The sequence below is a fragment of the Bubalus kerabau genome, chromosome 18 (assembly GCF_029407905.1).
Source record: "Bubalus kerabau isolate K-KA32 ecotype Philippines breed swamp buffalo chromosome 18, PCC_UOA_SB_1v2, whole genome shotgun sequence".
Classification (NCBI taxonomy): domain Eukaryota; kingdom Metazoa; phylum Chordata; class Mammalia; order Artiodactyla; family Bovidae; genus Bubalus; species Bubalus kerabau.
The window spans coordinates 24,160,979-24,221,926 of record NC_073641.1 but is presented as its reverse complement, the minus strand read 5'-3'; the positions used below and the strand labels follow the sequence as shown (position 1 = coordinate 24,221,926).

Sequence of the window (60,948 nt, the reverse complement as noted above, 5' to 3'; positions counted from 1 at the left end):
TTTGGGATAGCTAGAATTTTATTGTATTGATAGGTGGACATTTATTTTAGAGGATTTAAAGAAAACTATTTCACCTATCAATTGTATTTACCCATCAAATATCTTATTTACTACATCTAAAACCTACTTAACAGTGTTAAATATCTGTCCATGTGTTATAGCTTAAGAGTCATTAGATAAAAATCTATTTGTGGCAAATACTCACACGAACCAAGAAAAAAAAAAGATTTCCAGATTTTTATTTCTGGAACTGTACACCAGGTATTAAAGTACAACAAATACAAAATAATGCTCAAAAAAATCAGTGTTTATGTACAAATATTAAAATCAATGCAACAATAGCAACTTCCTCTTGAACATCTGATACTAAAACTTGTTCTGATTGTCACTAATCAATCTCATACTCACGGCGTACTTATTTCAAACCGGGACAACTGGAATCATTGGTCATCTAAGAGGAGTTTTAATATCTACCATATTTAACAATAAAACTAACAGTTTCCTCCTTTCAGTGAAAAAATTAAGAACTTTTTAAAAAACATAGTACTGTCAATATTTTTATAAATTATTTCAATTTCCATTTGTAGACAATGTGCTTTGAAACTCTGGGCAAACAATCTCGTTGGTGGTCAGGTTTATTCATAGTTTACATTCAAAGTTGAAATATTTACTAGAGACTTTGGTTGAATTAAATAGTTTCACTATGCTCTATTAGATTTGATGTTCTCAAATATTATGACCCTCAATTGTAAAAATTAAAAAGGAAACAATTGCACAGTTCTTTGACCTAATTGTACAGACTTTAGTATTGTTTAAACAGTATTCTACATCCTTCAAGTAAATTCAGCAGTTGACCATAACAAGAGGAAAACTAAACACTGAAAAAGCTAGCATGAAAAAGTGGAGTACAACTAACAAAAGTAAAGTATTGCTATAATCACAGCACCAGTTTCACTTCTAAATGAATCCGCTGTCCTCTTCAAACCCCCTGTACATAAAAAGACACATCAGCCAACACTGCAACTGCTCACCGTGGATTTTTGGTTTGTTCATATGAAAATAATATGGCAAAGAAAAAAAAAGAATTTATCACAGTTTGTTATAAGAATTGTGCTTAACACTTAATAATAAAGGCATTATTGTTTCTTCATAAGACTGCAAATCAGTTATTTTCACGCTCTCAAACGCAATTCTTCTAAGAAACAGTAACAAATTCTCTGTTAAGATGCTTAAACGGAGAGGAAAAAAACCCCAGTAAATCCAGATTTAAAAGGAAATTCAATAAATAGTTATTTTACATGAATAAAGTCATAGTGGTACAATTTATGAATGTCACATCAAGCATGCACAAAAATGGTATTATACATGGAGGAAGCAGTCAGAAAATATTGAATTAGATCTAAAAAGATATGAAGAATTTACATATATATACAAAAATCTTGCAAATTATTGCCTCATTTTAACAAGGAATTAAAAGTAAACGTTACCAGCTAGTTAGCACTCTCTAAGAGGCTAAAATCAGATTGGTGTTTAAAAATCTATTAAACTAGCTGGAATTTATTTTTCTCTCATATCATTTCTGGATTTTGGTCAAAAATCTTTATTTAAATAACTAAAGTGTCCATTCAACTTGCTGATAATCAAAACTTCAGATAAGAAACACTGTTTCCATCTTATATCAAGACCCCAGCAATGCATAGATAAACTGAGTATATCACCGCGTCAGCTGCTGAGAATGGGCATGTTCATGTAAGTGCAACTGGTATGAGCATTCAGTCATCTTTGTGTAAATGATTTTATACAGACCAGCCACTGTAAACCCAGAGTAAAAATTAAAGTTATAACAATGGAAGATTATGGCCAGTATCTTACTAAATTATAGATGTATTCATTTTTAACAAAAGAAATTAGGTTCAAAGTTTAGCACAACACCACAGCAATATGAAGCTGACAACTTGGATAAAAATATCTGAAAGCAACAAAAAGCCCAGGCTACCCATTATTTACTGTGTGCATACAGGAATGCTGACTTTAGATGTATAAATTAGAGACTGACTTTAAGTTATTAATTTAACTACTTTCGTCCACTGTGCTAAACTTTTTAAGTAAATGTGCTAATGCGTAAACACTTCAAAGCAATCTTCATTAAAATGCTGCAAAGAAAAACAAGAATACAAATCATCCAAAACAAAGGATGTCATTGCAGTTCACAGTTTGTATAATAAATACCCTCCCTTTCCATCACTAAGGTCACTACATTCTATCTATTCATCAGCACAACCTTGAAGCGACTTATACTTAAAAATATCAGCAATGTAGCCAAATATTTAAGTTTTGGCAAAGCAAGACAACTAGTAGAAACTGAAAATTTTAATTAAGACGGTGCAAAAAAAAAGGAAAATTCTGTGTTTTAACTGAACTATAAAAGCAAAGCTTATCATATCCTAACACTGCATTACATATTGCATGAATTCACCTTATAACTTAAAGATGCATGTCTACAGAGCAAAAATGGCCAGAGTTTATGACAATGGTTTCTCATTCACAATGTTTAGAATAAAAATAAAAGTGAGTTTTGAGACGCATCTGAACGTCAATCACTTTTTAGAACTTAAAAGTGGTAACGTACCATTGTATTTCAGATAGAAACTCACATTTTTTCTTCCCAACTGGTCCAAGCTAAACAGAAAAGTTTAAATATACTTCAAGGTTCTACTGCATTATGTGTAGGATCTAGAAATCCCACCTAAATATTAACATTTGAACTGCAGCACTACAAAACAACTGAAAAAGTGTCCCAAAATGTAAACCAGTCTAAGTGGCAACGTCCTTGGCTTTGTAGACTGTGCCCTGCAAGTCAACTGCCTCAGGAAAAACTAAGTTATCAACGACCGGTATGATTTTTATGATTACAATCTTGATAATGGTGGACAAAACCCCATCTAAATACCATATTTTCAAATGCCAACTTTTTAGCCAATAAATGAAGTTACACAGAAGTCTTCCGGCAGTAAAATGACCAATTCTGTGTAAGGTAGCCCTGGTCTAGAATTTTGAAACAGGATCCAAGCAAGCGTCTTCATAATTTGCACGCAGTTCCTCGTGCTGGCTTCTATAAAGATGGACTTGCTGTTTTGTAAACTGAAGTGCTCTAGTTGAATAACATGAGAGAAGTTTCCATTTTTAAAAAAATCCTTGCATGTTTGTGCAGTTTAAAGAAACCTACCCCTGCTTTTATTTAATTAAGAAAATAAAACCAAAAAATGCTACATTGAGCAGGGATCAGGATCGGTACCTGTAAACATTGTTATTCCACTGCATCCATTACGGCAAAAGGAATTTACACGAATAGAAGCCACTCCATTCAGTTCAGAACATCTGTGCTGGTTTTGAGCTGGTGGCCTCTGTCTACAGGTTTTAAAAATGGGAGTGAGGGCAGTGGGGAACAGAAAAGAATAGAAAAAGAAGGGAGTGGGGAAGAGGTATTGGGGATGAGGAAGAGATAAGCAGAGCTTAAAGCTGCACCACAGAGTTCAATCTTAGTTCCCAACTCTGCTGATCATAGTTCATTTCCACATTTATGGATTGAAAATGAAAATACTCTTGATAAATCAAGATATAGTTCTATACATACTGACATCACTGATGTCATAGTGAAAAAAGTTCAAACTTCCAGTGAAAGACTAAGCAAACCTGATACTTTCCTGGTACTGGTACTGCACACCCACTGTTTCTGGGCCCTTCACTCGCTTCATTCAGAATGCAGGGCGGCATGCTGATGCAGAGCGTGGGCACTGATGAAACCATTGGTCTCGTTGGCAGACAGACTGCCAAAGTCAGCCACAGACACAGCCATTTTGGCACTGGTGATATGATGTGTGTGATTTTCAAAGTCTACACCCAAATTATTTACAGAAACCTCATTCATAAAGGATTCAGGAACAGCAATGCCCATTTTCAATCTCTTTGCTGGTCTTTCTGACTCTTCACTGCACATGTTCATGGGGTTCAGCTCTGAGTGATAAAATCCAGTCTCAAATAAATTAAAACAATCACTTTCCCCATTGCTGGGCAGGGTGAGTAACTCCTCCGTCACAACAGGCACATGACTGACTTGTCCACGGGGCGTGCTGCCCAGTGGAGGAAAGCCATCACCCAAACAACTCACATCCGCTGGGTTGCAGGCAGTCGCTACGCTGGTGGTCAAAGCTAAGAAGAAATGAGAGATGGTTTCAGTAAGTGGTCCTGCATTATGTGCAAAGAGGATATCATTCCATCCCACGTTACACTAAAAAATGCAAAAAGATGCTCATGTTCTTACCTGTCAAATCACTGGCAGTGAAAGAGTTGAGAATGTTTAGCTGTTGATCAGGTACAGGCTCAGGTCGGTTAGAAGTTAAGGCTGAAGAATTTACTGTCCCACCCAGAGCTTCTGTTTCATCCACCAAACGATCCATATAGTCCCTAAAAAACACACCCAAATAACGTTGTGACTGCTTATCACAGTTAAAAACAAAAATCCCTGAAGTCAAGCCCACGGTACTTACGTAACTCCAGGGTGATGGTTATATCGTTTCTTTCCAAATTTTGTCTGTTGAGCAAAGTAATCATAACGCTCAGATTTCTTCCACATATAGTAGAATGCTACACATTCAGCAACTGTTCTAGTTCTCACCTAATAAAAAAAAGTTGAATTTTTTTTAAAAACCTAAAAATTCTACATATTTTTAGTAACTTTTTTTTTTTTAACACCCATGGGTCTCATTTTCTATCTTCCTAATTATGAAATTCTAAATATGTTACTAGTAAACTGTTTTTATTTTCACACTATTTAATAATGAGGCTACCTTCCAAAGCACAAGGCTTTTTATTTAAATCAGAATGTAATAATAATAATAAATGTGCATCCAGAAATTATCTTACACCTTTACTGAAAATCTTAAAACACTGACATACTTAACTTTTCTTCACTGAACTTTCACCATGATTCTGACTGTACCAAGGGTACTTGTTAACCCTGAGTGATCCATGAATGAGCCTCAATGGGATATAGTAATTCCCAAAATGTCATTCAAGTACACTTTTCTGGGGAGAAGGGTGCAGCTTCATCAGATTATCAAAGGGCTCCATGACCCAAAAGAGACTCCGTTTGTAAAGGGATCAGTACTCAACCGCATCTGGAATTTAAGATGATTGCCAGCTAAAGGCAAGATTTTTCCTCTATCATGCATTTGGCTCTTAGCTGCAACAAAGTCTGGTAGAAAATAAAAAATGATAATAAAATTTGAGCCTCATTCAACTTGGCTCCATATCCAGACTAGGGTTTCTCTAACTATATACAGCTAAAGGTATGAATTCAGACGTACAGAAAAAAATTCCATATCTTTACCCAATAAACACTTTCTCCTCTGCTTAATTACCCAATAAGGAAGTTTTAGAACCTCTATTGTGATTAGTGGCTTTGGTATAAGATCATAATATAGGAACAAGCATTCTAAACCAAGAAATAAAGTACACCTTTCAATAAACACATTAACCTTAAGTCTCCAAAACTTGAAAGCAATCAAGATGTCCTTCAAATGGTAAATGGATAAACAAACTGGTACATCCATACAATGGGATATTATTCAGTGATAAAAAGAAATGAGCCACAAAAAAACATGGAGGAACTTTAAATGCATATTACTTAAGTCAAGAAGCCAATCTGCAAAGGCTACATACTGTATGATTCCAAGTATATGACACAATTTTTAGGTCACTGAAACTATTCTGTAGGATACTACAGTGGTGGATAGGTATCGTCACATATTTTTCAAAATCCATAGAATATATAACACAAAGAGTGAATCCCAATGTAAACTATAAACTTTGGGGGATAAAAATATGGCAATGTAGATTTATCAGCTGTAACAAATATACCACTCTGGTGTGGGATGCTGATGGAGGAAGAAGCCATGTATGTGCAGGAGCAGGAAATACATGGGACTTCTACTTTCTCAATTTGGCTATGAACTTAAAACTGCTCTAAAAAATAAAGTCAATTTTTTAAAAAGTGTGTATATATTCTAAAAAGCTTGAGATAATTATCTTTCATTAAAATATGATTTGTTTATACTTTCTTTTTGTCCTAAGGAAACTAGAATTCTGAAATATTTAACTGGATATTCAATGCCTATTGCTATTCAATATTCTAGGCCTACTGTTTTTTAAAGTAGATTTTATATTTCAGAGCAGTATTGGGTTTGTGGCTCAGATGGTAAAGAATCTGCCTGCAATGTAGGAGACATGGGTTCAATTCCTGTGCCTGGAGAAGGAACTGGCAACCCAACCCACTCCAGTATTCTTGCCTGGAGAATCCCATAGACAGAGGAGCCTGGCAGACCATGGGGTCACAAAGAGTCGGACACAACTGAGCAACTAGATGACATGACATTGAATTTACAGAAAGACTGATCAGAAAGTAACCAATATGTTAATAGCATGGGAGCATTAACAAGTTATAGCTTTTCCCCCCCACCCAAGTGGACTTATAAATTAGTTGCTTATATTCATTGTAATCACTAAGCAATTTTTCTGTTTGTTTATGTCTAATTTGCCTAACTTACCTTATTCTTCTGTATAAGATGAAAATCTTTTCCAAAAAGCATGAGTGCATGTTCAAAGCTCCGGCATTCTTCTTCTGTCCATGCAGTCATTCCTTCTAAAGAAATTTTAAAACAAAATAAATTGGCCTCAAAACTCATATATACAAATCACTGATTTACTTACAGTATGGTTTCCTAATAAAAAACTATAAACTTCTACACACACACACATACAAGTCCTTACTAAAAGTATGCTTTTAGTAATCCTAACTAAAAAAATTTAGACTACCAAAATATAAACATTGGGTTTTTTTCTCTGTATAATGAGACAAGAATTTATTTTTTTCCCTACAATTTATGTTCATTGTTTTTTTGATTTTTTTTTTTTAAACAATGAGCATTTTTAATTAGAAAAAAATAAAATGTTATCTCTCTATGGAAAGAAAAGCCTTACTTCGGTCTTACATCAAAATCAGTTTATGGTCTCTTTTAATTACAGACCATAAATAATCAACACATATTTATTTAAAGTCAATTTGCAGAGTGCTATACTGCAGAAATATAAAAGGAATAAAAAACAGCTTATGCTCTCAAAAGACTAAGTCCCATTCAACTTCCCAGCAGATATTAATACTGACGAATTAAATCTACTTGAAGCAGAGGAGACCTGAAGTGCCCCACTCACAATGGAGGCCTGGTCCCCAAAGCCATTCACAGTAGTCCACCACAAAGGTGAAAAACAGTTTGACTGAAAAAGAAAATCTGAGAAACCTTGAACTAAAGAAAAATTAAATGCACTTAGCATTTCAGAGTTTTGAGAGCTTAAAATAATTTTTTCAGAAAAGCAGCTACAGAAACCTTTCAATAGACTATTTCATCCACAAGTTTCGATGCATTGTTTTCAGCTTTTATATTCTTCCAAGTTTATTTATATTATATTATTAAGCATTATTTCACTCTACATACTTAATGAAAGCTATGGTGCATGCAATCCATTTATATGACAAAAGTATTGAAATTAAAGTTAACCATTTTCCCTGACACACACAAGTCAAAACCTAAGCACTATAAAAATAGTTACATGATTACTAAAAATATACTTCTTGCATGTTTATTATGCATGATTGGAATATATTATACGTTTCTTTTTTAATTTTTTAATTTCCTTTTCATTTCCTGTCTGGTTTGAGAAAGACAAAACTTTTTTCCCCCAATGAAATCATAAAATCATTCTTATTATTTACTTTGGATATACTGTCATCTCTGGGGTCTGCTTTGTTCTGGAGGTGATAGGGGGGTAACTAATTTGTATTTGAACAATCTCTGGTATGTCTAAAAATAGAAGGCAAGAAAAGGAAAAAATTACTTGCTATGAAGATGAACACAGATCTTACACAAAAGTGTGACAAGACTATGCCGTCCTTTATGATACTTTGCTTATTCTGATCCCAAAGTCCAGCCCCTGTCCTTTCCCTCTCTTGATCCCAAGTGCTTCTTACCTTGAGATGCCTTTCCATTGCAACAGTATCTTTCGATTGCTTCCTTTATATTATGGTTACACTTGAGAAGTTCATATAATGCCTAGGGGAAAGAGAAAAAAAATATTCAACAAAATTAACCAAAAGTTCATACTTAGCAGCATTCAAAACAAACACACACACAAACAAAAACATGTGCATTGTAAGAATCCTGACAAATACCAGCTGAAATGCTAATTTCAGGACATCTGAAGCGTATGTTTGCTTAGACATTTAATTTATCCTATACACTGACTCAGGAGAAGGCAACGGCACTCCACTCCAGTACTCTTGCCTGGAGAATCCCAGGGACGGGGGAGCCTGGTGGGCTGCCGTCTATAGGGTCACGCAGAGTCGGACACGATTGACGCGACTTAGCAGCAGTATACACTGACTCTGGTATCCCAGGAGTTTTTTCATTCTCACTCTACTGCTCAGAAGTCATCTACCAGTATCATTCCTCGCTTTTTTATTTTTTTAATTGCTAGATCTTCTGAGCTGGTAGAATTCTCCTATTTTAAATGTTTATTTCCAGTTGAGAAAAGTAAGAATCATGGTCTTGTCTCTTGTTACCACCTACTCCCTGACTTTTAGAGTTTTAATAAAAGACAACAGCAGCAGGCCTAGAGTAGAAGGATAGATATTTTAATGACTGGAGTTGATAATGGTCTTAGTTATTTCCATCTACTACGGAAGATACCATTTTTTTAAAAATTAGAATTTCCTCCCATTAAATCTGTTTGGAATTATGAATATACTAAATAGCAGCAGACAGAACTCAATTGAAAGTTAACTAATAATCTACTTTGTCAAGTAAGTTTCAAGAAAGGCAAGTATATGAGTAAACCTATTAACACATTAATAGGTTAATAATCAATACACCAATAATCAACCATTAAAAACAATCTCAACAGTTGCTAAAAAAGCTTCAGATAAATCAGTACCTATTTTTATGTTTAAAAAGACAAAAAGTGTAATAGTTATAAGTAGCTAGGTATTATCTTATTCTAAGAAAACAGCCAGCATCAAACCATGGCTGATATTATGCTTAATGTAAAAACCTGAGGTGTATTCTGTGGTCACTCACTCAGCTGTGTCCAGCTCTTTGAGACCCCAGGGACTATAGCCCACTAGGCTCCTCTGTCCAAAGGATTTTCCAGGCAAGAGTACTGGAGTGGAGTACAGGAGGATTCTTTACCACTGGGCCACCTGGGAAGCTCTTTCAACAAAAGCAGGCCTCAAACCACTATTACTACCAAAAGTCTCTGCGAGTTACGGCTAATGTAGTAAGTAGGACATATAATAAGAATAAGAGATATAATAATGGTGAGGAAGGAATAAAAGTCTAATTTAATAATAATTTTAAGACTAGAAAACCTAAGAGAAACAACTGAAAAATCATTATACTAAATTAGTTTCAATAGCTTGAGAAAAAAAACTTTATATATTTCTCTAAATCAATAATATACAAATACAAATATACTAGAGATCCCATTTACAAAGCTAAATACATGCACACATTTCAAGACAATGAGGAATCAATTAGACACTGATATTTAAACAAAAACATTCAAGTGATTAAAAAAATCAAATAAACAGAGAATCAGATCATGCTCTTCAAATAAAAGGTTTAATGTTTTAAAGGTACTAATTCTTCCAAAATTAACTTACAGTTTTAACAAAATATCAGTAGAAAAATCCAACAGGATTTCCTTTTGACAGCTGACAAAACTGCTCTTAAGTTCAGCTAGTATGGCTTCTCTATGTTATTTGGAAATTCAAGTTTGAATCCACCTATCTCTGGGCACCCATTAATCAGGATTAACTAGACTAGCAATAACAAGTGAAAAGGTATATGAGAGGGGTAAAACAATGCCAGAGAGAAAAAACCCTGATAGGCCATACTCCTACGCTTATCCCACATACCCTCAGGAGACTGCTCTGCACCTACAAGTACACAGTACTTAACAGATACCCTAAAGCAAATTTATACACACTTAATAGACATTAACTTTAACCACTTCCTTAATAAAGTTCAAGAATAATCCAAGAAGTAACTTCATTGTAAAATCTCAAAGTCCAAGCATAGAGAATGTCTAAATATACGATGGAATATACAGTCACCAAGTCACCAAGAATGAACTATTAAAGAAATCTAAATAGCAAAGAAAATGAGATTAAGGGATTAAAAGGATACAAAATGGTATCTAAAGTAGAATATATGTGTGTATAAAGGAAAAAAAGCCAGAAGACATGAAATAATACAGAACGGTTATCATTAGGTCCTGGGGTTTTTTTAAACCAGTATCTTCCAAGTTTTAGAATCAGAAAGAGACAGCCAGTTCATACATTAAAAACGTTTTAATCAAATGTAAGAATATCAAGAAGATACTACATTAGTTAGCTGCTACTTCAACAAAAATTGATGTATACCTGTTCATTGTCCCTTGTATGTGTTCCTGCAGAAATTCGATCCATTATTTTTTCATTTCCAGTTCTTAATGAGGTCTCAACAAGGTACTCCTTAACTTTGCTCTCCAAAACCACACCAGGACGCCAAAGCAACTGGTCTTCATTTTCATACACTAATAGAGAAAATCCCATTAACATGTTAAATGCATCAACATACTACAAGATGTACACAAACTGTTCTCCCTCTTCCTATATAAGTAACTAACTTTGAAGACCCTGGTCATCTGATCATCTGGCAAGCTGAGTCTTTCATCAATAAAGGTTTAAAACAATTTTTTTTTAAACTTTATTAAGGATCAAGTATTCAAGTGACTAAAGCAAGCAAGTTTTTTTGGTGGTTGGATTTACCAAATTAGAGGCTTTCTCTATAGTCTAATAGAGACTTTTCTAAGTCTAATATAAAACCCAGCAGTGGTATCTTACATTCTTCTAATGAGGGGGTAAATGTAACCTGTGTAAATTCAGTAATAACTTCACTGAAAATTTCTCTTTAACTCCCTAAATGACTCTATGAAATGTCTAGAGGTTAAAAATTGCAAACAAATTAAAACAAACCAACAGAAATAAAAATATCAGCTAGTAATGAAATAACTAGGAAAGATCTATTTTTCCTTTAATATACTGATGAAAAATGGAAAAGAATGGTAAACAGTAAGAGAAGCAAAGTTTCCACCTTTTAAAGAAGCTCATACTTAATAAGCAAACGTCACTAAAACAAACTGTATATTTTATTAATGCAAACACTGCTGCCATTCTCAAAGCTTCCACTCCACACTATAAAGTCACACAGATGGCCCAAGTATTTATCCCATTGCTCCAACTTCAATCCATTCTTTAAGTGTATAATAATTACTAAATATAGCTAATGAAAGTAATTTACTGAGAGCTCACTATATAGCAGAGACCATAATAAGTGCTTTACACTCACAACTGTATAAGGCAGGCACTACTACTCCCAATGAGCTGGAAGTTAAAAATAAAGTGTGCCTATGAAGCAATCAGACTGAACTTTTGAGGTAAGCTTCTGGAACCAGTTTCTTTATTCTTTGGTCAAAATTTAAATAGGTAAAATAGTTTGAGTTTATCTCCTCTTAAGAGAGAGAAGGTATACGCTCCTTTCTGAAGGTGCAGAACTGAGCAAATATCACCTCCATCATGTCTCATCTGAGGACTGGCTGCTGCTGAACATGTACTCTGCCCAGGGCCAAATCTATGTGGTTTCCAAGTTGAGCTAGGAAAGTGTACCTGGATTTTTACTTCCCACCACCTCATCCATCCACATTTTCAGAACTAGCTATAGTTACAATCTATCAGAAATGTGAGGAAAACTGATTACACTTAAGTAGGAGTGTGTAACAAAAGCAGCAGAATCCTTGAAGTGAAGTCAAAGTCACTCAGTCATGTCTGACTCTTTGTGACCCCATGGACTACACAGTCCATGGAATTCTCTAGGCCAGAATACTGGAGTGGGTAGCCTTTCCTTTCTCCAGGGGATCTTACCAACGCAGGGATCAAACCCAGGTCTCCCCCACTGCAGCCGGATTCTCTACCAGTTGAGCCACAAGGGAAGCCTGAGAATACTGGAGTGGGTAGCCTAACTGTTCTCCAGCGGATCTTCCTGACCCAGGAATCAAACGAGGTCTCCTGCATTGCAGGTCGATTCTTTACCAATTGAGCTATCAGGGAAGCCCTGAATCCTTACATTCTATCTTTCCAGGGCTGGGGCAAGGGAACTTCTTCCAGCTTCATTTTTCTTAAGCATTTCTTCCCCAAAAGATTTTATCCCTACTATTTTCATTATCTCGGGTGATACAGTGCTACCAGCTCCTGCTGGAGTCGGGTGTAGGCCAAAGAGCTGTACATTAAGAGCAGCTCCACTATTTTAACAGGTGCGTAGCATACTAAGCAGCACCACAAGAGGCGGGGGGACGGAGGGGGTGGGCAGCAGTTCTCTTGAGTCTCATGGTTAATTCTGATACATTATTCCTAAGTCAGGCTAACTCTTCCCCTACTCCAAATCTATCTTTACATTCACAAGATGAGTATACAATCAGGTACTGAAAAGAACATATTGAGAGATAACTTGGCTTACCAAATATTATCAAAATTAAAAGTCTTTCTTACCTTTCTCATTACCAGCATACTCTCCGAGATAAGGTGGAATCTCTGCTTGATATTGTAAACCAATCATTATTTCCTTCAAAAAAATTTAGAAGTAGAAACAACTTATTATAAAAATAAATACTGGGAAAAAAGTTCCAATTCATTCATCAGTTACTACAAGTCTAAAGTTATCTTGCAAAATTAAATTATTTCAGAAATGTTTTTAAAAGCTACTTTAAGCCAAATGATGTAAAGCTGCAATGGTAACTTAACATACCTTCCTCAGATCTTCAGGTGAGTTACCACTGTCTGTTTCAACATCTTCAACCTCTGATTCTTTATCTCCATCACAGGTAGTATTTGCTTAAAAGAAGAAAATTATATCTTTAAGAAGGGTTTTGTTGCCTTTCTTTGCAGCACCTGAAAGAGTGGCTGATATTTTGTGATAAAAATTTGCAGAATAAATGAGATCAGCACAAATACACTAAACTTCTTGTACTATTCTCATTTTTACACAAGTCAAGACATTGAAAACATGAAGAAAATGCTTGTTATCATTATAATTATTTGGTGTACGATCATACAGTTTAGAAAGGCATGAGGAGAAAGCAGAGCACTGGACTACACTGATTACATTAATCCAGAGAGAGACAATCACAGAGCAGCACAATGAGTTCATAAAAATAGTCTTCTTGCACATGTATGTGTATTGTATTGGAACTTGTTAACTGAACAGTTCTTCAACCATAAAAATACCTGAGAAATAAGCAAAACTGCATGTAAGAAATTATTTCAGTCCAAAGACCTTTTAAATATTACTGATATACATTAAAAGATAACACCAAGGAATTAAAAGGAAAGCATTAAATCAATCACTAAAACTACAAAAATACTGTTGGCAACTGATGGCAATTTTCAAAACCAGGAAAGTAAGAGCTTTTTAATAGAAACCTAAAAAATGTCTATAAAATTTCATGGCTGAACCAAGACTGGTTGCCTTAGCAACAGATGAGTCTTGAGAAAGAAAACAGCTTTGCAAAACCAAACAAATGCTTTCATTTTTAAACAGCATATTAGTTTACATCTCTCCCAATAAAAAAAAAGTTATAATCTTATTCAGATTATAATAGTATTTTATTTCAATTAAGTAAAACACTTAAAATATTCTTATGAAAACTATATTACGTAACAAAATGTACTCAAGCCAGAGTATCAGTGCTACTGCTACTACTCAGTAATGATTGGATTCCTTACATCGTAAAGGTCTAGGGAAGAAGTCCGAAGTTTCATGGGAAGTCACAGATGGAGTCAGATCATCTGCGGAAGACTGAGTTTCCTCATCATCACCTGACAATAGGTCTTTTGCTATTTCCTCCTATAAGAAGAGGAATGCAACGCTAGGGTTAGAGATAATTATATCCCATCGATATTGAAAAAAATCTTTATAACATTATTCATAAACATGATGGTATTATAATACAGTTAAGAACTATTAATAGTTGAAGCCTCAGTTTTGAGAAAAGTAAATTTGAAATTCTATAATTTACTTCATGTACATAATTATTTAATAACATTTACTACTTAAGTATATATAATATCTAATGATCCATACTATTACACATTTATGATATAACAAACAATCTGCCCAATTTGTGGGTATGCAGAGAACTTATCTGAAGTGACAAATTTTTAGTGAATGTACAACAAAAATAATCTTACTTCTAAGCAGTTAAAAGTTAAAATTAACTTTCTGCCAACTTAAATAACTAAAACAAAACAGTCTCCAAACTCCCCTCTTTCAATAACTTTAAAAAGTTCAATTAATGTACCACTCAGACTAGTGATATAATTTTGAAAGAAACAGTTCTGAATTAATTTTATGTAAGTATATAGTCATCCTTGTGCCTGGCACACAGTAGGCACTCAATATTTGCTGAATGCCTATGGCCATTAAGGTCTTTGGTACATTAACATCACTTTTGAAAAGTGGAGACAACACAACTCACAGGAAGAGGTTCCCAGATGTGGATTCCTCTCCCTGCTTGAGACCTGAAAGTTGAGGAAAGCTTCCCAGGGATCCATCAGCAGAGACCATGACTATGAATTTTTCTCACCAGGGACTGGCCACCCCTACAACCAGCCTATGTTAAAGACGTACCACTGAGGTCTTGGCTGCTATGGCCGCTGTCACTCCCAGAGCCCAAGAAAACAGAACTTCTCTCCAACCACTCCATGCCTAAGCCAGCTTGTTTGAAAACTTCTGGGGATCTATTAATCAATGCATTCATGTGTCCACAGGATCAAAAGAAGTTAGGGCAAAATCTAAGTGTAGATATAATATAGCTACACAGGAAAGATAAAAAGTTATGGAAGAAAACTCTAACATTCAAATTATTAAGTTATTACTAGTTTTAAAGTAGTGAGATCAAAGCCAAACAATATTCAAATCAGTCACCAAAATGACAAGAGCAACAGTCCACAAGAAGTTTACAATTCAGAATTACGAAGTACTTTAAAGAAACTAATAAAAGCAGTCAATGGTAATAGATCTGGAATTCTTCTACATGCTCGTACTTACTTTGTCTAGTGTCATATCTGGTAGTTCATCTGCAAGTTCACTTGGGGAGCTATTTGCACTGGAATCCGCAACAGCTGGAATTGTAGGTTCATAGCCATAGAATGCCAATAAATCTTCTAGAGGCATGTTTCCTTCCTATTCAAGCCAGAGTACAAACATGAACTCAGTAGATGCCACAATGCTGAATGGCAGATAAACCATGATGCCATTAATGTTCAAAAAGCACATATATCAAAAGAGCAGTACCAAATCAAAAACCAAGTTTTAGTTTTGCTTTTTGTAAAATATACAGAAAACAGGATCAAATACTAAGAGCTGTAATCAATATATGAACAAAAATCTAGCAATTAACACCTTAGTTTTCATTTTCCAACATCACTTTACTTTTAAAAAACTTTGTCAAATATTTGCTTTAGGGCATACTTTTTCTTCCACTTTTCATTACTATATTCACCTTGAAGAATGACTTCATATAATTTTTAGCTTGTTTCCCTGCAATTAACAGTTGATCTCTTGATTTATTCTTTGTATTAATAGGAAGATACCTAATAAGGCACCTTGGCTGAACATTTATGAACACTATTGTTTATATATTAATGTTCAAAACACAGATATCCTTTGATATTCCTACTACTGTATCCACATTTTCTACTAGCTATTTCTTTCCCCCACAACTTTCTGATAAAGTTTGCATTACTACCAGCTTACAGATGAGAAAACTGGGGCTTAGTTCTGCATCTGAATTCCAGGCACTCTGGCTCTCTTATTGGCGATGCTGCTTTGATAAAATTCCATACTTGCTGCAGTGCTGCCTGTGTTATGAATGCTTATGCGATGCATATAGTGGCGGTCACTGTTTTTCCCCTCCACTAATCTGAAAATAAGTGCTATATTTCCTTTTTAAAAATATTTTAATTCAACCACAAAGTGCATAGAACCATTTATAACTATCATTTAAATAACTTCAAAATGATACACCCCTACTGTACAGCACAGAGAACTCTCCTCAGTGCTCTGTGGTGACCTAAATGGGAAGGAAATCCAAAAGAGAGGGGAGACTTGCATATGTTTGACTGATTCACTTTGCTATGCAGTAGAAACTAATATACTATGGTAAAGAAACTATACTCCAATAAAAAAAAATTTTATAAACCCATACATCGATGAACTAGCTAATTTCTTAAATATTTTGAAGATGTTTACGTCCATCTATAAAAAGGTTTGCTTTTAAAACTTGCTCACGGTTCAGTTTTCCCGTTAAGAAAACACATCTAACTTATGAAGCAAACAGCATGAAAATGTGAAGCAGAGTATGCAAAACATGCCCAGTTGACCAAAACAGTGAGCTAAGGAGGACCAGTGATGCTCCCCACAGCCCACAGGGGACACAGATTCTGGAGATCCCTAAGAACTGGCCTTTGCTTTTATAGCTGGGCTTCCCTGGTGGCTCAGACAGTAAAGAATCTGCTCACAAAGCAGGAGACCTGGATTGATTCCTGGTCAGGAAGATTCCCTGGAGAAGGAAATGTCAACCCACTCCAGTATTCTTGCTTAGAGAATCCCAGGCACAGAGGAATTGGGTGGGCTACAGTCCATGGGGTCGCAAACAGTCAGACACGACTGAGTGACTAACACACTTTTGCAGTCTAGAACTTACATTCTGCACTATGCCTGAATGAAACAGGTTCATGTTATGAGCTTAGAATAAGGTATATGACAAAAGGCTAACTTGTAAATTTGCAATAGGAGACACGCACCTTTCCAATGACCATGCCATTCATGAAATCTTTTCAGCTTGGAACTGAAATCAGTCAAAACTGCTTCGGAAGCATGGACAAATTCAGCACAAATTAAGCTGTATGGTCAGGATGAACAGAAGTTAACCCATGCCATGGGAAAACCATGAATTATTTCTCCGAAGAATGCCTTGAAGGTGCCAGAACCACAATGAGAAGTTCTCCGGTCCTCCTCCTTATAAAGTCCACACAGCCCATTCCCTTTCATTCACACTACTTAAGAGACTGGGTTGCAGTCTTTGCCAACCACCTGTTAGCGATATTTCTCTAAACCTTTAAAGTTTCAGATTCCCTCCATGTACTGGGGAGATGGCAATTTTCACTTATCGTGCACTGATAGTCCACCTTACCATCAATACAGCACTTAATGGGTTCTAGGAACTGTGTGGAAGACTACCAGCTATAGAAAAAGAAAATTTCCAAAAAAATTCCTGCTCTCAAGGAATTCAGTCTTGGTGGAAGGAACTGATAAGTTAACAATTATAAAACACCGTGACAGCTGCAATAATCAATTCGGGAACTGGTGCTATGAAATGGTGGGAAGGAAGACCTACACTCCAGGATTTAATAGTATACGATAGGGAAGTGTCACACAGAGGATAATGACTGAGTGAAGTCTTGAAAGACGAAGAAGCTTTTAACAGATGAGGGTTGTATACTAGGGACCTGTGGCTTGTCATCAGAAACACTGACTGAGTAGTGACTGCCAGGAGGCAGGTGCTGCTATGAAACACAGGTCTTCTACAACTTACAGACGAGGGGAGATACTGAAAATACTCAAATGCAGAACTGCCAATTATCATGAGTGCAAAAGAAACAGTCCTGAGATACAAATTACGTGGAGAGCCCATTGTCGTGGGGTTGCAGAGGAAGACAAGTGACCTTCAGCTGAGGGCCGAAATCTGAGAAGTGACCAATCAATCCTGTGAAGAGCATTCCAGGCAAAGGAAACAACACACTTGAGGCCTGACTGTGGTTTTCCACTAAGCCAATGGCCAGAACACGAAGAGTAGAGTGAAGCAGGGTTCAAGAGGAGATTAGAAAGAGAAACAGGCAGATCGTGAAAGGCTTCTCGGCAAAGAAACTTGGAATTTACTCCCAAGGCAATGGGAAGCCACTGGAGACTTATAAAACTAGAGTGACATGACTTTATTTCTTCTTAAATCCTGAGCAGCTGTATGAAGAAAAATTGTGGGAGGTGGAGAGATAAGAGAAAAGCAGGGAGACCACTTGGGAGACTCATGCTGGGTTAGTGATACAGACTTGGAAAGAAGCAAATAGGTGAGATACATTCTGAGGTGGGAATCAAACGGACTATGGAGTAAAAGGGAGAAAGAAGGACAGCTCCCCAGATTTCTATCTGAGCAATTAGGTGGTGGTGACTTTTATTGAGACAGAAAAGACTAAAGGACAGGAAGGCTGATGAAGGAATTAAGGAGTTCTGCAGTGGACACAAGTTAAGTTTGAGAGGACTATGAAACATCCAAGTGGAAAAAGTCAAGCTGGATGCGAGCCTGGAGCTCGGAGGATCAGGCTGGGCTAAAGATATAAATCTGGCATTCATTAACATCTAGATGATATTTAAAGCCACAGGAGTAGATGAGCTCACTCAGGGAGAGTAAAGAGAAGGGGATCTATGTTTTATTAGAAGAAGTTTTCAGATATACTTCCCTATAGGCAATGGGACACGGCTGGAAAATTTTGGACATGATTTTCATTCTGAAAATGTCCTGGGGGAGTAGAAGAATAAGAGCCCGAATTAAAGAAGGGAATTATCCAAGCAAAATTGAGAAAAAAGAATCTGTTTCTTGACTTACTTGATAGAGGGAATGTAGATAACACAGTAGTCTAAGTTGATTGCCCATTTCTGGCCTGAGAAGGTTAAATAGCTACAGTGCAATTATGAGACCAAAACAAAAGACAAACAAGTGGGATGGTAGATGATGGTTTAAGGTGAAGTTGAAGCAATGGGCTTGAATGAGTCATCCAGAAAAAGGCAGAGAGAGTGAGAAAGACAAAAATTAGAACCCTGGGGTACAGGGTTTAATTGATGATATTCATCAATTAAAATAGGGGTAAATAAAGCCCATAAATACAATGGAGAGAGATGTCAGAGGGTAGAAGTAGAACTAAGAGAAAATGCAGGATTATTAAGTTAAGGAAGAAGCAAAAATGGAGAAACCACAGATGGTCACTCAGGTCAAATATCAAAGAGAGATAAAGCAAGACAGAGATAGACGTGAATTTTTTGTATTTGTCAATCAGGAATTACCGGTGACCTTACAATCTGTTGGGAAAAGCAAAGCTGAGGACTGAATGAGTGGAGAGACAATACATACATTATAAAAGGTGAATGAAGAAGGCAACACAGGGTCAAAGGAGAGTTTCCAAATGTGAGAAATGTATCAGTAGGATTCCACATTGAAATTTTAAAAAGGGGGGGGGGGGTGGGCAGAAGAATAAACTGAGGACTAAAAGAATGAAAATTCAGGACTAGCCTGGAATGTGGATGATACTTTTGGAACGAGAGGGGACAAAGAAAGAATAAGCATAAAAGCTGAGTTTGCATGTGTGGGGCAAACAGAAGATCTGAGCAGTTATTCATGAAAATTCTACTTTCTCTATAAAGATGCAAGTATGATCATCTGTTGAAGGAGGAAGTGGCCATCTTAGTGGAAAGCTCATTGTAACAGTCAAGGGATGACACTACAATAACCCTGAGAAGGGGCTGGTGCTAAAACACAGAAATTATCTGTACTAAGACTTTGTACTAGAGCAAAACTGGAAAATATTAATCCAGTCTCTGAAGTACTTTACAAATGAGCTTTCTATTAGAGCCTATTAATAAATCACTTAGTCCTTGGAAGCATAGAAGCAATGTTTTCAAAATTGAATTAGCAAATCTCCAAGTCTCTAAGGATCCATGGTGTTGAGATCAACTCAGAAGTTTGATCTAGCACCATATTCTAGGGATGAGGACTTTATTTCTAAGGCATTTTGTTGAATCTATTTAAATTTTGAGGGTCCCATTTAAGTCCAGTCATACTTATATAAATGAACTGTTTTATAAGTTGAAGGATTTCTAACAGGAAGAACACATGATTTAGAGACAAAGGACTCCCTAATTGTTAACTACTACTGTGGGCAAATCACCTAACCCCTCTCATCTCTATCTCCTTATCTGTAAACAGAAAAACACATTATTTCCTTAATCCTCTGATGCACAGCCTCACATACCAGAAATCAGGATGCATCCTATTACCAATGTACAGATTTCTCATAGCAAGGCTCCTCTCTGCTCCCATCTATGCTATTTTTTGAATCTACAGTACATGTTACAATCAACAAGGCCTCTGAGCAAGGAAATAATGCTAATATTTCTCTGACACACCTGACGGTGTTGCTAGATAGGGCCAATGACATTGTCTAAGTGAGGTACAAACTAATTTTAATATAATACCAGTCTGATACCTTAAAATACAGGCTGCAAAACAGAATACATGTAACTTTCTAAAATGCTTTAAAAATAAATAAATAAGGACTTAAACCCAAGGCTAAGTGGTAGAAAAGACGTTTTTTTACTTTTCTCATTTTACAATGAATATCAGAGTAGGAATCTCTATATTAATAAAAGCAGGAATGTAAATTACTTTTGAAAAAGTTTTAGGTCTAATTCTAGGATTATCAATTAAAACCTATCAGTAAACAATAACATGAATAAATTAAAATATAGTACAATATAACACAAACCTTATTTTAGTATTTTTGGTAACTAAAATGTTGTCACACAATCTATTCTCTATACTTACCAAAGTGCCACTATAAGAAAACTAACTTTGTACCTCTTTTATTTTCCATAACATACAACATACTAAAAATTTTTAAGAACCAAAATAAAGGGCATATATAGACTATAAACTATCAAATGTATTTACTATAAGCATAAAAACTTCTCATTTTTTAAAACATGAACATCAAATCCCTAGGACTGTTACCATGTACCAACATTTGAATCACTGTTGCATAATGATATTAACACATTATTTTAAATTGTACAGAAATAATTATAAATTTCTTTAAAAGTAAAATGATCCTTACTCTTTAAATATGTGTCTCTATCTATTATTTCTTTTATTTTCATGTTTCATTAAACATCAGTAAAGAATAGAGACCAAATTTACAATTATGGGCTTCCCAGGTGGCTCAGTAGTAAAGAATCCACCTGTCAATGCAGGAGACTCAAGAGACATGGGTTCGAGCCCTAGGTTGGGAAGATCCCCTGGAGTAGGAAATTGCAATCCACTCCCTTCTTACCTGGAGAATCCCATGGACAGAGGTGCCTGGAGGGCTGCAGTCCATGGGGTCACAAAGAGTCAGACACAGCTGAACACACATGCACGCGAGCACTACAGTTACGCTCTACTGTAGACAATCACAGTTCAGAGGGAGCGCGCAGTCAGCTCCTCTTAGAAACAGTTCTTCTTGTGCCTTGCTCAATGAGAGAAGGATGAGCCTTCTGAGCAGGGACATAGCACTTGGGCCTTCGCTAGAATTTATTTAAAAATCACCTGTATTTTTCTGTCCCAATTTCCAAGAATGTGACAAAATGCCAAGAAAAACTAAAGAGAAGCTGAAATATTTAAAGACCTGTAATTTTTCTGAATCTACAAATTCAGTGATAGGTATCATTACAAAGCAAAGATTTAATTACTGGAGTTTACTAAACAAAATGAAAATCACAGGAATAGAAACTAGGTATTTCTATGAATAGCTAAGTAAGTAACTCTTTGCTGTTGATTATTTCTCTATATCTTGCCTAATTTTCTTTTAAAACTCATTAAACACAGATTAAAGCAGATATTACTATAATCTCTGGAAGAATAAAACCTACAAATCTGAAAAACGAAATTTTACTGGTCTATAGATCTCTACCAGATTACCCATACTCAAGTAGTAACTATGTTTAACACATTAAAAGAAATTTTGAATTCATACTAGTTTAGTGACAATACATCTATTTGCATAGCTAAAGCACATCTGTATTATTTTCTTATATCATGCTGTAACTAGATTGCTGTCTCCCTATCTTTAACAGCAAACACACAATTATAGAAGACGCATCATGAGAGCACCTAGGACTTTTGCTCATGCCCAGAGCAGTATCCTGACTTAAAAAACTACAGGAGAGAAGTAAGAAGAAGCCTTCCACGAACTTCCACATGAGACTAAACATCTTTTACTACACATAAATCCTTTCTCCCATAGAGCTCACTGCTTACTGCTTTTACAGTTCTTAGCAGAGGACATCAAAAAACTCTTAGTTCCCATTTGTCACCCCACACTAGACCGTAAGCTGCATGAGTCCAAAAACACTGTCAAACTGCTAATTTTTGCAATCCCATGACCCACCACAATCCCTGGTTCAGTGATAATGCTAGCTGGATTATAATTCTCAGTTATTCTAGGCTACCCACTCATGAGAAGTAGAAAGGAATTGCCTGAAAAATATCAAGGCAGACCTTGAGAATATTGGGCATCTTTTCTTATCAACAGGCAACATACTGTCATCACCCCTGAAAGAAGTAATAGGCAAAACCTTTCTTCTTGAGTATTTCCTAGCAATTTTACCTCTATATTCCCAAATCTGTTCAGCTTTTGTAGGAGATATACGTATTTTTTAAATGACTAAATCTAACTGCAACCATGTTGTATTAATTTGTCAAAGAAATGAACATGTTTAGAAAATTTCAACTCTTCAGGAGCAAGCCTGGGGTCTAGGCCATGAAGACTCCTGTGTGTTAAGATGAAGGAAGAAACTCAATAATAGCCCAGCTTTGCCTCACAAAAGCAGAAGAGATCATACAAGAATGTGCTTTGCCTTCTTCAAGAAAAAAAAACATGAAAAATTCAGTAGTATTCCTGAAAAATTTGTTATTCTGGGTTGATTAGAAATTTGCAAATAAGGTTAATTTATAGATAAATATAATCTTTTCAAGGAATCCTCTTTCATGGAGGCCTCTCTCTGTAGTTTCTGGTTATAAGTATGTGTTTAAAAATCAGTTCATTTGAACCTAAACTGATTGGGGGTTTTAAAAGTTATAAACTACATTTACCCTACCAACTTTTTAAAAGGTAACGAGGGTAGGCTAGAGGGTATTACTAATTCAGTAAAACAGTGTGATAAAATGCCAAGAGGCTGGGCTAGGATGTAAAACTCTCCTACAGTTCTCTAGATCTCAATAATCTCATCTGTAAATGTACCTACTTCATTGTGCTGGTATAAACTTAAAAATGGTTGGAAGCAAAGCAGAAGCGTTAGTCACTCAGTCATGTCTGACTCTTTGTTACCCCATGGACTGTAGCCTGCCAGGCTCCTCTGTCCCTGGAATTCTTCAGGCAAGAATTCTGGAGTGGGTTGCCATTTCCTTCTCCAAGGGACCTTCACAATCCAGGGATTGAACACCAGTCTCCTGCATTGCAGGCAGATTCTTTACAGTCTGAGCCACCAAGGAACAACCCCACCTCCCACCAAAAAAAACAGATTAAGAGATAAAAAATAATTTTTAAAAATTAAATGAAAGTGTACTTATTAGGCTATTCTTCAAAATAAGAAAATCAGTAACATTCTGTACAAAAGTAAATATGCTGATACTATTTTTTTAATTGAAGTATAGTTGATTTACAATGTTGTGTTTCAGGTGTACATTCAAGTGATTCACTTATTTATATATATATGTGTGTGTGTGTACATACTCTTATATACAAATATATATATTCTTTTTCAGATTCTTTTCCATTATATGTTATTACAAGATATTGAATACAGTTCCCTGACCTATACAGTAGGTCATTCTGATACCATTTTTATTTAAGATAGGTTGTAAAATAATTTATAATAGAATTCAAAATTTTTACTATGTTTGTATTAAATCTTCACTATAAGTTTGTATTCAAACCCTGAAGTAAAAACCTTTACCTTTTCTAAGTCTTCGATTTCAGAATTGAAGTTTTTACCCTCATCCATCATTTCCTCCTCTTCGAGAGTTCTTTCATCGTCATAGTCATGGACCAACATCTCAGCAGTGGGGTCAAAATCATGATCCTCAGAAGACAAAGACCCAACTAGAAAGAAACACACTCAATCACTTTACAAGTTCATAAGGCTATTTACAAAAGAAAATAATTTGTGTTCTACTGCCAGCTCCTTTTAATGTTTATATGTGAGCTTTATTAAATGCATTTATTATGTACTTCACAAGTTATAAAGTTAAGACCATACAGTTTCTGAAAAGATATTTAAATCAGCAAAAGAAAAAAGCCAGTTTATAACCACTTTTATAAGGTGTCCAGTCCATGAGAACATGACTTTTAATAGCAACAAAGTGATTTAAATGGACTGGTCTTTAAAAAAATGTTCTAACAGAAAAGTCGCTTATTAGTTAGTTTAATACGTTTGTCTAAAAGCAGTAGAAAAATGTCAAAAGGGTTATGAATAGAAGACTTCACAAGAATATGCTATACACTGAGGCTAAAAACTTCAGAAGGGAATATTAATTTTACTCAATTCTCACTCTCAAATAAACGTTCAAATCACAACAGAAACCTGGTTTTTTAGAACAAACACAAGTTTCTATGAGGCAGCTACACAGCAATTCAGTCTTGAAAGGCACCAACTCACGTTTCATGTCTATAACAGTATTTCAAGCTCCCCAAAACTAACCCCTATGAGAATGCCTTTCTGTGGACTACTACTAAGTACTTAAGATTATGTGAAGGGAATACAGAAAATCATATCTATGGGCTTTGGAAGATATATCCCATTGCAAGCTGTTTTGGTCAACTCAAACTTGTTTATAAGATGGTAGTGCCTGGAAATTCCCTAGCGGTCCAGCAGTTAGGACTTCCACAGCCAGGGGCATAGGTTTGATCCCTGATCAGGAACTAAGATCCTGAAAGCCTTGAGATGTGGCCAAAAAGAGATGGCAATGAATGATTTTTAATGGCAATTCTGAAGTCAACAGGATACCCTGAAAACCAAGTGGAGAAATGAATACTATCTATAATTGCAAGAAAATAAGGTCAAATTTATGAAAAACAGAGTTTTCTCCATTTGTTTTACTCTAATATGTAATTCAACTAGACCAATGACTCTCAGAGGGGAAAGAAAAGCAGCAGCAGAATCTTAAGAGTAGAGAAAGGGAGAATTGGAAGGAAGCATATTCAACACAAAAAAGTTTGATGTGTTTTTACTCAACCTTTAATATATTAAAACTTCAAACACTGAAGGACATTGAGACCATTACCAAAGCACTGAACTAGACCAAAGATTTTTCAAAATCACAGACAATTCAGTGTTTCTGGCTCTGAGTTCAGAGGACTCTAGTCATTAGTCCTGAAAATAATAAAATTTCTATAAAATGTTTTTAGGAGGTGTGCATTATGATGTTATTTTTCACACACTGAAAGATTTTAACCTGCTGATTTAAAAAATCTATTGACATATAGGTGGTTTAAGTTAATTTTAGAGAAAGATGAATACTTCTTAAACAGCAGAAAAGCAGAACATCAACCAGTACAAATTTTCTTTTTTGGAGAAATTCCTGGATACCTTTGGGGTATGCCAAAGTGTAAGGTAGGAAATGTGAAGTGAAGTCACTCAGTTGTGTCCGACTCTTTGAGACCCCATGGACTGTGGCCTACCAGGCTCTTCCATCCATGGGATTTTCCAGGCAAGGGTACTGGAGTGGGTTGCCATTTCCTTCTTTTCTACCTCTTTGATGGCTGAGCTCTACCCTCTTCCTAATCCACATCGCTTGGCTCACTTCAAGGTTTCCCCCTGAGGAAAGCATTCATTCAATAAGGGCCAGAAATGGAAGGGCCTCAGAGTCTACTCTTGGCTCTGTCCCTGGCTTTCTGGGACCTGAGGTAAGTCATTTAAACTTTCTGGGCCTGGGTCCAGTTTTTCATTTGTAAAATATATAGGGTTGGCTTAGATGACCTCTAGTCTCTTCTGGTTCTAAAATTCTCTTAAAAATTGGCTAATTGATTAAAAATAAGTTATAAGTTTGTTTAAACTCCAAAAATCACACTGTCTCTTGCTTTTTATTTATATTGCAACTTCTTAAACACAGTGATGCAAAATGGAAAACTTCCATTATCATCCAGATGTTTGGCATCTTGTACATAAATATTCTTTCCCTGAAATCAGTTCTAACAAAGAAACGTCTGTCTCAAAATCAAACAAACTTAAAAACAATTTAAAAGTAAAGACTATTTTCAAAAGCTATTTTCAAAATAGCCACAAATTTCTTCTATTTGGTGTTAATTGTTTTATACCTTAAATGATAATCAAATGAGACCTTGAAAACTGACTAAATACACAAAGTAATATGCAAGGAAAATGGTCTGTTCACTGTAAGGCAACATGTGGTAACTGAAGACTTGGGAGCCCATCCAGACTCTGCTATTAACTAGGTAACTCTCAGCAGAGTTCTTTAAGTCTCCTCCAGTGTAAAATAAGGGGGTTGAACTAGTTTAGAGGCACTTTTCTTGGAGACTATGAAGGAAAAGAGGCAGCCAAAAAGGGGCTGGAAAGGGAATGAAAAACTAAACAAAGCTCCTTACATTTTAGCACATGAGGAAAGGTCTTTACCATGGGATAGGTTTCAGGGGTTCCACAAACCCCAAATTATATGCAGAGTTCTGTAAACAGAGTCCCTTGCTTTCATCAGATCCCGACGGGCTTCTGACACCAAAACAGTTGAGAAACACAGTCCTAGATGGTCTGATGTTGTCTCACCTCAAAAATTCTGTATGACCAACCTCAGAAAGTATGTGTTTCTTTTAATTAGGCCAGCTTTACCTAACTCTCAGTTTTCAATTTAACACAATCTACAGGCATTTCTCAATTTTGAAAAATGTATGAGACAAAATAAGGGGAGATGGGGAGAAGTGATTAATATCAATATAAGCAACCCCAAAGTCCTGAAAAATTAGAGAGACGAATTGTCAAAGAAATTAAAATCTAAACTGCTGAAGTTGGAGGAAAGTTTGGGATAGATGTGGGATTAATTGTTTCAGGCTTGGAGAAAAATTAAAAACAGGGTATGTTAGAATTAGATAGACATGTCAGTTAGCAGCTTTGTAACAAAGTATTTTTTTCAACATGTAAGGAAAAAGAGAGAGGAATTATGAGATAGAATAGTTGTTCCTTCCTCAAACAACTTAATTACCAAAAAGAACACCGAAAGCTCTTAAAAACAAATGATGAAAAATTTGCAAATCAAATTTTTGTTGAAAGAACTGAGCAATAGATCTTTGGGCCCCCATCACCACCCGCTGAGGCCCACTGAAAAGGTAAGAAAACAGAACAAACCTGGGCTCGAACTTCCAAAAGAAGCCTAGGAGAGAAAAGAAGACGTGCGGTTAGATCGCGAAGCCAGGGGAAGAGGCAGCGCCGGCAACAGGGCGCAGAGGAGGCGGAGCCCAGCGCTCCTCCGCAGCTGCCAAAAGTGCAAGACGTAGCTTCGCTCCACTCGCTCCTGGCCCCCTTCGGGCCCCTCTTGGCTGCCTCGCCTTCCTCCCCGAGTCCCCAGTGTACAAACTCGCAGACCCGGGACGAAGCCCGGTGTCTAACAGGCAACTCCAAGCCGCCCCTTGGAGCTCAGCAAGTTACAAAGCAGAGAAGCAGAACCCAGAACAGTCGGCTCGCAGCATCAGTCCCCCATATCCTAGCATTTCAGTACTCCCCCGAATCCCACCGGCTCTCCACGGCCCCCAAACAACACCTCGCAAGGCAACACCCTTTCCTGGAAGGGACTCGCCCTCTGCATCGAGTCCACCCCCTTGGGGCCCGGTAGCCCCAACTCCGGGGCTGTCCTCTATCCCCGAGCGTAGGCCAGCTCGAAACCGGACACTGGCCCCCAAACCAAGAGCGCAAGCCCCCCATCCTCTCTCCCGCGTCTCGAGATGCGGATCCGCAGTCCCAGAGACAGTGGTATCCTCCCGGAGTATTTAGTCGCTCCCCGAGCCCAACAGCGAGCTCCTCGACCTAGGGGGCTCCTGCCAAGGGGCTTCTGCTGCGCCACCCGCCCCCCATCCTCCCGCCCCAGCTCACTAGTCCCGGGGGACACGTCCAGGGCAGCTCCGCTCGCCCTGCCGACCCCCTTAAACGGAAGGAAAGTGGGGCTACCGAGAGCCCGTGGAGAGAGCGTCGAGGGTCTTCGTCCTCCCCGTTTACCCCCAGGGGCTCCCGCACCTCCAGGGCTGCGGGGCGGGGAATCTTGCCTCTACCGAAGCCCAGCGGCCGCGCATCCCGCTTGCCTCCGCGCCGGAGCAAAGTGGAGCGTGAGACTCCTTCAGCCCGCAGCCCAGACCCAAAGGGCCGGGGGCACAAAACACTCCTCCCGCAGGGCAGTGGCGCAGCCCGCTCCCCGCTTTGCGATCCGGCCGCGGGCGGGGGGGGGGGGGGGGTGCGGCTCGGCCGGTTTCCACCCACCCCGGCCCCGGGAGGTGGCGCGGAGGCTCCAGCGGCCCGCGCAAGCTGCTCGGCGGCACGGCACGGCGGCGTCTCCCGACCGGGGCTCGCTGCCGCCGGCCGCCGCCTCCCGTCCGACCCCGTCGCCGGCCGGGTCGGGGCCGGAGCCGCCGCGGCCTAGTCCCGGAGGGAGACCGCTCCCGCGCCCGCTCCCGCCCCCCGGCCGGCCCCGCCGCCGCCCGTCGCCGCCTTGCGGCCCCACAACGCCACGCCGCCCCCCGCAGGGCCCCGGGAAAGGCCTCGGATCCCCCAAGCCGGCTTGGGGACCGCGGGAGACCGCCAGGCGCCCGCTCCAGCCCGGCCGCTCCTGCCCGGTTTCCCTGCTCACCTCCGCCATATTGGTACCTTTAGGGCGAACGAGCAGCGCCGAGCCCAGTCCCCGGATGGGGCGCCTGAGCCAATCGCAGCAGCCGCCGCCGCCGCCGCCGCCGCCGCCGCGGTCCGCCCGGCACCCGCCCGGCGGCGGAGGCGGCTCGGCCCCTTATAGGGCAGGGCGGCCCGCGACACCCCCAGCCCGCTCGCAAGCCCACCCCGCCCGGCGCCCCTTGCCGCGCCCCGCGCCCGCTGCGGGCGCTTAGACCCGCACCAGCGCTCACCCGCCCTTCCCCTCTCGGCTGGAGTAAAGTTCCTGCCGAATTGGAGGCAGACGGGGGACAGATGGAAACGCTGGCACGGGACAGACTCACGTCCAGTCAGTCAGTCGAGGCCCAAGAGCCGGTCGGGGCGTCTGCGGACCGACTGACAGACCCTCCGGTCTGCGTGGATGTGGGGGAGATGGGCAAGAGACTTGGAGGGACAACTCGACAGACTTCTCTAAGTAAGGAGAGAGGAGGTGATCGACGGCCGAGAGGAAGCCCTGTGGAAGGTGGACTGAAATTAATGGATTGATTGATGGACGTGAATAAGCCCCAAATGAGAGGACAGCGACCAGGCATTTTGCGGTTTCCCCTAAGAGACCTGCAGAAATGGCAAGAGCTGATCAGCGTACACGGTGATCAGTGGAATAAACGGTGGAAGAGGTCATTTGCCAAACAGACTCTGGAAGATAGGGCAATAGGGCAAAGAAGTGATGGTGAATAGACTTCCACGATTCAGAGAAGACGCTTATAAAATACAAACTGTGCACGCGCGAAAAAAACAGAACAGTACTAGAGGTTGTTAATCACCAAATAGGTTGATTTGGGGATAGGGTTAATCCCGACCCCGGCCCCCCCCCAACAGGAATGACCCAGAGGTACACACTCCCTAGACCTGGGGAAGGGCAGAAATAGTCTATCAAGAGTCCTGAGCCCAGTCTTAAGAACTCGACCTCCCACTTCCGTCCCAAAAGTTCAAACACTTGCTTAGGGTCAAATGGGAAGCTAGACCTGTGGGCACGTGGGTGGGTTAAGGATGGAAGACAAGGTTTAAGAGGTGTGCCTTCTCCTAAGCATGCCTTATAGCAGTTTGGTCTTCATTGGGAGGCCTAAGTAACTCCTGGCAGGTCAGTTTTCACGCAGAACAACTTGGAGCAAAGTACGCAAAAATACTCACCAGCTACTGGATGGTAGCCCACAAAGGTAAATCTTGCAAGAAGTTTGAGCCCACATTCCTAGTCGGTTTGGCACACAGTTCACTTGGCACACAGTTGTCTTGACGCAGGAGACAGAAATAATGATATGTATGGAAACCAAAGTAAAAAAAAAAGATAATAATGTGGAAAAGAGAAGTCGACTGTAAGGTCCTGGATAAGTGAGATGCAAACACAGACAAGTATGGCAGGACCCTATGAAGGCTTGGACAAGAGTGTAATCTCTGACATCAGGGCCTTTCTAATCAACTTTTGCTGAAACACTAATATGAAAATATAGAGTTGAGGTTATCTGCCGTAATCTCACAAATTGAGAGACTTTTTAGAAGCTTCAACTTTCTTTTTTTTTTTGTCCAAACATGAAAGATCTAGGTTGTAATCTGGGGTTGCCTTCGATTCTCCCTTCCATTGCTGGAAAATAGATTATAGATAGGAGTGGAGAGGGTTACTTCCAACATTTTTAAGCAAGGCATCTCAAAATAAGAGTTATTCCACTGGTAAAAGTTATTTACTTATATAAGTTTTAGGAGAAAAGTCACTTCAACCATTTCAAAACATCATAAAGACATGGAAAATTACTTTCCCTGCTGTGAAAGATATGGTTCGACCTTTTGTCCAGTCAAATAACTCAAAAACATCTGAACTTTGAAACCAGAGGGCTTGGCACACATTGTATGTTCTGTCCTCAATGAGGTGTTTAGAGTTTTCAAAGTAAAAAATGGCTTGAAATTAAGTGCAAGTGATTAACTTTAGAAATGTGGCAATGAGCACATCTCATGGACAGAGCCATTAAACAGTGCCCTGAGCTTTTGACCACAGGCCGAGCCATCACAGAATGGGGCTAAGATAGAGTCATGAAGTATCTCCAACAGCCTGCCTTGTCATACTTAACAATAAGGAGAAACGTTTTCTTCGTAGCAAAATGTGGCCCATCCAAACTATAAATCTGGCCTTAGGTTCCATTTTGCTATGTCTGTGAAATATACAGACTCACACACTTGCATCAACTTAGTAGAGTGGCTGCAGATTCTCTTTTCATTAAATTGTGAAGATTTTTGGTAGACACTTGTAATTTTGACTGCTTATATTCTCTTTATCCTAGTACATAATTTATGTAGTCTATGTCCAAGGTATTAAATAAGGATTCATAGAAAGATAAATGAAGTTAAATTAATTTGAAGTTTAAAGAAACAGAGCCACTTTCCACTCCTAATCCCCAGAGAAAAAGTTTACCACCAGTCTTACATAACATATTCCTTTTATGATAAAGTATGTAAAGTCTACTATTTGTACATGGATCTTTCATTCTTTTTGATGACATGGCTTCCAGGAGTCAGTACAGATAAAAATTCCCCTTGTTCTAGAGAGTTGAAATAAAAAATTACTTTTTATTGTTGTTATTATTATACTGTCACTACACAACAGATGGCATACAGAAAGTAAGTCCTATACTGGATGCTGGGAACTATGGGATCACCGCAAAAGTCCTTGCAAAGCTTATAGTTTAACTGAGTAATTTTTATATGTGGTAGATGGGAACCAGAGCAAGGAAAACTCAAAACTGAAACCGGGGTATTTCCTAAGGAGAACCAAAATGTAATAGAGCCTCCAGCCTTATTTAGAAATGAAATAAATCAAGAAAAGATTATAAATGTGTGGTCTAAGATGTCTTACATTAAATACATACAATAAAATAAGAAAATGTAAATACTGTATAAAAAATGAGGACCAGTGAAAATAATTAGCCTAGATTAGATGAACATTCAGAGAAGAAGTTAGAACAAGAATATATGCAAGAAATGAGGTGTGACTTGCAACATGAGAGTTAAGCCATGAATTTGGTTAGAACTTTCTGGAGTCAAAGCAAAAACATAAATACAATAAGTTGCTTGTCCTTGAGATTCTTATTGTCCTTGAGAAGAAATGTACAAATTCTTCCATGGAAACAAAGCTTTTCAGAACCTTTAACGAAATGCCTTGCCTGAGCTACATAGCAATGTAAAGGGAAATACCCTCTACCAGATCCCCAAAGGGTACTGGGGTTTACAACACTGTTTCTTGTAGTGACCATCCGTGAAAGTTGAGGGGACCCTATAAATGTATGACCTACTGAAAGCAGTTTTAATAGGGCCATAGTAATGCAATACAAATATTTAGCTTTCCACAGACTCCATCTATTAATAACCCAAGAGAAAATAATAGACTATCCAAACTTAAAGTCTCAATCTCAAGTGCCTGTGCTAGTCAGGCAGGCGCAATGAATGAGTGAAGCGGAATACTGTGAAGACTAAAGTAGGGGCAGCAGCAAACCAGGAGAAGGTAACCCTGCCCAAACAGAGCAGCAGCCAACTCAGTCTCAGCAGACTGGCTTCTGCCTTGTGAGAATGTGGGCCCAGTGTTCACAGGCGCTCTAAAACAGCTGGAAAACTGATTATGTGAATCTTCTGATTTTTAAATTTTATCAACTAATTTAAAAACCGTCCACCACAATGTAGGACAAATAAATGTTAAATAAATCATGTGAACTGTGAGCTTCCAGTTTGCAGACTTTTAGAATATCTCTTAACCTTAGCTCTTAAGATGGCTTTGGATAAGATTAATACCAACAATTCAGCTCTCTATTACATCAGACTTCTTGCATTTTTCTAAATATATCCATTTATCATGTGTGAAACTCAAATATTTTTTGATGGATAGATAGAATGAATGACTACTCTCTGAGAAAGCTAATTGATTGTAGTAAGCTTTGCCTAAACAAAGATTGCGAACAGAAGGGAGATGGTCTATGTAGTAATTTAAAAAAAGAAAAGAGCTTTCACAGAGATGAAAAAGAGAGAATGAATCCTCAGTTCACTACAAAGCAAAAGGAACCTGGTCCACTGACAGGAGAATCTACCAGACCCATGAGTCAAGGCTGTGCTTATAACAAGAAGATGTTTTCAGGCTAACATACTTTTGTAAGGCAACCCAATTGTGAGATCTTATAACTCAGTATTGTCCCTTAAGGGACATTCTCAAAAGAATTTTGAAGAACTGTATCCCTTTTCACATATCCAAAAGTGTTTGTCTCTCAGTCATGTCCAACTCTTTGCCACCTGATGGACTGTAGCCCACCAAGCTCCTCTGTCCATGGGGATTTGCTAGGCAATAACACTGGAGTGGGTTGCCATTCCCTTCTCCAGGGGCACCTTTCTGACCCAGGGACCGAACCAGATATCCAAGTTGACATCTAATTTTTCATTATAAATTTAAACAGTTGCGGGCTTCCTTGGTTATCCAGTGGTAAAGAATCTGCCTACCATTGCAGGAGACGCGAGTTCCATCTCTGGTGTGGGAAACCCCACAGGCCGTGGAGCAGCTAAGCCTGTGCACCACTACTGAGCATACACTCCAGGGCGCACACGCCACACCTACTGAGTCCACATGCTGAGCTTACTGAAGCCCACATGCCCTGGAGTCCGTGCTTCACAACAAGAGAAGCCTCTTGTTCACAGAATGAGAAGCCCATAAACCGCAACTAAAGAGAAGCCCGGTCGCTGCTGCTGCTGCTAGGTCGCTGCTAAGTCGCTTCAGTCGTGTCCGACTCTGTGTGACCCCACGGACAGCAGCCCACCAGGCTCCGCCATCCCTGGGATTCTCCAGGCAAGAACACTGGAGTGGGTTACCATTTCCTTCTCCAATGCAGGAAAATGAAAAGTGAAAGTGAAGTTGCTCAGTCGCGACCCCATGGACTGCAGCCTACCAGGCTCCTCTGTCCATGGATTTTCCAGGCAAGAGTACTGGAGTGGGGTGCCATCGCCTTCTCCGAGCCCACTCGCTGCAACTAGAGAAAAGCCTGCACAGAAACAAAGACACAGCACAGCTAGAAATAAATAAAATTATTCAAAAATTTCAATAGTTGCAAAGGATATTCTTTCCAACATATTGTAATGGTAGTCATTTAAAAACAAAGCTATTATATAACACTATAAAATGTATGCAGTAGAATTTAAACACCATAGTAATTTTATATCTCCATCATTCTGTAAAAAAAGAACCTAATTCTTCTTTAAAAATAGGAGATTTCACATGATTTCTCTTTCTCCTTCAACTCATATTCTCATTCTATTTCCTCCAAAAATTCTATTACATTGTAATATGCTTTATGCCTAAAAGTCTGTTGTGATCTGTAGTATCCTTCTCTGCCACAAAAATATCTCTATAAGTCAACACTCAAAATTAAGTAACTTTCCTCTAGATTATCAATACAACTATTATTAATTCACAATTGATCAAAACCATATGAATGTATTATAAATTTTGATTAAATTTTGTTGAACAAAAATACAAATTATCTTGGAAATCAGTATCTTAATGAGTTGAACCTTAAAAAAAATTTAGTTCATGTACCTATGGATAAGTATTTCTTAATGCTAGAATGAGAATAAATTTAAGAACAATCGCATTCTTTTTATTTGTGTAGAAGCAAGCGCTGAGAAACCATATTCATACAATAAGAAGATAGAATGGAAGAGTTTTATTATTAAGCCATCACTCAGTTCTTTGAACTTTTTAGTAACAGAGCATGCAGTGATCTAGCAAACATTTTTAATGATCTTACACTGATATTTTGATTGTCTCCAGTTTTAATGAAAACAAAAAATTAAAAGCTACCTGACTTACAAGAGGATTTGTTTCCTAGCCCTTATAGTCCTGCACTATACTCACTTTAATTTTGATGAACACAAGAAAAGACTTTGCCAAGATTTATCAAATGACCCTTAACTGTAACAGTTTTATTGATTTTTTTCCACTTAGGTGCATCTGTTTAACCTAACACACTCAGAAAAGGGAGGTAAAATGGAAATATTCTTAATTCTAATACTTTCTTCTGAATACAGTATTTTAAATAAAACTTATTTACTTTTATTATATCATGTGTTTTAAATATATTTTTGTTAAAAACCTTATCAGAGCTGTGAACTTAGCCCTTTCAGTTTGTGGAATATATCTTCCACATACCCAACTAGCAAAGACTGTCTTCTTTGTCAAAACAAAGTTCCAGGTCAGACTTGCTTTCTTTCAGAAAAAGCCTGCCTTCCTTTTTCAATCCTAATGAGCATGTTAAATCTTATCTTGAAGCATGTTACAAAACCGCAGAGAAATAAATTATAAACCATGTACGATAAGATACATTATCGTACCACCAAAAGGAGGCAATTCAAAATTAAAATGATGTAAGATCTAATAGAGTTAACTTATTCAGTTTATAAGTTTAAAAAAAGACTAATCAATAAGCAGTTCCTCATTACTAAGGTTGTTGTCATTCAGTATGGTGGTTTAGTTGCTAAGTCGTATCCCACTCTTGCCTCCCCATGGACAGAAGAGCCGGACAGGCAACAGTCCATGGGTTCTCCAGGCAAGAATACTGGAGTGGGTTGCCAGCAATGTAATGTGTAGCTAAAATGGATAAGTTATTTCTATTACAAGGAATATGACAAAAGGCACAATATTCCTTTGGCAAACATGTGTACATGTATGTACTGAACCTTGGTATTTGCTTTGGGAATAAAAAAGAATTATCAGTAAAAAATCAGAAACACTCCATTAATTTCATTTGTGTTCAAAATCTCTTATGTATTTGATAACAGAGAAAGGTATATGTTGCTAAAAATAATCAGTCCAGAAGTTAGCCTTTCATTTTGTTTTTAATAGGAAATGGAAAAACATTATAAAATGAAATCATACAAGGATTTTTACCTGTAGCTTTTATCTAGTGTTCATAGAAATGTGGAGGTCTCTGAAAACATTTGGTTCCTCTCAAAACATGGCCTACAGACAGGCATTGAGATTAATTTAAAATACTTGCTTAAATAGTTTTTAATATTTCCTGCTAATTCTTTATTTTGCTCTTTCCAGAACTCTCCTTCAAGAGCAATGCATTCCTTGACAGTGGTCAAGAGAGAAAAGAAAGTCATTACATAAAAATTATTCTCCCCCTCGCTACGTACACTCCACAACATAAGTCTGATGTCAGAAAATTCCAACAAGGGCCAAAGCACTCCATTCCTCATGCCACACACACTTTATATTTTACTGAAATTATATAAGACAGGGAGATTTAATATGTATTAAAAATGGTCTAAAAGCTTATTATGTTTCCTTTATTTAATGAAGATTTCTTCTTAAACCTTATTTACTCTGCTGTTGTTGTTCAGTCACTGCTGCTGCTGCTGCTAAGTCGCTTCAGTCGTGTCCGACTCTGTGCGACCCCACAGATGGCAGCCCACCAGACTCCCCCATCCCTGGGATTCTCCAGGCAAGAACACTGGAGTGGGTTGCCATTTCCTTCTCCAATGCAGGAAAGTGAAAAGTGAAAGTGAAGTCGCTCAGTCGTGTCCCGTGTCCGACTCTTTGTGACCCCCATGGACTGCAGCCTACCAGGCTCCTTGGTCCATGGGAGTTTCCAGGCAAGAGTACTGGAGTGGGTAGCCATTGCCTTCTCCGTTCAGTCACTAAGTTGTGTCCAACTCTTTGCAACCCCATGGACTACAGCATGCCAGATTTCCCTGTCCATTGCTGTCTCTCAGAGTTTGCTCAAATTCATGCCCATTGTGTCGATGATGTCATCCAACCATCGCTTCCTCTGTTGCCCCCTTCTCCTCCTGCCTTCAATCTTTCCCAGCATCAGGGTCTTTTCCAGTGAGTTGGCTTTTAGCATCAAGTGGCCAAAGTGTTGGAGTTTCAGCTTCAGCATCAGTCCTTCTAATGAATATTCTGGGTTAATTTTCTTTAGGATTGACTGGTTTGATCTCCTTGCAGTCCAAGAGACTCTCAAGAGTCTTCTCCAGCATCACAATTTGAAAGCATCAGTTCTTCAGTGCTCAGCCTTCTTTATGGTCTAACTTTTCCATCTGTACGTGACTACTGGGAAACCGTAGCTTTGACTATAGGGACCTTTGTCAGCAAAGTGAAATCTCTGCTTTTTCATATGCTATCTAGGTTTGTCGTAGCTTTCCTTCCAAACAGCGTCTTTTAATTTCATGACTACAATAGGTGGCGCTAGTGGTAAAGAACCTGCCTGCCAATGCAGGAGATACAAAAGACACGGGTTCGATCTCTGGGTCAGGAAGATCCCCTGGAGTAGGAAATGGCAACCCACTCCAGTACAGTACTCTTGCCTGGAGAATCCCATAGACAGAGAAGCCTGATGGGCTACAGTCCATAGGGTCACAAAGAGTTGGACAGGACTGAAGCGACCAAGCACAGCACAATATTTAATGAAGGTATATACATTCTAAAGACATAATGCTATTGCACACTTAATAGAAAATGAGACTGAAAACAAACAAACGGCAACAACAAAACCTAAAAGACACACACTGACGAGGAATCTTGGGGCTGATTCGGAGCTAAATATCATTTAACCAATAACATGCTCCTTCATTATACACATCATGTTCAGAGGACTCATCATCACTCTTTATGAAATATGAAATTAGAAAGTATACCAAGTGGCTCCAACTGTGAATTATTCTAAGATTTAAAACAAAGGAAATTAATCCATGAACTGGTTATATAGGTCATGATTTGACTGAGATGCCAAACAGAGGACTGTGAAGCAATCCATAAATTTTCAAAAGCAGAAAGTGCTACTACTTCTGAGCTGGAGAGACAAAAGGAAGAGTCAATGTTCCCAAAGCCCAGAGGCCAGTCACTGGGAGAAACTGGCGTTATTGTATGCTTGACCAGCTACAGTGGAAGATACAGCTATGCTGAGGACACCACCAGGGACAGAGTGAGAAGGACAAATACTCTGGCTTTTCTCTTCCCCTTCCAATTTCCCACCAGTGCCTCCCATTACCTGAACTTGGGAAAAAGTTCAGGTAATGGGGAAAAGCCAGCTGACCCAGGAGCTTGGGAATTGTAGCCTACAGAAGTTGAAGGTTATCATATGGAGCAGTTCAAGGGAAGGATACAGAGTGAAATTAATATACTTTGGTCACCCGCTGCAAAGAACTGACTCATTGGAAAAGAACCTGATACTGGGAAAGACTGAAGACAGGAGGAGAAGGAGATGACAGAGGATGAGATAGTTGGATGGCATCACCAACTTGATGGACATGAGTTTGAGCAAGCTCTGGGAGTTGGTGATGGACAGGGAAGCCTGGTGTGCTGCAGCCCATGGGGTTGAAAAGAGTCAGATGCAACTGAACTGAACTGACTAGCACAGGGTGAAGATTGGCCAGGACTTCCCAGGTGGCTCATTAGTAAAGAATTTGCTTGCCAATGCAGGAGACATGAGTTTGATCACTGGGTCAGGAAGATCCACTGGAGAAGGCAACCCACTCCAGTATTCTTGCCTGACAAATGCCATGGACAGAGGAGCCTGAAGGGCCAAAGTCATGAGGTCTCAAAAGAGTTGGACACAACTTTGCAACTAAATCAACAACAACAAAGACTGGCCCAGAAAACAAAATAGGTTAACTTGGAGAAATTGTTAGAAAGTCAATAATTTTACAGGCCAGGGAACTGTACCTTGAAGGAAATTAAAAAAAAAAACAAAAAAAAAAAACAAAAAAAAACACAGCTATAGAATAGTTGACAGTAGAAAAAAACAGCCCTGAATTCAAATGTCATTAGCACATGTGACTTTAGAGAAGTCATTTAATTTATCTGAACCTCACTTTCCTCTTTTTAATCTGTGCTCTAACCCTCTTAGAAACAATGTGCATTACATCAGAATTGCCCCACTGAGGGGTGAGGAAGCTGGAATTTTATTTGCCAATTTTATCCCATCTCCCTTAAAGGTCACTTCTGGGCACTTTTGGTCTGCCCTTCCTTCAAGAAGGCCAAGTCCACCCTGGAGCACGCCAGCCTCCATGTCCATCACCAACTCCCGGAGCTTGCTCAAACCTTAGGCAGAGAGATGCAGAAAGCAGGTGTGTACAGGTACTGTCTGAAGATGCCTCCAGGTAGACAGGAATATGGATCAAACAGTGGCAGTACCTGTTGCTGATGCATAACTGAAAAAGATCTGGGAATCATAATGAAGATACAGCTATGCTGGAGATGCCACCAGGGACAAAGAGAGAAGGACAAATACCCTGGCTTTTCTCTTCCACTCCAATTTCCTGCCAGTGCTTCCCCTTACCTGAACTCAGGGAAAAAGCCAGCTGACTCAGGAGCCTAGGAAATGCAGCCTGTAGAAGCTGGAGCCTATCACACAGAGCAGTTCAAGGGAGGATATAATCCTTCCCTTAAATCAACACGGTTGTGCTTTCATATTCCCCTAGATCAGTGCTCGTCAACCTTTCCTGGCCTATATCCACAGTTAGAAATATGTTTTTGCATAATTCCACAATGACAAGAGAACAAACTCTGTATGATTTCAATACCTTTAGACCACGAAATTTTTGCCCCTTGTTTTATCTCTTTGGATATTTTCCAGTGTCTCCTAGTTTATACTCTTTGGGAACTTGAATAGACTTTGTATCCTACTGTTGTGTGAAAACTGTATAAATCTTAATTATGTTGAATTGGTTCACAGTGCTTTTCAGGTCTACTATATCCTTCTACTTGTTTGTATATTCATTCTATTAATTTTTGAGAGTTTGATACTGAAACTTCAACTAAAAATCTTATTCATCTACTTAAAATTGTATTATATAGTGGAATTATATGTAACTTTGTCCTGGATTTTGCAAGTCTCCTGTGTGTTATCATACTTTCATAATTTAAAAAATAAAAAAAGAAACATGTTTTTACATTGTAATACAGTACACCTGTGTGTAGACTTACACAGGTTTAATTAAAACAAAAGTTTCGTTAAACAAAACTTTTTCCAAGTTGCATGGACTCTGATATCTTTATAAGTCTTTAGTTTTTTTGTTTTTTGTTTTTTTAAAAACAAAGGTTGCAAGTCCCAAAAATTGATTTCATGATCCTCTGAAGACCTTAGTTCATTTTCCTTGCTGCTCTAAGTGTAGGCTGCTGCTGCGACAAGGAACTGGAGCCAGAAGGTAAATAAACTTTGTCACTATGCACTAAAGTCATTAAGCACTAAACTCAGCTGACGTTTCTTTCATAGCAAGAGATTCTCAATGAAGGAAGCAGTGTGTTGATTCATATTTTGGCTCAAACTCCTTGTCTAGTCAAAAACCAGTAACAAACAGTTTATGGATTCACACTTTGAATAGTATTGCCCTAGACCACACTTGAATGGGGTTTTAAAAATGGCTTATAAGTGTAAAGAAAGAATTTTTCTAACATTTACCCTTCTCTGTTAAAAGATCCCTATGCCTCCAAAATTTTATTCAGCTATTTCTTGGAATTTCTAAGGGACATCTCTGATGATGTCATCAAACCACATTTACAGATGGTCCCCACCCTCTCCTTTGTCCCAAAGACTAGAAGCAACAGTAAAGACCGCTGTCAACCCTGTCTGCTTACGCCTGCAAGAAGGACCACTTGGTTGGTCCTGGCTCCCTTTCTGCTGCACCCAGCCTATTTGGAAATAAGATTCAAGTTCCACTTTTGTGGGCCAAAAGGGGAGGAAAATTGGGTCCCACACCACAACCATGGACCCTTCTCCAGGCTACAGGTTAGTTCTCTGAAGCCACTACCTCCTAGGACAGCAGTCCTCAAACTGATGAAAGCTAGGGCAGTGAGTGTCAGCCAGGACCCATTTTGCCCCCATCCCTGGACACTTGGTAATATCTGGAGACATTTTTGCTTGTCACAATGGGGGCAAAGGGGTTGCTACTGGCACTTTAGTAAGCAAAGGTCAAGGATGTTGTTGAATACTCTACAATGCATAGGACAAATTGCACAACAAATAATTAAATGATCAAAAAGATCAGTGCTGAGACTGAAAATACCCCACCCTAAGGGTACACACAGGCTTCCTGGGGTCAGCAGGTAGATTGCTCTTAGCCGACTGTTTGCCATGACATGCTGTACTAAGTCACTTCAGTCGTGTCCGACTCTTTGCGACCCTATGGACTGTAGACTGCCAGGCTGCTCTGGCCATGGGATTCTCCAGGTAAAAATACTGGAATGGGTTGTCATGCCCCACCTCCAGGGGATCTTCCCGACCCAGGGATCAAACCCACGTCTCCTGAGGCTCCTGCATTGTAGGCGGATTCTTTATGGCTAAGTTGTTACTTATCTTCAATTATATTTGTAATCTTTCCTAAATTTGGCCTTCCACAGTCTGCTAATTCTCCTTTCCAACCTCCCTTTTACAATGGCCTTTCCCCCAAGTCCCAAATATACATTCCCTGATATAAAGACCTGTGAGGCACCCAGTAAGGGACAGTTTGAGTCTACGGCTCTCTCCTGTGAGGAAGAACTGTGAGACAATTTCCTGGGTGCAAAGCAAAAGAGCTTCATAAAAACACAAAAGCTGCAGTGCCTTGTCTCGTGCACTGCTCAGAGTTCTAAGGGTGCGAAACTCCTGACAAATCTCTGAAAGTTATGCATACAACTATATGTCTTGGAGTTAGCATCTCAAAGTAAGATAAATTGATCACAGGGAGACATATGAATATGTTTGTATTAACTGATAAACGAAGTCAGATTTTTTCTAACTGAAAATTCAATCTGGTTAATGGGTCTGACAATGAGGACTGGCTTCATTTCAACTATATAGCAGACATTTCCATAAACTAAATCGGCTAAATCTGCAGGTCAGGGTACAATATATGACATGCCAGAAATGACATCCTTTTCAATTATTTAGATTTATAATAGAAAAATTTACATGCTAACTTAAAAATGTTAGAGGAGAATGATACTGTTGGTGCAAATGTAAGGTGGTACAGCTACAGTGGAGAACAGTATGGAGGTTCCTCAAAAAAATAAAAATAGAATACCATATGATCCAGCAATCCTACTCCTGGGCATATATCCAGACAAAACTTTAATTCAAAAAGATACATGCATCCAAATGTTCATAGCAGCACTATTCACAATAGTTAAAACATGGTCAACAAAAGAGTCAACAAGAGTCCAAAATGCAGTACTTGGGTGCAATTTCAAAAACAACAGAAAGATCTCTGTTTGTTTCCAAGGCAAACCATACAATATTCATAGTAATTCAAGTCTATGCCCAACCACTAACGCCAAAGAAGCTGAAGTTGAACGGCCTATGAAGACCTACAAGACCTTCTAGAACTAACACCAAAAACATATGTCCTTTTTATCATAGGAGACTAGAATGCAAAAATAGAAAGTCAAGAGATACCTGGAGTAACAGGCAAGTTTGGCGTTGGAGTACAAAATGAAGCAGGAAAAATGCTAACAGAGTTTGCTGAGAGAATGCACTGGTCATAGCAAACACCCTCTTCCAACACCAAAAGCAAATCAACACATGAACACCAGATGGTCAATACTGAAATCAGATTGATTATATTCTTTGCAGCCAAAGATGGAGAAGCTCTATACAGTCAGCAGAAACAAGACCTGGAGCTGACTGTGGCTCAGATCATGAACACTTTATTGCAAAATTCAGACTTAAATTGAAGAAAGTAGGGAAAACCACTAGCTCACTCAGGTATGACCTAAATCAAATCCCTTATGATTACACAATGGATGTGACAAATAGATTCAAAGGATCAGATCTGATAGAGTGTCTGAAGAACTACAGATGGAGGTTCATAACATTGTATAAGAGGCAGTGATCAAAACCATCCCCAAGAAAAGGAAATGCAAAAGGACAAAATGGCTGTCTGGGGAGGCCTTACAAATAAGTGAGAAAAGAAGAGAAGAGAAAGGCAAAGGAGAAAGGGAAAGGTATACCCATCTGAATGCAGAGTCCCACAGAACAGCAAGGAGAGATAAGAAAGCCTTCCTAAGAAATCAATGCAAAGAAGTAGAGGAAAACAATAGAATGGAAAAGACTAGAGATCTCTTCAAGAAAATTAGAGATACCAAGGGGACATTTCATGCAAAGATGGGCTCAATAAAGGACAGAAACAGTATGGACCCAACAGAAGCAGAAGATATTAAGATGAGGTGGCAAGAATACACAGAAGAACTATACAAAAAAGATGTTAATGTCTCAGATAGCCACAATGGTGTGATCACTCACCTAGAGTCAGACATCCTCAAGTGCAAAGTCAAGTGGGCCTTAGGAAGCATCACTACAAACAAAGCTAGTGGAGGTGATGGGATTCCAGCTGAGCTAGTCCAAATCCTAAAAGATGATGCTGTGAAAGTGCTGCACTCAATATGCCAGCAAATTTGAAAATCTCAGCCATGGCTATAGGGCTGGAAAAGGTCAGTTTTCATTCAAATCCCAAAGAAAAGCAATGTCAAAGAATGCTCAAACTACCACACAATTGCACTCATCTCACATGCTAGCAACGTAATGCTCAAAATTCTCCAAGCTAGGCTTCAACAGTACATGAACCGATAACTTCCAGATGTTCAAGCTGGATTTAGAAAAGGCAGAGGAACGAGAAATCAAGCTGCCAACACTGGATCATAGAAAAACCAAGAGAATTCCAGAAAAACATCTACTTCTGCTTCATTGACTATGCTAAAGCCTTTGACTGTGTGGATCACAATAAACTGTGGAAAATTCTTAAAGAGAGGAATACCAGACCACCTTACCTATCTCCTGAGAAACCTGTATGCAGGTCAAGAAGCAATAATTAGAACCAGACGTGGAACAACAGACTGGTTCCAAATTGGGAAAGGAGTACATCAAGGCTGTATACTATCACACTGCTTATTTACTTATATGCAGAGTACATCATGGGAAGTGTTGGACTGGATGAAGCACAAGCTGGAATCAAGATTGCAGAGAGAAATATCAATAATCTCAGATATGCAGATGATATCACCCTTATGGAAGAAAGTGAAGAGGAACTAAAGAGTCTCTTGATGGAGGTGAAAGAGGAGAGTAAAAAAGCTGGCTTAAAACTCAACTTTCAAAAAACTAAGATCATGGCATCTCATCCCATCACTTCATGGCAAATATATGGGGAAACAGTGGAAACGGTGGCAGACTTTATTTTTTGGGGCTCCAAAATCACTGCAGATGGTGACTGCAGCCGTGAAATTAAAAGATGCTTGCTCCTTGGAAGAAAAGTTATGACCAACCTAGACAGCATATTAAAAAGCAGAGACATTACTTTGCCAACAAAGGTCCATCCAGTAGTCATGTATGGATATGAGAGTTGGACCATAAAGAAAGCTGAGCACTGAAGAACTGATGCTTTTGAATTGTGGTGTTGAAGAAGACTCTTGAGAGTCCTTTGGACAGCAAAGAGATAAAACCAGTCAACCCTAAATGAAATCAGTCCTGAATATTCTTTGGAAGGACTGATGCTGAAGCTGAAACTCCAATACTCTGGCCACTTGATGCGAAGAAGTGATTCATTTGAAAAGACCCTGATGCTGGGAAAGATTGAAGGCAGGAGGAGAAGGAGATGACAGAGGATGGAGATGTCTGGATGGCATCACCAACTCAATGGACATAGTTTGAGCAAGCTCTGGAAGATGGTGAAGGACAGGGAAGCCTGATGTGCTACAGTCCATGGTGTCACAAAGAGCCAGACATGACTGACTGGACAACAACAACAAAACATGGAAAACAACCTAAATGTTCATTGACAGAAGAATGGATAAAGAAGATGTGGCACATATATACAATGGAATACAACTCAGCCTTAGGAAAGAATGAAATAATGCCATTTGCAGTAAGATGGATAGAAGTAGAGATTATCACACTAAGTAAGTCAGAAAGAGAAAAACCAACACTATATGATGTAATTTATGTGGAATCAAAAATATGATAAAAATGACACAGAAACAGACTCTCCGACATAGAGAACAGAATTGTGGTTGCCAAGGGGGAAGGCGGTGGGGGAGGGATAAACTTGGAGTTTGGGGTTAGTAGATGCAAACTATTGTAGATAGAATGGATAAACAACAAGGTCCAACTGTATAGCACAGGGAAATATATTCAATATCCTGAGATGAACCGTAACAGAAAATAATATAAAAAGAATGTACATATATGTATAACTGAATCACTTTGTTGTACAGCAGAAATTAACACAACATTGTTAATCAACTATACCTCAATTTTAAAAAATGTGAGAGGAAAGTGATAGAAGCCAGAATAGAGGTTATCTATAAGTAAGAGAGGGCTGCTGCTGCTAAGTCACTTCAGTCGTGTCCGACTCTATGTGACCCCATAGACGGCAGCCCACCAGGCTCTCCCGTCCCTGGGATTCTCCAGGCAAGAACACTGGAGTGGGTTGCCATTTCCTTCTCCAATGCATGAGAGTGAAAAGTGAAAGTGAAGTCGCTCAGTCGTGTCCGACTCTTAGCAACCCCATGGACTGCAGCCTAACAGGCTCCTCCATCCATGGGATTTTCCAAGCAAGAGTACTGGAGTGGGGTGCCAAGAGAGGGCAGGTATCAACAAAAAAGGAGCATGAGGAACCTGCTAAGGTGCTGAAAATGTTCTTTCTACATCTTGATCTCAGTGGTGGTAACTTCAGTGTATAATTATGGAAAAATTCACTGAACCATACACGTAAAATCTGTGCACTTTAGAAAAGTTACATTTTAATAAAGGTAAAAAAAAAATAAAGTGTTTTTCAAAAATATTTTATGAGAGTATTCAAGCAGAAAATGACTACTGCTTTGGAAGAATGAGAGGACTAGATTTTCCTGGACTTTTTTCGTCTTGTTTTATGCTATGCTAAGTCACTTCAGTCGTGTCTGACTCTGTGCGACCCATAGACAGCAGCCCACCAGGCTCCCCCGTCCCTGGGATTCTCCAGGCAAGAACACTTGTTTTATAATCATAGTCTAAAACACGTCTCTTCTATCCTTTCTCCCCAAGACTCCTTCTTTCTAACCTATCTCATTTTCTTTCCAAATCCTTCCACTAAGGCCCCAGAAGCTATATTCTGTAATCAACATACCCCTACACCCTGAGTCACTCACCATGCATGTCCCTCTATCAACTGCCATACCTGAAATCTACTCCCTCTCCTTGATCGCCCCTCCCCTCTCCCCACAGGACTTTCTCATCTTCTCAGACTGCACATACCTCAGAGTCACGAGGGGCAGTCTGTGTCCTTGCTCTTCTGATATAAGCAAGGTGCCCCACCCTCCGAGAATCTTAGCACTCAGTCATACAACCTTCACTCCCATCAATGTCATTTACTGACTTCCTGGCCACTGCCCTTCACCCACTGAGGATTTGGTGGGCACACAGCCTTCTCTACCTCGATCCCTGCTATTCTATTGGTTATATTTATACTTAAAGAACAGATGACTTTAGTTTTGGTAAAGTTCAATATAACCATTTTTTAAATGGTTCTGTGACTGCGTGTGTGCTAAGTTGCTTCAGTAGTGTCTGACTCTTTGCGACCCCTTGGACTATAGCCTACCAGGCTCCTTTATCCGTGGGATTCTCTAGGCAAGACTACTGGAGTGGGTTGCCATGCTGTCCTCCAGAGGATCTTCCCAACCCAGGGATCAAACCTATGTCTCTTATGTCTCCTGCATTGGCAGGCGGGTTTTTTACACAAGCACCACTATGTAATTTTTGCCCACTCCAAGTTCTCAGAGATTTTCTCCCATATCTTTTTTTCCCAAATATGTTACAATTTTAACTTTAACATTTAGGTCTATGATCTAATTTGATTTTTATATTTGATGTGAATAAAAGATAAATTTTTCCTATACAGATATACAGTTGTCTCGGCACCATTTGTACAAAAGCTTTCCCCATGGAAATAACTTGACAGCTTTGTCAAAAATCAGCCTATCTATTGGGGGTTGGTTCCAAGACTTTCCCCTTAGATACCAAAACCCACAGAAGCTCAAATCCCTTATAGAAAATGGTATGGCATTTGCATATAAACTAAACCTCCCCATATACTTTAAATCATCTCTAGGTTACTTATAATACCTAATACAATGTAAATGTTATGTAAATAGTTGTAAATACAATGTAAATGTTATGTAAATTGTTACCAAAGTACAGCAGATTTAAGTTTTGCTTTTTGGAAATTTTTGGAATTTTAAAGAAGTGTTTTAAATCTGAGGTTGGTTGACTTTATGAATGTGGAACACATCAGTACAGAGGGCAGACTGTACTATGCAATTTTACATGACAGACTTGAGCATCTGTGGATTTTGGTATCTGTAGACAGTCCTGGAACCATTCTCTCAGATACCTGGGAACAAGTATATATATGATACATATAATATATACATATTCAACTGAATCAATGAGATGTTTATATTACATTATATAGACATTATATAGAGCTTCCCTGGTGGCTCAGATGGTAAAGAAACTGCCTGCAATGCAAGGGACCTAGGTTCGGTCCCTGGGTTGGGAAGACCCTTTAGAAGGTAATGACTACCCACTCCAGTATTCTTGCCTGGAGAATTCCATCGACAGAGGAGCCTGATGGGCTACAGTTCCTGGGATCTCAGAGTTGGACACAACTGAGCTACTAACACTATTACATAGTGCCTATTTCTGGGCTTCCTATTTGGTTTCATTGTTCTGTATGTCTATCCTTAAGACAATTCCACAGTCTCAATGACTTATAGTAATAAGATATATAATAAATCTTGAAATCATTTGCTTTTTCAAAATCATTTTAGTTATTCAACATCTTTTGTTATTTCCATATGAATTTTAGAATCAGTTCCTCAGTTTCTACAAAATGCCTACCAATGTTTTCAGTGAGATTACACTGAATCTGTAGATCAATTTGGAAAGAAATGACATCTCAACAACAGTGAGTTTTCAAATCCATGAACATGACACACCTCTCCATACATTGAGGTCTGTCTTTCTTTCAGCAATATTTTATAGTTCTCAGTTTATAGGTCTTGTACATCCTTTATTAAAGCTTATCCCTAAGTATCAATATTTTATGTATTTTCAAAACTATTTTAAATGACATTTTAAAATTTTCATTTTACAATTGTTGAGAGTATATAAAAACTTAAATTTTATATATTGACCTTGTATCCTACAACTTTGCTAAACTTGTTTTAGTAGCTTTTTCATAGAATCTGTAGAATATTCTGTTCACAAACATGTCATCTATAATTAAGGCAGTTTTATTTCTGCCTTTCTAATCAAAATTATCTTTTTCTTTTTCTTGTTGTAGTGCAATGGCTAGGACCTCCAGGACAATGGTGAAAAAAAACATATGTTTATATAACTTACCCTTCCTTGTTCTTGATATTCCTGAGGTAAGGCATCTAGTTCTTTTACTCTTGTGGTAATTATGAAATATATTCATGATTTCTCTGACACTTCTCCCTTCAAAAAGTTGAGCCTAATACCTCTCCCCCTTGAGTGAGCTGTAGTTAGTGACTTGTTTGTAATGAATAGACTCTGGTGGAAATGATGGTATATGACTTCCAAAAGATCAGGTCATAAAGGGCATTGTGGCTTCCTCCTTCTTTTCTCTTTCTCCTGGATCACTCACTCCAGGGGAAACCACTTGCCAAGACATGAGAACATTCAAGAAGCCTTGTGAAGAGATCCATACGGTAAAGACCTGAGGCTTTCTACAATGAGCAAGAACCTAAGGTTAGTAAATCCTCTAGCCCTAGTCAGGTCTTCAGATGGCTACAGCCTTCACTGATGTCTTGAATGCAACCTCATGAGAGAACCTCAAGCAGACCCACCCTAGTAAGCTGCTCCCAAATCCCTAACCTTCAAAAATTGTGAGATGATAAGTATTTACTGTTTAATATGCTCAGTTTAGGGATTTTTTTTAATACAACAATAGATAAATAATACAGCCATTAAGTCTCATCATATTTCCAATATATGCTCTTTATCAACATTCCCTTCTATTACTAGTTGGCTGAGAGTATTTATCATAAATGAGTGTTGAATTCTGTCAAGTACCTTTTCTTCATACATTGAGATGATCATATGGTTTTCCACCTTTATTCTGGTAACATGGTGATTTTCAATGTTTGACCAAATTTTCATTCCCAGGATAAATGTTACTTTATACATTCATTTTGTTGAGCAGTAAAAATAAATGAACTGATACATACAACAACATGGATGAATCTCAAAAGCACTCTGGTTCCATTTATATGATGGGATCGGGAGGGAGGTGGGAGGGGGGTTCAGGATGGGGAACACATGTACACCCATGGAGGATTTATGTTGATGTATGGCAAAACCAATACAATATTGTAAAGTAAAAAAAAAAAAGAAAAAGAAAAAATAAATAAATAAATTTCACAAAACGGCAAACTAATCTAGAGACAGAAAGTAAATTAGTGTTTACCTGGCACCAGAAAGTGGGTGGAGATTGACAGCAAAGGGCAGGAGGAAAGGGTGATGGAAATATTCTGTATCTTGATTATGGTAGTGCTTCCACAAATGTATAGCACATTAATCAAGGCCCTTAAAATGGCCCTTAAAATGAAATTCACTTAAGATGTAAGTGAATTTCACCTAAAAAGAACTGATGTTTAAAAATTTATACCTGAATTCTATGAAATTAAAATAGTTGAGAATATATTTCCATGTCATGCCCATTAAAATAAAAATGCTAAAAGAGTAGGTCTAGGTATCTTTAAGCATGGTTTTCTGTGTTACAACTAAAGCTAGCAATTTGGTTAATGACTATAGTAAGGAAGAAAACACTGCCCTAGTTAATGGCTTTAATCTATTTTGCAAGTCTAAATGGTTGTTAAGTAAGGCTTCTGCTGTATATAGAAGCATTACTGTTTCAAAGTGTACTCACTGGGCCTATTTTCCTACAGAGAAATTCAAATATATTTGGGAGATCCCAAACCAAATTTGGGAGATCCAAAGTCAGTTTTCCAAGGAAGAAACCTCTACTTCAATGATCCCAGCCTCAGAATAAAGAGTTAAACAGAAACACAATCCATGACTTTTCTAATGGTTTTTCTCATTGTGCTGACAGCATTTAGTTGAGGTCATCTTGAAATCTGTATCACCCTGAACTAGGACTCTTCAGCCTAGAACACAGCCTGGTACAAACACCAAGTGATCGAATGCCAGTAGTACAAGCGATGGAACCCAGGTCTCCTGCATTGTAGTAGGATTCTTTACCAGCTACCAGGGAAGCCCAAGAATACTGGAGTGGGCAGCCCACCCCTTCTCCAGTGGATCTTCCTGACTCAGGAATCAAACCGGGGTCTCCTGCATTGCAGGTGGATTCTTTACCAGCTGAGCTACCAGGGAATCCACAAATGTCAACACTTGTTTCTAAATCAACCAGCCATAAAAGAGAAGCTGTTGATAAGAGGAACAATTAACATTATCAATTGTAAGTATTGGTCAGTAAAAACTGATTTATTATAACCAAGCCTAATGCTGACCCTCCTCTCTCTTATCTTTGCATTTGCAGAAAATGAAAAGACTGGAGGCAATGAGAGTCTACCTGTAAATCGATAATTGCACTGACCATGCTCTCATCCTTGTCACTCTCAGGCTGGAATTCTAGAATAACTGCTGCCCCCAAGTCAGCCCCTCCTGCAACCCTCAGCTTGTCATTCCAGCAACATGAACAAAAGAGAAAGAAAAGAGCTAAGGAATCTGTCACTCACATTCAACTTTCCTCTTTCTCTACTCTTGTACTTTGAGGGTGGAATCTAAGAACGTCATTATCTGCAATCCCTTTTCCTTAGCTGGGGAAGCCAAGAGCTGGTTATACCTCTGTGATGGCAGATGCCTTTTGTAAGAAAACTTGAAGAGCCCTGAAATCAAGGATGTGTCTATATTCAGTCACTTCGGTTGTGTCAAACTCTTTGCAACCCCATGGACTGTAGCCCTCCAGGCTCCTCTGTCCATGGGATTATCCTGGCAAGAATACTGGAGTGGGTTCCCATTTCCTCCTTCAGGGGATCTTCCCGACTCAGGGATCAAACTCGCATCTCCTGAGGCTCCTGTATTGACAGATGAATTTTTTTACCACTGAGCAGCAAGACAATTGAGGTCAGGGAGCCAAGAGCCAATAGGAAGAACTAGGGGACCGTAATCAAAAAGACAGATAACTGTGGATGAAGATATGAAAAAATTAAAACCTTCATACACTGCTGGTGGGAATGTATTAATAAAATGGTGTAGCTGCTTTGAAAGCCATTCTGACAGTTCTCAGTAGCTTAAACATAGTTACCACGTAACCCAGCAATTCCACTGCTAAATGTACACCCAAGAGAAAGTAAAACACGTGTCCATGCAATAACTTATACAGAAATGTCAGAGCAGCATTATTCATAACCACCATCGAGTGGAAACAACCCAAATGTTCATCAATTGAAGAGAGGATAAACAAAGTGTCGTATAAACATACAATGGAATATTACCTGGCAACAAAAAAGAATGAAGCACTGATACTCATACTATGTGGCTAGATCTTGAAAACACTATGCTGAGTGAAAGAAGCCAGTCACAGAAAACCACATATTGTTTAATTCCATTTATATGAAATGTCCAGAATAAGCAAATCTATCGAGACAGAAAATTAGTGATTGCCTAGAGTGAGAAGGGGAAAGTGGCGCATGGAAGGGGGTTGCGGGTTGTTGCCTAAGTGGTACAGTGTTTCTTTTGGGGGTGTTGAAAAGATTCTAAAATTAACTGTGTAATGGTTGCACAACTCTGAATTTACCAAAAGTCATTTAACTGTACACTTTAAATGAGCTAACTGTATGGGATGTGAATTACATTTTAGTAAAGCTCTTACAAGAAAAATGAAACAGAACAGGGGGCCAGGGCAGAAATGGGAAACCCAAAAATTAGCCACAGAGAAAAAGCAAGCAGGCAGGTGGCCTGAGGCAGTTCGAAGTCCCCGCTATGTGCTGCTGCTGTTGGTCTCTATTTGCTGCACAGATGAGATGAGCTGAATTTAAACTGTGCCGTGAGCTGCCATTTTTATAGCAGAAGACTGCCTTTATAGTTGCTATTAAAAGGCTCTACAAGGCTGCTTCTGTATTCAGGTCTTTTTAGAGGGCAGGTGGTGAGTACCTTGTTTATTTGTTTATTTAGGTCCTCAGAGTTAGGAAGCTGAATTACTCATACTCGGTTCAAGACATTTTATCCTCATCGAACCCATCTAAGACCTTTTTGCAGGGATATATTCCTTTATATTTATTCCTTTTAACTCCTAAATTTCACTCAAACCACCATTCGAGTGGACATAATGAACACTTTTTTATTTGTGTGTGTGTACTTGCAGATTGTTATCGCTTTGTATGCAAGTATTCTTAATTTTAATATTATTGCATTGGACATCTCTTTCTGGTTCTTCTTCCTCCTCTTTTCACTAAGCACATTGTTTTTAAGACCAATCCACATATCCGCACTGTTAGGTATATATCTCTGCTCACTGGTGTGTGTCCACTACATAGTACCTAACTACTTTACCCATGATTGACATACAGGCTGCCCTCCTCTCTCTGTTACCCTCAGTAATGTGTGGCATCCATGAGAATGCTCCTCACAGACTTCAGACCTCAGAAAGGGTAACTGAGCAGAGGCCCCAGCTGCTGTACTCTGAAATCCAGCTCTGTGCTTCACCCGAGGTCACACTGCTCCCTGGCTGCTCCCGGCCAGTGACTAAGTACATCAGGAACACTAAGATGAGCCCGTTCCTGGGAGACCTGGGATTCTTCTCACAGCTGATTTTGGCTTGAGGACTTCCTGGTGGACTCGAAGCACCTTCTTTAGACTGTGTGGCAATCATCTAGGACACTTCCACCAGCCTACCTTCCCTCTCTCCTTCACTTGGGGTCAGACTTGCATTATGCTATGTCCTCCCAACCCTCCACATTTTCTCTCACGGGCATATCCCCCAATAACATCTTTGTAGACTTAAATGATTTAACCCGCATCTTGCCACCTCTTTTTTGAAGAGCCAGGCTAATCCATAATGCTGTACCAAACATCCTTATACATGTCCCCTAATAAAGTTGTGTAAAGATTTCTTAGGGATGTACATCTAGGATGGAAATTGTTGGGTCCTAAGCTGGGGCCAAATACCTGCCTGGAGGGGTTGCTCCCATCTGCATTCTCAACAGCAACACATGAGATTCCTGTATCTTCTCATATCTCTCTCTCTCAGTGGCATTATCTGCTCATTTTTGCCCATCTAACAAGCATAGAACAGTACCTCTTCATTGTTTTAAATTTCTTTTCTCTGATTACTAAAGTTACCAGTCATTTCTTCATGTTTTTTAGTCTTTAGGGATTCCTCTTCTATAAATTGCCCATTTCATTCTTGGCTCATTTTTATGGGGTTGTTTTTTTTGGGGGGGCGGTTAAGGAATTCCTTGTATATCCTAGATACTGAGCCCCTGCTGATTTTAGACTTTGCAAACATCTCCCAATTTACCATCTAGTAACTTTTTCCATGATATCTTTAATGGAACAAAATCATTCATTTTAGTATCAAGAGCATCTCTAGAAAAGGGGAGATTTATTAACATATCATATCATGGTCAAAAGATTGAACCATGGCCAAAAACACTCAGACTTCATTCTAGGCTTACCATCTCCAAGATGTGGACATCTAGGCAAGTTATCTTTCTTTCAACTTTTTATCTCTAAAATGGGAGTAATATAAGAGAACCCAAATCCATCTGAAGCAATTTGGATAAGTAGATTAACTTAGGGAGAAGGCAATGGCACCCCACCCCAGTACTCTTGCCTGGAAAATCCCATGGAGAGAGGAGCCTGGTAGGCTACAGTCCATGGGGTCGCTAATAGTCGGACACGACTGAGCGACTTCATTTTCACTTTTCACTTTCATGCATTGGAGAAGGAAATGGCAACCCACTCCAGTGTTCTTGCCTGGAGAATCCCAGGGACGAGGGAGTCTGCTGGGCTGCCGTCTATGGGGTCGCACAGAGTCGGACACAACTGAAGCAACTTAGCAGCAAGGTATATCAATAATTTATATCTCTTTTATTTTTAACAGTGTTTTTCTTCCTTTAGCAATTGTTTTTACTCATATTTAATTGACAGAAATTTTTTGTAATATCTTTCCAGAGCATTCCACTTAATTTTCTTAGAAACAACTCTTCATACTCATATATAACATTTATGTCCTAACTAATCAAATTGTGACATTGTAACAAGCACAATAGGCACAAACAGGTTTGAGAACAAAGATAATTTCTTTTCAAGCATATAACTCAACATATAGGAGCAGCTGGAGAAAGGAATGGCAATTCACTCCAGTATTCTTTCCTGGAGAATTCCATGGACAGAGAAGCCTGGAGGGCTACAGTTCATGGGGTCACAAAGAGTCGGACACAACTGAGTGACTAACGCACACACACACACACACACCCACAGGAGCAGCAGGGCACAGGCCATCCAGAGTCCTTGGCTTTAAATATTCCACGTATCCTTAGAATCCATCCTTGTAGGTCATGGAGGAAATGGAGTGCCTTGGAGAACCTGATGGGTTGTTCTAGTAGACTCTGCTTGGGAGTTTCCATTGTTATCTGCTTTTACCACTGAGCCACCCGGGAAGCCCTTCAACTAGGGTACCAAGCTACTAAGCAGGTCCTCTGAAGACACATGGAAATGACTTTGATAGAGTAATAAGAATCACATTATCACATTATAAGAGGGTTTGGCATGAAAGGAAGCTGCATAGTGTAGACCCTAAGGATACTTTTATAGTCACATCCCAGAAGATAAAATTGGGAAATAGTGAAACTATGACACAGCTAGCTGTGTTTTTTTTTGGCTTTGATACATTTTACCCAGAGAAGATTTGCATGTGACCCTGAAATTTCTCTGCTGATTCAAGTTTTAGCAATTCTTTTTGTGACATGGATCTACGGAATAGCAAGTGCCATAACCTTTAATTCATGTGTGATTGTCTTCTGTGTAACTCTATGGGATTCAGCCAGGCCTGGCAATATTCAAGTGTGGATGGAAGGAAAGGAGACAGTGAGACTTGGACCGTCTCTGTCCTTCAGGGTCAAATACTAAGGAGGGAGAGGGAACCAGCAGCTGCAGGGAATTTCAGCTCTGTGCACATTGCAGGGCGGGTGTGGCTGGAGAAAGCTGAGCAGGCAGCTGAGAAGGAAGAGGAGCCCAGCAAGCACAGCAGTGGGGCATTTGAGGTGGAGCACCCTTAGAAGTCAGGGATACCCAGCCAGGAATCTGTCAGCATGGGAGATATTTGTGATTCTGATCCTGGGATCTGGAGTGGCAAGGCCAAGGGTGGCTCCTGTTCTGAGATGGGGACACGGCTAGGTTACTGAGAACAGGCTCCAATACAGAAGCCCAGACTCAAGAGATGGGGGCCTGTGAAAGAAGATGGAGAATTCAGGAACAAATTAGGCACTGCTTATGAACCTCTGTGTGGGTTGGCCGTAGCTGAGCTGTAGTAGAAAGACTGTTTTCTGGGAAGAGAAAAAGGAAGAAACCAGGCTCCAGACTGGATGAAAGAGGTGGGGGACTGTCAACTGTCAGTCGGCAGTGGGATCCTTGATAGCCTCTGTTGCCCCACTATGAGTTCAGTACCCTGATCGCTGCAGTCTCTGGGCTGCAGAACCTTCCCTTTGCATGCGCTGCCCCCAGAATAGCCCCACAGGCCACACCACAGAGCTACTACCAAAGTGATAAAGGAAAACCTGCGAAACCCTCTAGGCTGAGATTTTAAATATTTAGTCTTCTCTGCAATTTATTCTCTGGAGAAGGAAATGGCAACCCACTCCAGTGTTCTTGCCTGGAGAATCCCAGGGACGGGGGAGCCTGGTGGGCTGCCGTCTATGGGGTCGCACAGCGTCGGACACGACTGAAGTGACTTAGCAGCAGCAGCAGCAATTTATTCTCAGTTGACTTCTTTGCTCCCTGCACCTTGTACCTGCCACTAGAGCTCTTTCTAAGCAGCCAGCCCCAACTTCCTAAACCTGGGAGCATTCTCTTTAAACAAAGTCCATCAGAAGTGTCTAAATGGGAGAGAGAATTGGACAACAGGAACAGAGGAGGGAAAAGGGCCAGTTCTAACTGAAGTCAAAGTTGGAAGGATACTGAAAAGTAAATGGTATTGAGAGAGGCTGCAGGATGCCCTCCAAAGTATTCTGTGCTAGGACTGAGTCATCCTTGGGTGTAAAGTTTTTTGATGCTGATCTACAAATGAATGAATAAGTCAGTGAATGAATCAGTGAACTGACAAATGAAAGACTGATGAGGCTAAGAAAATGGCAGTGTGCAATCATCATACAGATATGTGTTATGTGTGTGTATATGAGTGTGTGTATATGTGTGTGTGTGTATATATACATGTGTGTGTGTATGAAGAAGGACAATTTCAAAGCATTGATGGGTATAATAGGTACACAGGGGCCTACTTTGGCTCTTAGAGGGGGACTGGTAAAGAAGTAAAGGAGAGTAACAAGCCCCAAATTGCCCAGAAGCTCCCCACTCCACGAATGGCAAGAGATATGTGAGGCAGCTGCCTACTGGCAGCCAACAGTTGTCATTTTCAACTCTTCCTTCCCCCATGGGATATGGAGTAAAGAGGGGCCCGAGTCAAAAGATGCTCCATTCATAATTTCTATTTCTTCCTGGTTCAGTCTTAAGAAGATTGAACTTTTTAAAGAATCTGTCCATTTCTTCCATGTTATCTTATCTATTTTATTGCCATATAGTTGTTCAAAATAGTCTTTTATAATCCTTTGTATTTCTGCATCATCTGTTATAATCTCTCCTTTTTCATTTCTAATTTTATTGATTTGATTCTTCTCTTTTTTCTTGATGAGTCTGGCTAAAGGCTTGTCAATTTTGTTTATCTTCTCAAAGAAACAGCTTTCAGTTTTATTAATCTTTACTGTTTCTTTCATTTCTTTTTTATTTATTTCTGCTCAGATCTTTATGATTTCTTTCTTTCTACTAATTTTTTTTTTTGTTCTTCTTTTTCCAGTTGTTTTAGGTGTAAAGTTAGGTTGTCTTATTCAATGTTTTTCTTGTTTCTTGAGGTAGGATTGTATTGCTATAAAATTCCCTCTTAGAACCGCGTTTGCTGCATCCCATAGGTTTTGAGTTATTGTGTTTTCATTGTCATTTGTTTCTAGAAATTTTTTGATTTCCCTTTTGATTTCTTCAGTAACCTGTTGGTCATTTAGAAATGTGTTGTTTAATCTCCATGTGTTTGTGTTTCTTACAGTTTTTTCTTGTAATTGATATCTAGTCTCATAGCATTGTGGCTGGAGAAGATGCTTGATACGATTTCAATTTTCTTAAATTTACTGAGGTTTGATTTGTGACCCAAGATGTGGTCTACCCTGAAGAATGATCCATGTGCACTTGAAAAGAAGGTGTATTCTGCATTTGGATGGAATGTCCTGAAGATATCAATGAGATCCATTTCATCTAATGTATCATTTAAGACTTGTGTTTCCTTATTGATTTTGTTTTGATGATCTGTCCATTGGTGTGATTGGGTGTTAAAGTCTCCTACTATTATTGTGTTACAGTCAATTTCTCTTTTTATGTCTGTTAGTGTTTGCCTTATGTATTGAGGTGCTTCTATGTTGGGTGCATAGATATTTACAATTGTTATGTCTTCCTCTTGGATTGATCCCTTGATCATTATGTAGTATCCTTCCTTATCTTTTGTAATCTTCTTTATATTAAGGTCTATTTTGTCTGATACGAGGATTGCTACTCCAGCTTTCTCTTGCTTCTCATTTGCATGGAATATATTTTTCCATCCTCTCACTTTCAGTCTATTTATGTCTTTAGGTCTGAAGTGGATTTCTTGTAGGCAGCATATATATGGGTCTTGTTTTTGTATCTACTATTATTCAACACAGTCTGGAAGTCCTAGCTACAGCAATCAGAGAAGAAAAAGAAATAAAAGGAATCCAGATTGGGAAAGAAATAGTAAAGCTCTCACTGTTTGCAGATAACATGATACTTACATAGAAAACCCTACAGATAGTATCAGAAAATTACTAGAGCTAATCAGTGAATTTAGCAAAGTTGCAGGATACAAAACCAATATACAAAAATCACTTGCATTTCTATATCCTAACAATGAAAAATCAGAAAGAGAAATTAAGGAATCCATCTCATTCACCATTGCAACAAAAAGAATTAAATATCTAAGAATAAACTTACCTAGGGAGACAAAAGAACTGTACACAGAAAATTATAAGACACTAATGAAAGAAATCAAAGACATAAACAGATGGAGAGATATTCCATGTTCTGGGGTAGGAAGAATCAATATTGTTAAAATGACTATACTACCAAACATAATCTACAGATTCAACGCGATCCCTATCAAATCACCAATGGCGTCTTTCACAGAACTAGGACAAAAAATTTCACAATTCGTATGGAAACACAAAAGACCCTGATTAGCCAAAGCAGTCTTGAGAAAGAAGAATGGAGCTGGCGGAATCAACCTTCCTGACTTATACTATAAAGCTAGAGTCATCAAGACAGTATGGTACTGGCACAAAAACAGAAATACAGACCAATGGAACAAGATAGAAAGCCCAGAAATAAACCCATGCACCTATGGGTACCAGATTTTTGAAAAAGGAGGCAAGAATATACAATGGGGAAAAGACAGCCTCTTCAATAAATGGTGTTGGGAAAACTGGACAGCTACATGTAAAAGAATGAAATTAGAACACTTCCTAACACCATACACAAAGATAAACTCAAAATGGATTAAAGACCTAAATATAAGACCAGAAACTACAAAACTCTTAGAGGAAAACATAGGCAGAACACTTGATGACAAATCAAAGCAAGATCCTCTATGACCCACCTCCTAGAGTAATGGAAATAAAAACAAAAGTAAACAAGTGGGACCTGATTAAACTTAAAAGCTTTTGCACAGCAAAGGAAACTATAAGATGAAAAGACAACCCTCAGAATGGGAGAAAATGATAACAAATGAAACAACTGACAAAGGATTAATTTCCAAAATATACAAGCAACTCATACAACTCAATACCAGAAAAACAAACAACCCAATCAAAAAGTGGGTAAAAGACCTAAACAGACATTTCTCCAAAGAAGACATACAGATGGCTAACAGACACATGAAAAGATGTTCAACATCGCTCATTACTAGAGAAATGCAAATCAAAACTACAATGAGATACCACCTCACACCGGTCAGAATGGCCATCATCAAAAAGTCTACAAACAATAAATGCTGGAGAGGGTGTGGAGAAAAGGGAATGCTCTTGCACTGTTGGTGGGAATATAAAGTGATACAGCCACTATGGAAAATGGTATGGAGGTTCCTTTAAAAACTAAGAATAAAACCACCATATGACCCAGCAATTCCACTCCCAGGCATATACCCTGAGGAAACCAAAACTGAAAAAGACGCATTACCCATTGTTCATTGCGGCACTATTTACAATAGCTAGAACACGGAAGCAACCTACATGTCCATTGACAGATGAATGGATAAAGAAGTTGTGGCACATATACACAATGGAATATTACTCAGCCATAAAAGGAACACATTTGAGTCAGTTCTAATGAGGTGGATGAACCTAGAACCTATGATATAGAGTGAAGTCAGAAAGAGAAAGATAAATATAATTTTCTAATGCATATATATGGAATCTAGAAAAATGGTACTGAAGAATTTATTTACAGGGCACCAATGAAGAAACAGACATAAGAATAGACTTATGGACATGGGGAGAGGGGAGGAGAGGGTGAGATGTGTGGAAAAAGTAACATGGAAACGTACATTACCATATGTAAAATACATAGCCAACAGGAATTTGCTGTATGGCTCAGGAAACTCAAACAGGGGCTCTGTATCAACCTAGAGGGGTGGGATGGGGAGGGAGATGGAAGGGAGGTTCAAAAGGGAAGGGATGTATGTATACCTATGGCTGATTCATGTTGAGGTTTGACAGAAAACAAAATTCTATGAAGTAATTATCCTTCAATAAAAGATAAATTAATTAAAAAAAAAAAAGATGCTCCATTCAGCCAGCCCTTTCTCTGACAAATCCCTCGTGCTTACTCCCCAACACTACAAAAGAAACGGAATCACTCACAGAGTTTATAACTAATGCTTGGATGCAAATGAAATCCTGTGCTCCTGAAAGACCAGAGACCCCAGCACTGGCTAATACAGTACCTACGTGTGTACTACACAGTGTGTAGAAGTGGTGCAACTGCGGCTATGCAGAGCAGGGTGCCTTCCCACGAGATTTTATCCAGCCAGTATAGGAGAATAATGTGTCCCAGTGGTCTGTCATGGATGACCTTGCAGCATGAACATCAAGTTCTCAACTGATAGAGGGAGTGAGTCCCAAGATCACCTGGGAAGATCTGTCAAGCCTCACATGCCCCAGATATCTTAGCCCCAGATATCTTAGCCCCGATTCTGGTATTTCCTGCCTGAGACATAAGCTCCTAGAAGACAAGGAATTAAATCTGAAGTTATCTGCATCCAATAGAATACCTACCTTGCAGTGCAGGCTGAATATATATTTTTATAATCAGATAATTTGATTATGATCATAGAGTTTGGAGGGATTTGGGCCCCTCTTTGCGTGAAAAGACCTTAAAGTTCAACCAGTGATCTTATTTAATGGCAGAAATTAGGTCCCGAGTGGCAATGTGACTTGTCCAATATCACACATGTTATGGCTCAGCATGGTAACTGAAATTCCAGATTTCAAAATAGTTAATATAAAAATGTAAATTAATCAGTGAACATAATTATTTTCTGCAAAGGGCAAACCACCAGTTTTAGGAAATTGGTTAGATGGTCTGACTGCGGGAAAGGAAAGACATGCTAGGCTCAC

The 60,948-nt window shown here is 38.9% G+C and overlaps 1 protein-coding gene across 1 annotated transcript; it reads right to left on the bottom strand.

Annotated features, from left to right (window-relative positions):
• Nucleotides 1-221: 221 nt before the first annotated feature.
• Nucleotides 222-29,044, bottom strand: MIER3 (MIER family member 3). Its single transcript, XM_055554512.1, has 13 exons — nt 28,915-29,044; nt 27,426-27,450; nt 24,027-24,172; nt 15,255-15,389; nt 13,931-14,051; nt 12,954-13,039; nt 12,698-12,770; nt 10,535-10,686; nt 8,084-8,165; nt 6,606-6,700; nt 4,548-4,675; nt 4,322-4,464; nt 222-4,209 (listed from the first exon to the last, which is right to left on the bottom strand). The coding sequence occupies exons 1-13, from the start codon at nt 28,921-28,923 to the stop codon at nt 3,752-3,754; spliced, it is 1,653 nt and encodes a 550-aa protein (XP_055410487.1). The 5' UTR covers nt 28,924-29,044; the 3' UTR covers nt 222-3,751.
• Nucleotides 29,045-60,948: the final 31,904 nt, after the last annotated feature.

Coding starts and splice junctions, on each gene's coding strand:
- MIER3 (XM_055554512.1), bottom strand. Junction 10,687..12,697: donor GTATGCTGGTAATGAGAAAG/GTAAGAAAGACT, acceptor TTTCTCTATTAG/TGTATGAAAATGAAGACCAG. Junction 4,676..6,605: donor ATCTTATACAGAAGAATAAG/GTAAGTTAGGCA, acceptor TTTTTTTATTAG/GTGAGAACTAGAACAGTTGC.